This window comes from Thalassophryne amazonica, chromosome 13 (assembly GCF_902500255.1).
Source record: "Thalassophryne amazonica chromosome 13, fThaAma1.1, whole genome shotgun sequence".
NCBI classification, from domain to species: Eukaryota; Metazoa; Chordata; class Actinopteri; order Batrachoidiformes; family Batrachoididae; genus Thalassophryne; species Thalassophryne amazonica.
In genome coordinates this window covers 2,385,048-2,447,098 of record NC_047115.1, presented here as the reverse complement: position 1 = coordinate 2,447,098, position 62,051 = coordinate 2,385,048, and the positions used below count along the sequence as shown (strand labels likewise).

The 62,051-nt window shown below is 45.2% G+C and overlaps 2 protein-coding genes across 2 annotated transcripts in view; one reads left to right on the top strand and one right to left on the bottom strand.

The window, feature by feature from the left end:
* The window catches only part of LOC117523799 (prolyl-tRNA synthetase associated domain-containing protein 1-like), a 36,577-nt gene extending 31,039 nt beyond the window's left edge, over positions 1-5,538 (bottom strand). The window contains exon 1 of the mRNA XM_034185411.1: positions 5,488-5,538. Within this exon, the coding sequence (XP_034041302.1) occupies positions 5,488-5,538 (51 nt within the window). The remainder of the gene's footprint in view (positions 1-5,487) is intronic.
* A 10,411-nt stretch (positions 5,539-15,949) lies between these two features.
* On the top strand, positions 15,950-41,783 carry opn4a (opsin 4a (melanopsin)). Its single transcript, XM_034185512.1, is given in 16 exon segments — positions 15,950-16,093; positions 16,702-16,835; positions 22,578-22,709; positions 22,712-22,749; positions 22,751-22,781; positions 29,268-29,439; positions 31,204-31,386; positions 31,499-31,524; positions 31,527-31,611; positions 34,901-35,096; positions 37,377-37,422; positions 37,425-37,506; positions 37,508-37,538; positions 40,398-40,457; positions 40,973-41,060; positions 41,063-41,783. Coding segments are annotated over 16 exon segments (1,575 nt in total). The 5' UTR covers positions 15,950-15,959; the 3' UTR covers positions 41,200-41,783.
* Positions 41,784-62,051: the final 20,268 nt, after the last annotated feature.

Here is a 62,051-nt window from a genome sequence, read left to right as displayed (position 1 = left end):
TGTTTTCAAGACCTCTACTGCCATCTACTGGCCAGTAGTGTTCATGGCAGTATTCGCCCTAAGTACTAAGCGTCTGGGCACCAAATCAACTTTTTGGCTTTGCAAATGGCTTTTTTTTTTTTTTTACAAATAGTTTAAAAACAAAACAAAACAGCAAAAAAATAATACTAATAATAAAATAACATTACAAGGCAGCTCTGCGGTGTTTGCACAGACACAGTGCGAGCAGTTAGATGCTTGTAGCTCTTCAGCAGCAGGATACCCTCACGACGGCCGACCAGAATAATATCAAACAGGTTTGATTATCATTGGACCATATGATCGGCGATCAAGAGGTGGTCCTGAGATGTTAAATGCAGCTTGTTACTCCATGTACTACACGATGCAGGACGCACGATTAACCTGAAACTCGGTCCAAAAAATTCCTGCATGAAAAACCATCTCGCACAGTGTAAAGCACGTTTTACAACATCATAAAACGTGCGCACATTCTCTCCACATGCAAAACATTTTCGATGACTCTTCCAGGGCTCTGTAAAAATGCCTGTTTTTACAAATAAAAAAAATGGAATATTTTACAAAAGCACATTTATCTGTAAACACCAACACATGACAGATGTCACATTAACGTGTTGGTTTACATAATGAATGACTGAAGCAATCAGTGTTTAGCAGAGGCACTTTTACCCAGAATCCTTTGCAATCTGTCTGTTTGTTACAAACGCATGACTCTAAAAAGAGAGCTTTAAATCAGAAGTGCCTGACTCCGTGGTATAACTCTCAAACTCGTAGCTTAAAGCAGATAACCCGTAAGTTGGAGAGGAAATGGCGTCTCACTAATTTAGAAGATCTTCACTTAGCCTGGAAAAAGAGTCTGTTGCTCTATAAAAAAGCCCTCTGTAAAGCTAGGACATCTTTCTACTCATCACTAATTGAAGAAAATAAGAACAACCCCAGGTTTCTTTTCAGCACTGTAGCCAGGCTGACAAAGAGTCAGAGCTCTATTGAGCTGAGTATTCCATTAACTTTAACTAGTAATGACTTCATGACTTTCTTTGCTAACAAAATTTTAACTATTAGAGAAAAAATTACCAAAGACGTATCGTTATCTTTGGCTGCTTTCAGTGATGCCGGTATTTGGTTAGACTCTTTCTCTCCGATTGTTCTGTCTGAGTAATTTTCATTAGTTACTTCATCCAAACCATCAACATGTTTATTAGACCCCATTCCTACCAGGCTGCTCAAGGAAGCCCTACCATTATTTAATGCTTCGATCTTAAATATGATCAATCTATCTTTGTTAGTTGGCTATGTACCACAGGCTTTTAAGGTGGCAGTAATTAAACCATTACTTAAAAAGCCATCACTTGACCCAGCTATCTTAGCTAATTATAGGCCAATCTCCAACCTTCCTTTTCTCTCACAAATTCTTGAAAGGGTAGTTGTAAAACAGCTAACTGATCATCTACAGAGGAATGGTCTATTTGAAGAGTTTCAGTCAGGTTTTAGAATTCATCATAGTACAGAAACAGCATTAGTGAAGGTTACAAATGATCTTCTTATGGCCTCAGACAGTGGACTCATCTCTGTGCTTGTTGTGTTAGACCTCAGTGCTGCTTTTGATACTGTTGACCATAAAATTTTATTACAGAGATTAGAGCATGCCATAGGTATTAAAGGCACTGCGCTGCGGTGGTTTGAATCATATTTGTCTAATAGATTACAATTTGTTCATGTAAATGGGGAATCTTCTTCACAGACTAAATTATGGAGTTCCACAATGTTCTGTGCTAGGACCAATTTTATTCACTTTATACATGCTTCCCTTAGGCAGTATTATTAGACGGTATTGCTTAAATTTTCATTGTTACGCAGATGATACCCAGCTTTATCTATCCATGAAGCCAGAGGACACACACCAATTAGCTAAACTGCAGGATATTCTTACAGACACAAAGACATGGATGACCTCTAATTTCCTGCTTTTAAACTCAGATAAAACTGAAGTTATTGTACTTGGCCCCACAAATCTTAGAAACATGGTGTCTAACCAGATCCTTACTCTGGATGGCATTACCCTGACCTCTAGTAATACTGTGAGAAATCTTGGAGTCATTTTTGATCAGGATATGTCATTCAAAGCGCATATTAAACAAATATGTAGGACTGCTTTTTTGCATTTACGCAATATCTCTAAAATCAGAAAGGTCTTGTCTCAGAGTGATGCTGAAAAACTAATTCATGCATTTATTTCCTCTAGGCTGGACTATTGTAATTCATTATTATCAGGTTGTCCTAAAAGTTCCCTAAAAAGCCTTCAGTTAATTCAAAATGCTGCAGCTAGAGTACTGACGGGGACTAGAAGGAGAGAGCATATCTCACCCATATTGGCCTCTCTTCATTGGCTTCCTGTTAATTCTAGAATAGAATTTAAAATTCTTCTTCTTACTTATAAGGTTTTGAATAATCAGGTCCCATCTTATCTTAGGGACCTCGTAGTACCATATCACCCCAATAGAGCGCTTCGCTCTCAGACTGCAGGCTTACTTGTAGTTCCTAGGGTTTGTAAGAGTAGAATGGGAGGCAGAGCCTTCAGCTTTCAGGCTCCTCTCCTGTGGAACCAGCTCCCAATTCAGATCAGGGAGACAGACACCCTCTCTACTTTTAAGATTAGGCTTAAAACTTTCCTTTTTGCTAAAGGTTATAGTTGGGGCTGGATCAGGTGACCCTGAACCATCCGTTAGTTATGCTGCTATAGACGTAGACTGCTGGGGGGTTCCCATGATGCACTGAGTGTTTCTTTCTCTTTTTGCTCTGTATGCATCACTCTGCATTTAATCATTAGTGATCGATCTCTGCTCCCCTCCACAGCATGTCTTTTTCCTGGTTCTCTCCCTCAGCCCCAACCAGTCCCAGCAGAAGACTGCCCCTCCCTGAGCCTGGTTCTGCTGGAGGTTTCTTCCTGTTAAAAGGGAGTTTTTCCTTCCCACTGTAGCCAAGTGCTTGCTCACAGGGGGTCGTTTTGACCGTTGGGGTTTTACATAATTATTGTATGGCCTTGTCTTACAATATAAAGCGCCTTGGGGCAACTGTTTGTTGTGATTTGGTGCTATATAAATAAAATTGATTGATTGATTGACTTTATTTTTCAAGACCTCCGCCTGACTGAGCGCTGTGACTGATAGAGAGTTAGCTTCGTGGCTGCTCTCAGAGTGCCTCTGTGCTGGGAGCTCTGTAGTGAACAAGTGCTTCCAGCAGGGGCAGAATGTTCAAAGACAAAAGTGTGGCCTCATTGTTTGGGTCTGTTGTTACTTTTAATATTACTAGAAGCTATTGTGGCATTAAAACTTAAATTCGTTTTATTAGTAGTTGTAAATGTACCAGAGACAGTATTGGAATTTATCGGTTATCTGTAACTTCCGATACATTTTTGGGTGGTTTATTGTTTTATCTTTATCGAAGATAACTTTTCACTTATCTGATTATCTGTTATTGAAGTAAATTTTTTGGTTATCTGTGCCCATCACTGAGTAGCAGTAGTAATTGTAGCAGTAGTAGTAATAGTGGTAGTAGTAGTAATAGTGTTAGTAGCAGTAATAGTAGTAATAGTGGTAGTTGTAGTAGTTTTGAGCCTTCATAGATGCCATCTTGCAAAAAAAAACCTGTTTCTTATTTTTTTATAAAGGTGCTGTTGTTATTTGTCGCTAAGACTGTGACGTAGATGTTAGCTGGAACATCAGAGGTGTGACTGTTTTGTTTAAATGCTGGTTTTTATTTAATTTTTTTCTGGTTGTGTTTGGAGTTTGGAGGGTGTCGTCTGTTGTGGACGCTGTCAAATAAATTGTTTTCTGATGTAAAAACTGAACTGTAGCGATGAGGCTAGGCTAACCAGCTGCTAGCGCTTTCACTACGGCCATCAAGCACATAATGAATCATCAGCGTTTATTAATTTGTTTACTGCACAGATTTTGACAAAATTTTCACCACAGATAGATATTAGCCTATGAAAGAGGTGATCCGGATCCAGATTCTGTATCAAATTTCACTTTATAAGACCTACTACACAGATTCTCACCAAATTTTCACCACACATAGATATTAGGCCACGGAAGAGTCTGGATTCTGGAGGTGAACTGGATCCGGGTTGGACGTCTGAAATCTCAGTTTGCTCTTGTTCAGATATTAATTTAGTTTGAAGTGAATGTATTGATATCTATTGGTGTCTGACAGCTGAATGTGAACTATAACTCTTTACACTCTAACAGAACAGAGTTTTATGAAAACATGACTAAATTAGCAAAGCTTTTAGCCGAGTGCGTCAAACAGATTTAAGGAAGTCTGTGATTTGGCAGCAGCACAAAGTTTCAGTTAAAAGTTCAACACTGAAATTAATCATAATAATAATAATAAAAAACCAGCTAGCTGTGGTTAATAACGTTTATTGGTTTTCATCTTTTCCATTCTTAACGGTCAAAGTTTTTTTTGGGGGGGGGGGGGGGGGGGGGTGACGTCCCAGCAGACGGTTAAATCTTGTCACCTTCAGTCTGAGAACACAAAGCTGTTTTCTGACTTGCGTCATGGTGCATTTATCTCAGGTTTTACTAAAGGTTTTTATGTTACGAGACAACGCTTTGGAAAAGCCGCCAGCTGGTGGCGGCTAATGAGATGCTAATTCATCAGATTTAGTCTGAGCCGACGTGTTTAGTTTCATTTAGCTCCGAGTCAACAAAGAAAAAGAGTCAAAACCAGCAGATTTTAGGTTTTTTTGTTTTTGTCAATTAGAAAAGAAAAGAAATAAACAGATTATATGAAGAAAGAGATGTTGAATGGAAAAAAATCCCCCAAAAATCTGATCTGTTCCCCCCACAGGTTTGGTTATTGGCCGGTGACTTCACAATCTGAGTCTAGTTATTTCCCAAAAGATCATAGCTGCAGAAAAACCAAAAACGCTAACACACAAAACATTAGCATATCGCTACACAGCCGTTAACCTCCTCAATGTGAACAACTGCAGTCTCAGGCCTGGAGCCACGAGACACAGCGTCCAGGACACCCAGGTGGACCAGCAGTCCAGCCCCATGTCTCCAAAGTAGCCATCTACCTGCTGCATACAGGTGGGCGTGTCCTTGGCCAGGTGAAACATGGGCGTGTCCTTGACCTTCTCCAGCCATCAGGGTCCTCAACAATAAGGCACCCAGATCATGTCCAGAGAAACTCCCCACATGGACTAAATGTGGTCTCTGATGTTCCCTCAGTGATCCTCCTCAACTGAGTCTTACTAAGTAACCGTTCATTTGACACAAAGATCCTTCACACAGACCTGGGACCAAGTATACCATACTGAGCGTCCAACCCAGTCTACAACCCAAACCAACACCCAGTCCATGCAACCACTGAAGAGTGTAGGAACTGGAACACATCCCTGAGGAACACTAGAATTCACTCAGAAGAAGTCACAGATTGTGTCTCTGCTGAAGCAGCACTCACAGTACCTGTGTGCAGGCTGCCTACGATGTCCAACATCTTCTTGGAGATCATCAGTTAATGCTGGCATGGTGACCTGTGAGCACGAAGCTGGTTTGATCTGATTTCTGTGCTAATGTAAACATAAAAACTCTCCATCACAAGGAGAGCGATGAACCACTGTGTACGTTGTGTAATGAACATTGTCGTAATACCTCCATCTGTGTCGAAAAAAACAGGACTGCATGTCAGCAGCTAAAGCTAAAAGACTGGGTGCTAACAGTGGGAATCAAAAGACTGGACTTTACCAGACTCACCAGTATCAAAAGCCAATGGTTTAGGATTGTAAATCCAAGACTGAAGCTCATCTTAAGAAAGAAGGAAGCAATGTCTGACCGATCAGGAAAGAAGAAAAAAGTCAGAGGTGTTGACGTCAGCTTTGGTTCTGTCCGTTACTGGATGCTGTGACCCAAATGCAATACGACGTTTATGACGATTCAGGAGAATTTATTCAACAGTGAACGTGCAAACAGAAAAAGACAAACAGCGCAAACCTGCATCTACAAAGACAAAACCATCAACAAATGTTGAAACAAACAGCGACGTTCCAGGTTTGATCCTGATCAGATCGAAATTCTTCAGGTAATTTTGTTCACAGCAGAAGCGGACGAGTGTAAAAAGGAACTTACTGCAGGTCGTTTGATGTAACGCGAGTCGGCGAGTAAACTGTTGCTGGTTAATTTCCTGATTCCTGACTTTGTTGTTTAGCGCGATGCTAACGATGTCGGCCATGTTGGTACGGAGGACGACAGTGAGTAAGTGGGCTGGAGCTGCAGTGACGGTGCACAAATCAAACTGGGACAAACGAAAAGCCTCCAAAGAAAGAGAGGTAATGAAAAGAGAAGAAGGGGATGAAAAGATGAAACAGAAACACAGATTTAATAAACTCAGCTTCATATTTTGAGTTTAAAGCTGCAGGCGGGACTTAACTCTCCGAGGACTCTACAGCAGGTGTATTCTGGGTTCAGAGCGGTTCAGACCTGTTTTCTTTCGGGGACATTGTTTTGATTGAGCTGCTCGAAGACGTCCTGGTTCCAGGAGCTTTTTTGCACTTTTTGAGGTGGTCTTATTTTGTACCTGTCAGTGTCAGAATATGATGTCATCACCCGGCACAAAGAAAACAAACGATAACATCAAAGTTGCAGCGGGTTTGATAGAGGACGACCTCAGGCTTTACACGTGCACAGTCATCCTGTGCACGTGCACGGCTGACAGACGAGTACCGATTGTCAGCTGACCTCAAAGCACAAACTTTAGAATAAACATTCTGGACCGTTTCTTTATCCAGTGGAAACTGGACGTGGGGTCTTTGTGGGACAATACGTCCACTCGTCTTCGCGGCATGTCAGACACAGCGGGTCGATCCCGTGTGACAGGTCATGCTCGTCAGTCTGCTGACAGCAAAAACAAAATAGAAATGCTTACTGCTGACGGGATGGTAACAAAGACCCTCTGAGCAGAAGACTGATGGACACATGCCGTCCACTTCTTTAGGAACGCCTGCTGATTAATACAAAGATCAGCTAATCACATGGCAGAACATCCAAGCTGTCAGACATGTGGACATGCTGAAGTTCAAACTGAGCAGCAGAATGAAGAAAAGGTTTAAGTGACGTGGAACAGCTGATCTACTGGGATTCTTACCCACAACCGCCTCTGGTCGAGAACACCTTGTTGGTGTCAGAGGTCAGAGGAGAACAATCTGAGTGGTTCCAGGAACTCAAAGAACCACTTATTGCAACCAAAGTCTGCAGAAGATCATCTCTGAGCATGTGGAACATCCAAGCAGAAGACGTTGGTCTGAGTCTGGAGCTCTGCTGCCACGTTCATGCACATCATGCACCATGGTGTGATGTCATCATGTCAATCTGGACATCTCAGAGTTCACCACGTCTGGACCGGCAAGACTGCTTCTCTGGACCTTTTTTCAGCCACCGCCCACTTTGGCCTGAACTACACCCTCATGGCAGCCGATCAGACCGCAGACCCCGAGGTGCAGTCACTGAGTTGACAGACATCACTTTTGGTGAGGGTGGCATCAGGCTGCTCTGCGACATCTCCACAGGACAGCCACGACCCATTGTCGCTGCTGCACGGAAGCGATGCGCCTTTGATGCTGTGCCTGGCCTTTCCCACATGGGGAGGAACCCATCACAAAGACTGGTGGCAGCCAAGTTCGTCTGCCATGGGCTCAAGAAGGATGTAGTGTTTACACATAACGACGGCACATCACGAATGCCACGAAGTATATATTCTTGGCCACTGATCACGAATGTGATGATTTGAGGCAGAGGCGTCAGGTGTCCGCAGGAACTGCTGCAACCTGTTACCACGTGTTACAATTAATGGCACATGTTGCTGGAGAATTATCAGGAGCCATTACACACAGTCAAGAATAATGTTCTGCGTTGTTACGTGTTGTTGCGCATAACAGCACATCGTTAAGTTCTGTCACGTTGTGAACGAGGTGAATTGTCTCCACACACACAGCATATTCAACCGACCATCAGTTGCTGAACAATTCAGATTGCTCCAGTTTGCTCCTCAAAAGTCATGCTTAGTTGGGAGGAGACAGAGCCAGATGTGTGGCTCCACGCGGGTCTCGTCTCGCTCATTTTCCCAAACATCAGGCGCAGCAGCAGGTGGAACACCTGCAGGAGCGTACTGAGGAGCACTGGAACAAAGCTTTTAGTTGACTTGTCACTGTCCTTCTTCAGCATACTGCAGCAATGAAACTGAATGCGGTGCAGCAGGGTTTAATTGTGCACACGTCAGAGAAGAACATCGTAACGCTCTATTAAGGATCACCAGTAATCATAATGGATCAACACGCTCAGTTGCGACCTCCACGACATGAGGCAAAATGAGGGTGGTGTGTGACAATCGTGAAAGATTTTTTTTGTCAGCCAAAAACATGCTCTGTGAAAATCACAAATATCACGCACTATTAAGAAACCTATTCAGATGCAGACAACAGGGTACAAACCCATGAAACTCGCTCCGAGCCAGGACCCACTCTGACAGTTATGCTGTTTAGTTTATAGGGTACTTTGTTATCTTTATTATCTTTTATACTTTAGCCATGTCTTGAGTGTCATTCTAGTTTGGTTTAGGTTTGTCTGTTACTCTGTAGTCACTGATTGTACTGTCTGTTGTTTTCACCTTTAGTATGTTGTTCACTCTCACCTGCACCTGACTATCTCATCTTTGTCTTCGTCTGCCTCATTCATGCACTCACACTCTTGCACCTGCCTGTTTCATCTTTGTCTCTGTCTGCCATGATCACTCTCTCTCTCACCTGTCCTCCCTCCTCTTGGATTCACCTGTTGATGCCTGCCTTCCAGAACTTTCTCCAGCACATGCATCTTGTTCCCCAAATTACATCACCTGTGTATTTAAGCCCTTCACTTTCTCCACTCCCCTGAAAGCTCACTGATCTCTGTATCCTCATTCTAGCCTTTTCTCATAGTCCTGTTTTTGCCACACTGTGTATTGACCTTGCTTTGTTTTTTGGACTTCGCTTTTTGCCTCAGCCCATGTTACAGTGTCTCTCCGTGCCTTTGAACCCAGCCTGTTTTTTGACCACATTTTTGCCTTGTACTTACCTGTGCCTCTGCTTCACTGCCTGCCTTCCTGTGTACCGTACTCCCGCCTGTCTTCAAAATAGTCTATTTTTTACCTCCAACACTTTGTCTGCGAGTCTGCAGTTTGTGTCCTCCAGCTTTCTGTGCCATGCATCCTTGAGCCGAGACAGAATGAGCTGGCCAGAAGTTGGACATAGAGGACTCCACCCCAGCCAAGAACTCTGCCCTAACAAATCCAGACATGGTCACCATCAAGGAGATATTCGCAGACATCAGGTTTTGTTTTTGTGTGCTTTCTTGACTGCTATTCCCCGAAAGAGAAATTTGATTCTCTGGACCAGGCATGGGAGCTTGTGGAGGCCAACTCATGGCTATTTGAAGTCTTACCAGAGCTACAAGGGCTGGAGGATTTATTTGCTGAGGAGAGACTCCCTGACTGGGTGAAGCACCCTGAGGCGCACTTGCTATCCACTCTTCCATCAACTGACAGCAAGTCGACTGGGAAGACATGAATGAGGATGATGAAGATAAAACAATGACGCTTCCTCATCAGAGGTGGACGGATTGTGGCTTCAGGACACCGCCACCATTTTAATTAAAATTCGGGACTTATTTTTCTGAGTTTTTGGACAAACCAGGTTGGCAGCACAAACAGTGGATTTTTTTTCCACTCTCGATGAAATGCTACAAGCCGAACTGAACACTGTCATGGCTTTTCCTGATCTGGCAAATATCAAAACCCTGTTTAAGCAAGGTCAGCTCCCTCCATACATTGAAGATCTGATGGACTTCCTTTTTGAAGCTGAACTGTATGATTCCTGCCTGAATACATCCAGTGTGATCACCCTGTCTGCCCCAGCTGTCACGCCTCCCCAGGTGGTCCCATTGACCATGACCATTCTGCAGGCCGCATCAGTTTCACAGCGCTCTCCAACCCAGAAATTGGCCAAGCTGAGACAGCCTGGAGGGCCGCTCATGTGACCATTCGCTGCACCGACGCTGGTCGCACCCACACCGGCTCTACAAATGCTTAATGCACCACAGTTACAGCCAACGGCACCCACAACTGCTCCGCCTACGGTAACAGAAGCTGTCATGCTGCCTGACGTCCCTGCTCCCACAGGGCCATCAGGAGAAGACAAGTCACCACAGCAGCTGGCGACACCTGCTCAGTCCTCACCAGTGTGCCAGCTCCAGAAAACTCCAGCAATGACACCACTGCATTCTTTAGGACCAATCACAACAGTGGCATTGGCCAAGGATGTCATGGCGTGCACACCCTCACAGATCCCAGCAGCAGCGCCAGACGAAACAATCCCAGTGCGCACTTCGCCACAAACAGCAGCAGCACTGGCTGAATGTTTTTCTTCTTTGTCCGGCCCCAATGACTTCTGGGATAGGCTCCAGCCCCCTGCGACCCTTAACTGGAATAAGTGGGTTGAGAAGATGAATAAATAAATTATTTTCTTGTGCACTTGATTTCAGTGTGGGAGGTTCTCAGTTCAAACCCCACCCCTACCAAATTTCTTCATGTAATGTAGAATTGTCATGCCCCGCCCTGATCTAGGCTCCTATAGTTCATCTCCATCTTCCCCAGCTTTGTTTGATTGTTATTTTCATCATGTGTTTATTCTATGTTCTGTTTTTGCTTTGTCACTTTCTTTCTTTGTTACTTTTATTCTTCAGCCATGTTTCAGTTCTGTTCTAGTTTTGTTCAGCCAGTCTGTGTTTTCATTGTTTATCATCTGTCTATTTTTGCTGTTAACATTTCTGTTTTCTGTAGTACCTTAATGTCAGGTTATGTTTCAGTCTCTGTTTTACTTATTGTTCTATTTCTCAGTTGGTTCAGTTTAGTGTTGTCTTAGTGTTTAATTCCTATTATTTTCTGATCAGTTTTTATGTCGTTTTTCTTCTGTGTTTATCTTTTAGAGCAGCCCAGAGCATTTTGGTCAAATGAACAAGGTACCAATATGAGTACAGGATCATGCACTGTGTAACCAAGCATATACAGGTATTAATGTCTGGCGGGAAGCCCCTGCTGCTTTTGGCCCCTGAGACCCTGAAGAAGGGGCAAAAAAATGTGCTGGGTCAAACATTGTGGGTACCACATAAAACCAAGTTTTTCAAAATGGGCATACTTCACAGACTTTTGAATAGGCCCTGCCAGACATATTGTCCTCTGCGTAAGGGTCGCCAGACCCCCTCGAAGGGGTCCCTAAATATGGGCTGGATTAAACATTGAAGGTACCACACAAAACCAAGTTTAAATGAACAATTACACTCCACTAAGTATAAAATGACCAATGCCAGACAAATTGTCAGCTGCTTTGGCCCTGCCAGACACCCCCAAATTTGGACAGTTTTACAGCAGTGATTGAATTTAGCTAGGTTAAACCTTAAAAATACCACCAAAAAGTAATGTCAATTGAAAAGGTAGTTCACACAAAACTCAGAATGACTTTTGCCAGACGGATTGTCCTCTGCATAAAGGTCACCAGACCCCCTCGAAGGGGTCCCTAAATATGGGCTAGATGAAACATTGAAGGTACTACATGAAACCAAGTTTAAATGAACAATTACACTCCACTAAGTATAAAATGACCAATGCCAGACAAATTGTCTGCCGCTTTGGCCCTGCCAGACACCCCCCAAAATTGGACAGTTTTACAGCAGTGGTCTCTGCTGGCTTTGTTCAGTAAGAAATCTGATAGGTTGCAGAATACGTGTAGTAGGCCTGGGCTGCACATGGTTATTTCTATGTTTAAGGAGGTTAGAATTTGAAAGCTGCAATTTTAATGAACGTATTATTATGTGCCCTACAGTATTATAATATAGGCCTAGGTTATTTTTGCCCCACTGAAACACTGATACCCATGAATAAGGCATACACCCACCTGTACCTCTTGTATCACATAGGTGAACTACATCATGAATAAAAGATTGAAGATGGGCCCACTTGATATGATACAGGATTTATTTTATATTTTTGCTCTGCACTTCCCCTTTAACATTTCCAACTGAGACAGCCACATGAGCCACATTAGACATAAAATGTTTGGCTTAATGATCAGGATGAAGGAAACAAAAATGTTTAAGGAATGGTTGAGGATTCAGAACAGACAATATTGGAGGACACGAATCAGAGGATGATTTAAAATTGTTCATGTAGTTTTCAAGGAGATATTTTATTTGAAAACTGTATGTGGTTAATACTGGCGTATATATACACATTGCTACTTAAGGTTCAAATGAAAATTTGGCAAATCAACTTTTCTTTATATTCAGGTACTAAATGTAGGTCCTGTGGATAAGCCCATGATGAACTCTGTGTTATGTGCAGACGCAGGTTGAGGAGTGGACCAACGTCTGACCGAACCCAGCGCTAAATAACCAGAAAGCGGTTCCACAAACAAAATGATTTTATTTCCCCTCCTGTACAATACTTGGTGTACAACATAAATATTTGGTTTGTCTGGCGGAGTGAAGGACGGCGCGCTCTCCAGCGCCCAAATGGATCGAAGCCCGGCGCTTCTGGACTCAGATTCACCGCCAAACACCCCCCAGGTGGACACGACAAACTGACTCTGTGAAGGATGGAAAAGGTGAGGTAAGTCAACAGAGCTACAACAAATATCCTTCAGAGGCACACACTATCAGCAACACATTCAGGTCTGAATTTAAGCTTTATGTAAATGAGCAGCTTCTCACAACAGGTGGAGGATCATCAGTCCGTACGCCACAGCAGTGAGAAGCAAACTGCACAATTCTTATCAATGTTCAAATATACTGCGTAACAAAATGCCAAATTACTGTTAACGATCATTCAGACAATAATCACCTCTGATGTGTGCTGACAGCATGTGTCCCTCACCCGTCCTCCTTCACAGGCACGATGTGTCAAACCCTGGCGCGGTCCTCAGCGTCTCACAAACGAATGTCACAAGGTTGAGTTCCCAGCAATTCTGCTTGAATCACACATGGCTTAAATGCAGAACGCCATCTCATTATCTGCTTCAGCTGAAAGTCTTTAAGTTTGCACGTGAGCATCATCCACAGGTGCTGCGAGTCAGTAGGCCTGCACGTGACCATCCTCCACAGGTGCAGCTAATAATGCTGATGAGGGTGAAGGACTCTTCTGCCAGCACCGTCTCCACAGACAAAAACCAGTTTGCATACCACCTGGAGAGCAAAGAAAAGAAAACAACACAAAAACATCCAGCCAAACCCCCCAACACACAACACTCTGAGCATATCACTACTCTCACTGATCTAGAAACATCTCATCAGCAGGTATTTATCACCGGAACATTTAAAAAAAAAAAAAAAAATAGTGTGATTAAAATTAGGCACAAAAAATAAATACTCTCATTCAATGACTGTTAGCCACCCCAAGACAACAGCTTAGTGTGTTGCACAATTTATATTGTGTGACCACTCCAGTGTGTTCCAAACAGCCAGGCACTCCAGGGATCCCACCCTTCTGAACAGAGGTGTCGATATAGCTGTTCTTCAGAAGGAACTCCGTTAGTCATCGTGACAAGATGCTAAAGAAAATCTTGCCTTCAATTCTTAGCAGCGAGATGGTTCTGAACTGACTGATGTTCTTGGCGTTGTCTTCCTTGGGGATCCACACACCCTCTGCGCATCTCCATTGGTCTGCAACTTTTCCTCTGCGCCAGATCACCCTGAGGATTTTCCAAAGGTGACGAAGGAGTTGCGGGCAGCGATTGTACATGGTGTATGAAACACCGCTGGGGCCTGGGACTGAAGCTGTTCTGGCTCCCTTCACCGCCTCCTGAACCTCTGTCCAGCTGGGCTCCCTCAATACAAAGTCCTCTGTTGGAGGTTGTGGGCTTATGAGGGCCCTCTGTGGCCCAAGCTCCTTGTCTCTCTCTGGGTCGCTCAGGGTGTTATGCAGAAAGGAGTTTACATCCTCAGTTGAGCACAGGAGGCTGCCACTACGCTTGTCCCCCAGCAGCTTCTTGGTGAAGGTGAAAGGGTTGGAGATGAAAGCGGCACGCTTCCTCGCTCTTTCCTTCCCCTGCCTTTGGTGCCACTCTGCCCAGCGCAGCGTCATGAGCTTCTTCCTCAAGATATTGCGAAGCTCAACAAGTGGTTGCTTTTCTTCTTCGCTAGCCACCTTGTGCTGTTTTTTGAGGCTTCTAAGTTCTTGACGCAGTTTGTGAATCTGGGTGGCTCTATGGTTCATTGTGTAGTTGGACTTGGTGTTCCTGCTCTCAATGTGGCCAAACCTCTTGGCCGCATAGCTGACTATGATCGCTGTCATAGTCTCCAGCCGCCGGTCCACGCCCGTTGGCTGTGATTTCCAGGATCTGGCTCACGTCGGTGTCAAACTGTGACCACACTGCCTGGCTGTTAGCTGAAGGCCACTTGATCTGCTTCTGTTGGACTGTTCCGCAGGGATTGGGGGGCTCTACTGCTTGATATTACTTATCAGTGGTACTTTTGAGGTTTAACCTAGCTAAATTCATCCACTGATGTAAAAACTGTCCAAATTTGGGGGTGTCTGACAGGGCCAAAGCAGCAGACAATTTGTCTGGCATTGGTCATTTTATACTTAGTGGAGTGTAATTATTCATTTAAACTTGGTTTTGTGTGGTACCTTCAATGTTTAATCCAGCCCATATTTAGGGACCCCTTCGAGGGGGTCTGGCGACCCTTACGCAGAGGACAATATGTCTGGCAGGGCCTATTCAAAAGTCTGTGAAGTATGCCCATTTTGAAAAACTTGGTTTTATGTGGTACCCACAATGTTTGACCCAGCACATTTTTTTGCCCCTTCTTCAGGGTCTCAGGGGCCAAAAGCAGCAGGGGCTTCCTGCCAGACATTAATACCTGTATATGTTTGGTTACACAGTGCATGATCCTGTACTCAGATATATTGGTACCTTGTTTGTTTGACCAAAATGCTCTGGGCTGTCTATTTTGGTTTGCTTTGCTGTCCTGTTTGAGTTTGTATTGTTCTTTAGTTGTCATGTCAGTAATTCTCTTCACTGCTCACTTGCACCTGCCTGTCATCCTGTCTTCACCTGCACTCCTCTCAGGTCTCTTGTATTCATGCCCAGTTTCATTTGTATCACAGTCTTCTTCTGCTCACTGAACTCTCTTGTTCTGCACCTGCACTTTCTCATCACTGTTGGCCACGCCCCATTTGTCTGTCATTTCCTTGCCCACTTGTCACTGCCTTTTTGCCTGTCTTTTTCCCTCTTAGATTCACCTGTCCCCTTTCCAGGTCCTTCCTCCACCACGTGCACCTCGTTATCCAGTTACCATCTGTTCTTATTTAAACTTCTTCAGTTCACTTCCTCCCTGCTCGTTTCTTGATGTTCATCACTTACCAGCACCTCGTCTCTGTCCTGTTTATGCAAAGCCGTGTTTTTGACTCTGCTCTGTGTACCAGATCCTGCTGTTTGCCTCAGCCCTGATAACTCTGTTCACTCGTGTACTGACCCTGCTTGTTTTTGACCATGTCCTCTGTCTTGTCCCTGCCTGGTACTTTTGCTCCGCGGACTGCCTTCCTGTTACCGAACTCAGGCCTGAATTAAAAACCATCCTTTTTACTCATACATCCTGTTTGTGAGCATGCATTTGTGTCCAGCCTCTATCTGTGCCTCGCCTCCGCTCAGCCTGATAAATTGCATCAGGAAGAGCATCCAGTGTAAAACTTTTGCCAGTTCAACATGCAGATCCACCTTGAATTTGCTGTGGTGACCTCAAGTGTAAACAACGGAGCCCCCGAAAGGTCTTATTTTTACTTTTCTGAGGCTTGAAGAACTCTGGACTCCTGCCAGTATGCATGTGTTTCAATGCTGTGACCACCAGGTGGCAGTGATGTCAGAGGCCTTGCACCCTTTCCCAACAGTCGATGTTCCTGACCACGCCCACTACACCATCGGTTCTGTTATCCTAGCCATCGGCATCACTGGCATGGTCGGCAACTTCCTGGTCATATATGCCTTCAGCAGGTAGGACAACCTACTATGTCCAAATATGGCCATGCTTTTCCTCTGATACAAATGCTGCTTTCAGGGTACAAAGGAAAATCAGAAATCACTTATCCTGGCAGACATCAGAGAGATTCATTCTAAATCTTTGTGTTTTGAAGGTGATTTACTAAGAATAATTGCATAAATTACAGTGGGTGGTCTTGTGACATAGACAGAAGTACTTAAATGAGGATTTTGCATGTTAGTGATCATAAGTAAATGGACTGGGTTTATAGAGCACTTTTCCATCTGCATCATAAGCTCAAAGCGCTTTGCAATGATGCCTCATATTCACTCATTCACACAGACACACTCACACACTGATGTCAGGGTGCTGCTATGCAAGGCGCTCACTACACACCGGGAGCAACTTGGGTATTAGGGACCTTGTCCAAGGGCGCTTAGTGATTTTCTGGTCTGGCTGAGTTTTGAACCGAGGATCCTCTGGTGTGAAGCCCAACGCTAAACCACTAGACAATCACCCCCCAACCCCTCCGCAGATGGTTTGACCCTTGACCTGGACTAATCTGCATTGTCTTGTGTGAAGTGGTGTGACCTTTGACCTTGACCTTATGTTTGCACTGCAGGAGTCGCAGCCTGCGGACACCAGCCAACATGTTCATCATTAACTTGGCCATCACAGACCTCCTCATGTGTGTCACCCAGACACCGATCTTCTTCACCACCAGCATGCACAAGAGGTGGATCTTTGGAGAGAAAGGTGCCGACCTGATCCTGACACTGTCACAATGTAACTCAGGAGTAACATCACCTGTTTTACTTGTGAACTTGTAATGTGAACTGAACCCACTCATTTTGCAGTGTACTTAGACCCGGAGTCAAAATGTCTGAAATGTCTTTAAACTCAACTTTTGAATATAAAGAATTTATTCATGAAACAGTCATTACTCTAAGCAGAGCAGAATGAGAACAAGCTCATCAACAAACACTTTGTCAGAGTCTGATATTAGTTTTGTTGCCTACAGAAATGACAAAAACATAAACTTAAATGATTATTGACCTTGACGTATACATTTACACATTTAAAACAATGTAAAAGAAAGATATTTAGAAGCCCCACGTTCAGGATCCAGGACCGTTCAGTAGTGCACCACTTCTGAAATGCACCACATGATCATAACATTGTAGCTGGTGATGATCCTCCTCATCTGAGTCTCACTAAGGGTCCTATCTCACTTTTCCTTTTATATGATTGGAAAGAAACTGCAGTTCTGGAAGCAGCAGAGTGAGTCCAGCAGCCTCGCGGCTCTGCAGCCGTCCGTCTATGACCCGCCATGCACAGATGGTCAGCGGGCTGCATGAGTTGTGCAAACCAGTTTTGTCCTTTTTTTTTAATGAAGGACCACAATGGAAGTAAGTTTGATGTGTCAGCCTGGCCATACATGCACGTCAGTGGACTGGACGAGTCCTGGCCGGCAGCAAAGGAGCCACGCAAACTGGATTTATTCTTTTTTTTTTTCATTGAGGACCACGATTGAATTATCTTTAATGCTTTCAGGGCCTTGCCATGGAGCCTGAAAAGGCAATGTGGGCTTTCCATCTCGGTGGAGCGCTACCAGTTAGATCTGGTGGGCCTTGCCTCCATGCTCAGCCTCGGCTGTGAAAGCACGCTCCTTGATAGGGGTTGCAACTATTTCTTCTCTGGAGTTGCCCAGGGTGTGAGGCACCAGGCGGGTGTGGGGATGCTCACGAGTCCCTGGCTGAGTGCTGCAACATTGGAGTTTACCTCGGTACATGAGAGGGTCACCTCCGTGTTGCAGGGGGAAACTCTAACTGTTGTTTGTGCGTATGCACCAAACAGCAGTTTGGAGTATTCTGCTTTCTGGGACATCTTCCCGTGTCACTTCCAGCGGAGCTTTTGGAGCATCCATGTGGAGGTTGGGGGCATTGAACCAGAATGGACAGTGTTCAAAGCTTCCATTGGTGAAGCTGCAGCGGGGAGTTGTGGCCTGACAGACTTAGGTGCTTCAAGGGGCGTCAAACCTTGAACACCGTGATGGACACCGGTGGTTGGGGAAGCCGTCCGACTAAAGAGTCCTTCTGGGATATGTTAGAGGACTCCAGAGGCAGTTGCAAGGTACCGACAGGCCTAAAGGGTGGCAGCCTCTGCTGTGAGAAAGGAAAGCAGTGGGTGTGGGAGGAGTTTGGAGCAACCATGGAGAAGAAGTTTTGGTCAGGACCAAGGTGCTTCTGGAGGATTGTGCAGCACATCAGGAGAGGAAAACAGGGAACCATCCAAGCTGTCTACAATAACGATAGGACCCTGTGACCTCAAGTGAGTAGGTAATTGGAACACTTTGAGGAACTCCTGCATCAGACCTTAGCACCCTCTGTAGTAGGAGCAGAGCTGGAAGCTGATGGGGGATTATCATCAATTTCCCTGGTGGAAGTCACTGAGGTAGTCAAGCAACCCCACAGTGGCAAGGCCCCAGGGTTGATGAGATCCGCCCAGAAATCCTGAAGGTTCTTGTCAACACATGTAGTCATGTGACATAAACCTCATGATGAAATCACTGTTTAATTTAGTCATTTCAGCATTTAATTACGTCCTCATGTCATTACTTTTAATGTTGTAATCAGGACAGAGTAATTACTACAATGTGAATTTGACTATTCTAGTGATTGTGAATGCTTTGAACATGTGCACAATAGGTGCGGGGCTTCTTCTACCTGTGCGAGTGTCTTTTTGACTGAACTTTGACTTCATGGACATGTTTAATGATTCATTCATTTAATGTTAAAATGAAAAAGGAAACAGCTATCAAATAATAAAATAGTTGCCCTTTAACAAGTCTTTGATTTATTTGGAAATGTAGCAGCAGGTGTGAGTTTTCAGAGTGGACAGGTGAGCTGGACTCTCAGGACATTTAACCAGTTGAAGGTCTCCTCTGCAGCTTCGACCTCTTGGTGGAGTTTTTGGAGACACTTTCCTCACATTTTGAAGAGCAGAGATGTTCTCTTCCTTCTTCTGGACTTCAGGTTTTGGTTTTCAGCTCCATCACTGGAAGATCTGAAGTGCATCTGGATTTACAAGGTTCTCTGCACAGCAAATGTTGAAATGTTCCTGATGTGGGACAAGTGAAGAAATATATTTCTTAAAACATAAAGAAACATGAAACAGTGCTGTGCTGTTTTCTTTAAGGTCTGATTACTAGATAGTTAAAAAAAAAAAAATCTAAATCAAAAATCTAAGTTATTTAAAGATGAGTCTGTTCTTGTAGTCAGAGCAGTAACCATTAAAAGACTAGATTTATTTGGTAAAAGTAAAAATAGCTCAATTTGGTAAAAGTAAAAATAGCTCAATTTATGAATATAATATTTTCAGTCAGCTTCAGTGAATGACTGATTCAACATCCTGCAGCTAAAGACAGAAAAGAATGTCAGTGTCATGCTCCTACCCATGATGGGTTCATGTCCTAGGTTTTGGGTTCTCCAAGTTTTGGATCTTCTGTGTTTTATATTATGCTTTAGTCACAGGGTTTTATTATTATTGATCTTCAGTGTTGCTGATCTGATTATGTTCCACTTGTTATTTGTTGCATTTTCTGTTTCAGTTATCTTGTTCTATTTATTGCATCATTCTGGAATCACTGGGTTTTTTATTCTCTATATACCTGTAGTTTGTTTGTCATCATCATGTATTGTATTGTTTCAGTCAGTATCAGGTCCGTGTTAGTTTGTTTTATGTTAGGTTTCCTGTTTTTTTTTTTTTTCACTTTCCTAGACTAGCCACAGTATTTCTTATTTTTGCCCCTTTAGTTTTGCTCATGTTAATTATTATTTGTTTGTCTTCAGCACTTCACATTTTTCACAGTTAGTTTTTCTGTCACTTACTTCTCTTGCTTTGCACCACTTTGTTTTGCCCTCTCGTACACTCTTGCCTTTCTTCCCTCTTCTTTGAATCACAAAACCCCTTTCCAGAACCTTCCACACACCTGTTTCACATTACCTCAATTAGTCTCCTCCCTATTAATGCCCTCACAGTCTCACAGCTCACTGTCAGATTGTTGATTTTGTGTCACTTTCCAGCCTCTGTCCCATGCCTCGTTTTGTCCTGCTTATTGGTATTTTGACTTTGCCTGTTTTTGACCTCAAGTTAGTCTTGCCTCTGATAGCCCTAACACTGTGTATTTTGACCTGTGCCTGTTTTTTGGCTACGCCTCAGTCTCCCGTCTGTCTGCTACCTCTGCCACGCTGCTGGACCACATGTGTACGACCACCTGCCTGTTGAACCAATTACGCCCCTTTTTGAACTCTATCAGTCGTGTGAGTTTGCAGTTGTGTCCATGCAGTTTGTGCCACATCTGATAGTCAGACTGAGTTCTGCTCTGCTTCGTCTCCGCCCGCCTCACTGACCAACACTCGCTGAAAGAGCTCCTCCCAGCAGGATGATGTCCGCCACTTGTTCTTCAGCTTCTTGCTGCTAATCTTTTGGTTCTGACTGCAGAGGCGAGTGTTTCATTTTAGTTAATTCTATATTCGGGAACACACAAGTTTTCACAAACATGGCAACAAGGAGACTTGTTCAGGCTCTGGAACACAAACAGAACTCCACCCATTTTCCGCGTCCACTTGCAGTACTCATAGCGCACTGAGAGCCACGCGAGTGTCGCTGGACATCTGTTCGAACACCAGCTGGCATTCGAGGCGCACTTGTGTGCTGTTTGTGAACTACATGTGATTTCTCTGGTCCTATTTTCACCACCAGTCTGCATGAAAGTCAGCCCACATTCAGGTGACGTCTTCTAAAGTGGCACTTAGACCACTTCGGTCAGATTCCAACTGAAAAATTGTTGCTAATTCACCTATTTTGTCACAAGTTTGCATCTTCAACTACTCTCCAACAGTCCAGCCCAGTGAGATCAGTGGCTGGGTCTGTGGTTAGGTCAGCGGTTGGATCAGCGGTTAGGTCTGTGGTTGAGTCTGTGGTTGTGTTGTGTGGCCGCCAGAAGAGCGTACTGCTGGCCCACCACCAGAGGGCGCCCTGCCTGGAGTGCGGGCTTCAGGCACGAGAGGGCGCTGCCGCCACGGACACAGCCGGGGGTGACAGCTGTCACTCATCTCTTGACAGCTGTCACCCATCTACACTTCATCATCTCACTCCATAAAGACCGGACGTCATCTTCACCTCGTTGCCGAGATATCATCTACCTAAGGAGGTAAATTCTCAGCCGTTGTGATTGTCCGTTACAGACAATATTTTTGCTTGTGCTACTTTTGCAGTTGGGTTTCTGTGAGTGCTTGTAGCTGAGGCTGAGTTGGGACTGACGCCTTCTCACCCCAACCTTTGATAAGTACACTTACAACTGCACGTGCCAGCTTTCTGAGAGGTGGAGGTGGAATATCCACCATAAGTGTTACTGGGTGTTCATACACCCACATCTGATTGTTTCTGCTCCTCGCCAGCAGTACCAGATCCGACACGCGGAGACGGTGGCCACCTGGGGACTTGGAACTTGGCGGCTCCAGTATTTTCCAGGTTCGGTGGCGGAGGAAATCGTGTGGTTCCGGTTCTTCTCAGGACAGACGTTTTCTATCCTTGAGCCTGCCCACACGACACCTTTGTTGATCGATTTTTGTACATATTCTGTAATTTTCTGTGTTGAGTTGTGCTATTCACAACAGTAAAGTGTTCATATTTGACTTCCTCCATTGTCCGTTCATTTACGCCCCCTGTTGTGGGTCCGTGTCACCACACTTTCACAACAGGTTGGGTCAGTTGTTAGGTCTGTGGTTAGATCAGTGGTTAGATCAGTGGTTGGGTCTGTGGTTGGGTCTGTGGTTAGATCAGTGGTTGGGTCTGTGGTTGGGTCAGTGTATAGGTCAGTGTTAGTTCTACAGTTTGACTAAATTTTCCTTGTTCTGCCAAAAGACCATAATCTACCAACTGAAGCGACAAACTCAGGGAACAATATAAAATAAACAGACATGAAGTTTTTTGTCATTTTCTCACTTTTTTGTCAAATGAAGACCACTCTAACCTTTGACCCCTGAGCTCCTGTGGCCCTCACGTGTCTGTGACTGAGCTCCAGTCTGGAGAAAACGGATCCTTCGCCGTGTCCCCACAGAGACACTGTGAGGTCAGAGGAGCTTTTAGTTTCCCACAGCAGTGATTTACTCGTTCTGATTCACTCCATTTACACACCGAATGTGGCGTCAAAACTGAGAGAAAAAACAAAACAAAGATTAACATCAGTGATGGAAGAACACGGGTTTTTCTGCCTCTAAACAATCAGCAGCTTCCAGCTTCATGTTATTTCCAATGTGAGAACTTTTATCTGTCCACGTGTGAGTGCACACACACACACACACAAACGCACACACACGTTTTCTGTCTCATCATCAAATCTCAGTGAATTTGTTTGCAGACAGACTGAAGTCATCTCCTGACGCCTTTGTGTTCTTGTACAAACTAAATGCTGATTTTTGTGTTTCTCCTCAGGTTGTGAGGTGTACGCGTTCTGCGGCGCTCTCTTTGGAATCTGCTCCATGATGACACTGACTGTGATCGCTGTAGACCGCTACTTCGTCATCACGCGACCCCTGACTTCCATTGGAGTGTTGTCACAGAAACGGCCCTGCTGGTCCTGATGGTGGCCTGGACCTACTCTCTGGGGCTGGAGCCTGCCACCGTTCTTCGGCTGGAGTGAGGACATTTAATTATTATAAGGTTCATATTCAGCCGGAAACAGATGTCAACAAATTCTGTTTCCTGGGCAGTAATCATCCCTTGATGTAGAGGCGCCACAGCGCATCGCCAAAGCAAACCCCGCCTTCTTCAGACTCAACAGCAGACTTTGGAATGTCAGGTTTAGTAGAGGCATGGCTCAAACAGAGTAGGACACAAATGCAAACTCTGAAATGCTGATGGAGTACAGAAAAAGGTTTAATAGAAAACAAGCAAAGAGTCAGTACACAGGTTTAAGCAGCGAGGCAGAGGCAGGAGACAGTCGAGAGGCTGACGCGTGGTCCCAGAAGCAAGCAGAGATCAAAATACACGAGGTGGTGGAGTTCAGTGGCAGAGATGAAATCAAGGTTGAAAACAAGGCAAAGTCAAAATGCAGGCACGTAGCAGAACAAGGCAAAACAGTACTGAAGTAAAGGCTGGAACGCGAATGGAAATACAACAAACTGGCAGTGAGGAGGAAAACGCAAAAGGCTTAAATAGGACAGGTGGTGATTAGGAAAGGAGACACAGCTGTGAGTGAACAATCGGGAAGGGGTGTGGTAAACAGAAGGGACAAAGACACACCCATACCAAACCCTGAACACCAGTCAAGAGCGTGCAGTTAGACAAATGCAAGGTGAACAGGACCCAACTAAAAGATGAACCTAAAACCCACAGTGATCCAAATAAAATACCAAAACCACAGATGAACAAAACCCAAGACCTAATAAATAAGATAAGATAAAGAGCCAACACCCTACCCCAAACCCAACACCAGGGAACAAAGAACTTCACCAGGAAACAAATGTAAGAACTGAAAAGGGATCAAAAGCAAACAGCTGAGACAGAACTAGAACAGACCTCACAAAAGGTAATACAATGAATGATTACACAAACCACAGGCTGGACAGAAAAGAAAACCAGTGACTAAAGTAACACAAACAGATTATTCAAAACCAACAAGAGGGCATAGATACAGACATGAGACAAAACCATAACAGGAGCCCGGAACGGGTAGAATCATGACAAAAGTTCTCAGCACCAAAATCACAACCTACAGAGCAGTTGTCCTGAGGACACCTACTAGACTGCTGCAAATCCTGGACAACTTATCATTACCACATCCAGCTACTAGAGCTTTCCCATCACAGATGGCTGACAAGACAAGGTGTCCGTCCTGGAGGCCCTGAAGAGACTTGGGCTGTCCAGCAGTGAAAGCTTGATGGTCAAGAGCTAGCTGCTCTGGACAGCTTATTTCAGCATATTTCACCCATATTGGCCTCTCTTCATTGGCTTCCTGTTAATTCTAGAATATAATTTAAAATTCTTCTTCTTATAAGGTTTTGAATAATCAGGTCCCATCTTATCTTAGGGATCTCATAGTACCATATCACCCCAATAGAGCGCTTTGCTCTCAGACTGCAGGCTTACTTGTAGTTCCTAGGGTTTGTAAGAGTAGAATGGGAGGCAGAGCCTTCAGCTTTCAGGCTCCTCTCCTGTGGAACCAGCTCCCAATTCAGATCAGGGAGACAGACACCCTCTCTACTTTTAAGATTAGGCTTAAAACTTTCCTTTTTGCTAAAGCTTATAGTTAGGGCTGGATCAGGTGACCCTGAACCATCCCTTAGTTATGCTGCTATAGACTTAGACTGCTGGGGGGTTCCCATGATGCACTGAGTGTTTCTTTGTCTTTTTGCTCTGTATGCACCACTCTGCATTTAATCATTAGTGACTGATCTCTGCTCTCTTCCACAGCATGTCTTTTTCCTGGTTCTCTCCCTCAGCCCCAACCAGTCCCAGCAGAAGACTGCCCCTCCCTGAGCCTGGTTCTGCTGGAGGTTTCTTCCTGTTAAAAGGGAGTTTTCCTTACCACTGTCGCCAAGTGATTGCTCACAGGGGTCGTTTGATCGTTGGGGTTTTCTGTAATTATTGTATGGCTTTTGCCTTACAATATAAAGCGCCTTGGGGCAACTGTTTGTTGTGATTTGGCGCTATAAATAAAATTGATTTGATTTGACAGGGCATGTAGTTTGCATGGAAAACTCCAGGATACCCAAGATGCTGTTGTATTTTCAGCTGAAGGAGGTCCATCATAACCCTAGAAGACCATGCAAATACTTCAAAGACACTTTAAGACCCTACTATGACTTGCTCTTGACCACCTGCACTTGAGGCATCTGTGCTCTATTGGCATCAAGACCTCTGAGCACAACCGAAATCCTGCTCCTCAAGAATCTGCTTCTCACAAGAGGACTCGTACCAGAGAGTAGCCTGCCTACTCATCTGTCAGCCCGACAGGAGACTCCATCATCATCATCATCAGTACAAATCAGGACAGACGGCTTGACATCTGAAAATCTGACGGGATCAGGTATTCTCAGAGCAGCACATCTACAGCTCCAGTGACTGGATGTCTTTGGTACTAGGTCTGTTCAGAAGATCCTTAGGTACTGCTAGAATGATGTCCATGTCTCTGAGTCTTTGGTGTTTGAGATCAAGAGATGCCTTGGAAGGCCTTATGGAGTTATGAGGTTGCTGGACAGAGGTGTTTGGTGAGGCTGATGTCTTTGCTGGAGAATTTCAATTTTTCAATTTATTTTCATTTATATAGCGCCAAATCACAACAGAGTTGCCTCAAAGTGCTTCACACAGGTAAGATCTACATCTGAAGGTCCAAGTCTTTAATCAGTGAGCGCCAAGAAAAAGGCATTTGAGGGTTTGGAGGGTAAACCAGGACCACCTGTAGCTGTGTAGATGAAGGCGGATGTAAAATGGCACATTTAGTCCATATGGTGTGTTTCTCTGCACATGATCCAGCAAGCAGTTTTGAGGAACCCAGCGGCTGGAGAAGGTCAAGGACACGCCCACATTCCACCTGGCTGCAGCAGATTGATGGTTACTTTGGAGAGGTCAGGGTGAGCCAGTTGTCTGAATGGGTGGTTGCCATCCAGGACCCAGGGTGGGTCCCTTGGTGACACTAGTTTGTTTGTCCCTGTGGCTCTGCAACAGCTGCCGAGGACTGAAAATGTTTCCTGAAGCTTCCTGTCCTCTACAGCTGCATGAGGACTTCAGGACCGGGTTTGTGTTTCTGGTCACTGGATCTTTAGTTCCAGTCTGCAGTTTGAACTTTGAAGTCAGTTACTGCTGCATGTTAAACCTGGCGGGGTTTTTAATTTTAATTGGGTGGTGTGTCCACACCCATCTGTCTCTCAGACCGTATGATTGGATATTTGCTGTTTTGCTGAAAAGCAGCAGGCAGCTGATCGGTTACGCCGGACGGACAGTTTGGACAGAGCAGTTTTACAAACTTTGACACTTCAGTTTGTTTCTGACTTATTGTTAGTTCACATTTGGCGCTTTGTGAGGACTTTCTGTCATGTTTTAGCCCTGGACCTGCTCAGAATCTGCATTTGTCCCCCAGTCTTCGTCCGTTTCCCTGTCTTGGTCCTTGTCTGGCCCAGAGTGTTCATTTTCTATTTCTTACACTTTAGTCTTGGTTTTATGATCTGTTACACTTCAGCCACTTATTGAGTTCTGTTCTAGTTTAGTCTTCATCCGTTACTTTCTGGTTATTCAGTCACTGTCTTGAGCACATTTGTCCCTCAGGTTTTTCTGTACACTCCTGCCACATGTTGAGTTCTTATCTAGTTTAAATCCAGCCTTTAATTTTCTGTTCTGTTTCTGGTTTTTCATTTGTTTATTCTGTTTTCCTCACATTCGTATTTTAGGTATCATTATTTCCTAATTGTTTAACACTTGTTCTGTCACTGTCACAGTCCTCTCCTTGCTGCTTCTGTCTGACACGCCCACCTGTCACTCCTCTCTTGTCTCGTCCAGCCACGCCTTCTTTCCTGCACCTGCATCTCATCACGCCCTGATTATCCTCTGCTTTTAAACTCTTTTCTTCCACCACTCACTGCTAGTTCGTTGTGCGTTTTGCCTCATTCCAAGCCTCTCGTTCTGCCATAGTCTGATTTCTTGCCGTGTATGACCTTCGCCTGTTTTGACCTTGCCTTTTGCCTCAGCCAGTTAACCTGCTTCTCTGTGCCTGAACCCTGCTTGTTTTTTGACTCCGTTTTTGCCTCCTCCGATACACCTGTTTGCCTGTGCTTGAACTTGAACTCGTTACTGACCACACCACCGCCTCACGACTGTCTGTACCTCCGCCTGCCTGCTTGTCATCCTGTGCATCGACCTGCGCCAATTTTTGATTAAACCTTTTTCTAAAGCCCACCTCTGAGCAATGAGTCTGCATTTGTGTTCACCGCCTGTCGTGCCATGTCCTCACAGTTCCTGACACTTTCCTGTACCTGTTACAGACTTGGTCCTGTCCAGGTCCTGAGGTCAGTTAGTCCTGGTGTTGCCAACCAAAGGTCTCCCTCGAAAAATCAGTCCTCCCTGCCTCCTGCCATCCCTGCAGACTGATTTTTTTTGGGGTGGGGTTCAGTCTGCGACAAGCAGATGGGAGTCCATGACTTCAGGATGGGACGTCAGTCCACCACATGTCTCTTCCCCAGCCAAGAACAGGACCCACTGAGAGCTGGGTGGACTGAGACCACACAACTAAAGTATCTTGTCCAAGGACTCAGACAGGTAGCCTGAAGGACACGGCTGGAAACAAACCTGGTTTATTGGACAGCAGTTCAGGTCCTGCGAGGCAGAGCTACCTGTTCTGCTGAAATTCAGATAAAAAAATCTAACATTAAGACTGAAAAGATTGAATCTGTCCTCAAAAAAAAAGCCTGGACATTTATGGACATACAGTGAGGAAAATAAATATTTGAACACCCTGCGATTTTGCAAGTTCTCCCACTTAGAAATCATGGAGGGGTCTGAAATTTTCATCTTAGGTTCATGTCCACTGTGAGAGACATAATCTAAAAAAAAAAAAAAAATCCAGAAATCACAATGTATGATTTTTTTAATAATTTTTGTATGTTACTGCTGCAAATAAATATTTGAACACCTGTGAAAATCAATGTTAATATTTGGTACAGTAGCCTTTGTTTGCAGTTCCAGAGGTCAAACGTTTCCTGTAGTTTTTCACCAGGTTTTCACACACTGCAGCAGGGATTTTGGTCCACTCCTCCATACAGATCTTCTCTAGATCTTTCAGGTTTGGAGTTTCAGCTCCCTCCAAAGATTTTCTGTTGAGTTCAGGTCTGGAGACTGACCAGGCCACTCCAGGACCTTGAAATGCTTCTTACGGAGCCCCTCCTTAGTTGCCCTGGCTGTGTGTTTGGGGTCATTGTCATGCTGAAGACCCAGCCATGACCCATCTTCAATGCTCTTACTGAGGAAGGAGGTTGTTTGCCAAAATCTTGCAATACATGACCCCATCCATCCTCCCTTCAATACAGTGCAGTCATCCTGTCCCCTTTGCAGAAGAGCACCCCAGAGTATGATGTTTCCACCCCCATGCTTCACGGTTGGGATGGTTTTCTTGGGTTGTTCTCATCCTCTAAACATGGTAAGTGGAGTTGATTCCAAAAAGCTCTATTCTGGTCTCATCTGACCACATGACCTTCTCCCATGCCGCCTCTGGATCATCCAGATGGTCACTGGTGAACTGCAAACGGGCCTGGACATGTGCTGGCTTGAGCAGGGGACCTTGCTGCCCTGCAGGATTTTAAACCATGACAGCATCATGTGTTACTAATGTAATCTTTGTGACTGTGGTCCCAGCTCTCTTCAGGTCATTGACCAGGTCCTCCTGTGTAGTTCTGAGCTTTCTCTGAATCATCCTTACCCCACAAAGTAAGATCTTGCATGGAATCCCAGACCGAGGGAGATTGACAGTCATCTTGTGTTTCTTCCACTTCTAATAAATAATCATAACAGTTGTTGTCTTCTACCAAGCTGCTTGCCTGTTGTCCTGTAGTCCATCCCAGCCTTGTGCAGGTCTACAGTTTTGTCCCTGGTGTCCTTAGACAGCTCTTTGGTCTTGGCTGTGGTGGACAGGTTGGAGTGTGATTGATTGAGTGTGTGAACAGGTGTCTTTTATACAGGTAACAAGTTCAAACAGGTGCAATTAATACAGGTAAAGAGTGCAGAATAAGAGGCTTCTTAAAGAAAAATTAACAGGTCTGTGTGAGCCAGAATTCTTGCTGGTTGGTAGGTGTTCAAATATTTATTTGCAGCAGTAACATACAAATAAATTATTTAAAAAATCATACATTGTGATTTCCGGATTTTTTTTTTTTTTTTTTTTTTAGATGTCTCTCACAGTGGACATGCACCTAAGATGAAAATTTCAGACCCCTCCATGATTTCTAAGTGGGAGAACTTGCAAAATCGCAGGGTGTTCAAATATTTATTTTCCTCACTGTATTTGCATAAAGGGGCGGAGCCACAAAAAAAAGTGTCATCTCTCGAAATGGAACTTTGATATTTGTATTAAAAATAAACTGGCAGACATAAAAACTGTCTCTGTCTCTCTCTGTCTGTCTGTCTCTTGTCTCTCAGGTGCGTATGTTCCTGAGGGCCTGCTGACCTCCTGTACGTGGGACTACATGACCTTTACCCCCTCTGTGCGGTCCTACACCATGCTGCTCATCGTCTTCGTCTTCTTCCTGCCGCTCTTCATCATCATCTACTGCTACGTCTTAATCTTTCGTGCCATTCGCACCACCAACCAGTCAGTGTGTTTGTTTGCTTTATGTTTGTTCCTCCGGTGTCAAATTTCTGCATCGAATGAAAACTTTCAGCGCAGCAAAAAGTCAGTGACGGTCCGAGAGATGAAGATCGGAATGAGCAATGTTCGGAGGGAAAACGAGCAAAGTTCTGTGGACAGGAAGTAGATTGTGTGGTGTCAGCTTTCTGTGCTCCCTGTGCTCCTGCACACTCTGAACTCCCTGTGCTCCCTGTGCTCCCTGAGCTCCCTGTGCTCCCTGTGCTCCCTGAGCTCCCTGTGCTCCCTGAGCTCCCTGTGCTCCTGCGCACTCTGAGCTCCCTGAGCTCCCTGAGCTCCCTGTGCTCCCTGTGCTCCTGCGCTCCCTGAAACTCCCTGACTCCCTGAGCTCCCTGTGCTCCCTCAGCTCCCTGTGCTCCTGCGCACTCTGACTTCCTGCGCACTCTACTCTGAGCTTCCTGTGCACTCTGAGCTTCCTGTGCTCCCTGAGCTCCCTGTGCTCCTGTGCTCCCTGCGCTTCCTGAGCTCCCTGTGCTCCCTGTGCTCCTGCGCACTCTGTGCTCCCTGTGCTGCGCCCTGTGCTCCCGCTCCCTGTGCTCCTGCGCACTCTGTGCTCCTGCGCACTCTGAACTCCCTGTGCTCCCTGAGCTCCCTGAGCTCCCTGTGCTCCCTGTGCTCCTGCGCACTCTGTGCTCCTGCGCACTCTGTGCTCCTGCGCACTCTGAACTCCCTGTGCTCCCTGAGCTCCCTGTGCTCCCTGTGCTCCTGCGCACTCTGTGCTCCTGCGCACTCTGAACTCCCTGTGCTCCCTGAGCTCCCTGTGCTCCTGCGCACTCTGTGCTCCTGCGCACTCTGAGCTCCCTGTGCTCCCTGTGCTCCTGTGCTCCCTGCGCTCCCTGCGCTTCCTGAACTCCCTGAGCTCCCTGAGCTCCCTGTGCTCCTGCGCACTCTGTGCTCCTGCGCACTCTGAACTCCCTGTGCTCCCTGAGCTCCTGCTGCGCACTCTGTGCTCCTGCGCACTCTGAGCTCCCGTGCTCCCTGAGCTCCCTGTGCTCCTGCGCACTCTGTGCTCCTGCGCACTCTGAACTCCCTGCGCTCCTTGCGCACTTCCTCACCAAGTGATTGGTGCTGCTAGAGATTTTCAGTTGCTTCATTTTGAGGTGTCATTTTGAAAAGTAAAAGAAATGTTTAGAGGTTGACATTTGTGCAATTACACTTCACCATAAATTCTAACATGTTGGTGAAGAAGGTGGAAAAGTGATTATTGTAAAGTTTTGTGGAGAAAACATCATTATTTTAATATTAATAATACAAAAATATAACAGCAAATAGCTTTATTGACAATACAGTAAAATGATGTCCAACATTTAACTGTATATAATTTTATTTACATTTTCTCTTTGGTTTTGTCTTTGTTTTCAAACTAATATTTACAGTAAACTTAAAACTAACATTTTGGATGAAGGTGGAGAGAAAATATGATCAGCTTTTGTTCATTTTTGATGAAAACCATCAGAAGCCCAAACAATCATTTTCACAAATTGTGATGATCAATATGGTGACATTAGTGATGTCAGTCCTGACAGTTTTCTGCCTCCAGATGTGATCCGGTTTCAGCGGGATCGACATTAGTGTGGACATAAAGGGAAGTATACGGAATGATGCAAGCGCCCGAGCTGTCCTTCCTCTTCACAAATGTAGTGATTCCTGTAGGTATTGTGGAGATTATCAGAAGGCTTCAAGACTAATGATGGCGTGTGATGTTTACAGAGCCGTGGTGAAGGTCAGCGGCAGTGTCCATGGTCACGGCGCCAGTCGGGACTCAGCGAAGAGTTTCCACCGTCTGCAGAATGAGTGGAAGATGGCAAAAATCGCTCTGATTGTCATCCTGCTCTACGTTATCTCCTGGTCACCGTACTCCACTGTCGCGCTCACTGCCTTGCCGGGTAAAACGCACCAACACACCACACCACAAATTTGAGCCCCGTCAGTGTAACAGATTCACATCCGTTTGCTGCACACAGTTTCAGTCCAACAACTAAACTTGTTCTTTTCTGTGTTGAAGGTATGCAGACATGTTGACGCCCTACATGACTCTGTGCCTGCCGTCATCGCCAAGGCCTCCGCCATCCACAACCCCATCATCTACGCCATCACACACCCAAAGTACAGTAATACGTTAATAAATACCACAACCCGTCATCCACACCGTCACGCACCCAAAGTACAGGTAATACGTTAATAAATACCACAACCCGGCATCCACCCGTCATGCACCCAAAGTACAGGTAATACGTTAATAATACCACAACCCGTCATCCACACCGTCACGCACCCAAAGTACAGGTAATACGTTAATAAATACCACAACCCGTCATCCCAACACCGTCACGCACGCCAAAGTCAGGTAATACTTAAATAAATACCACAACCCGTCATCCACACCGTCACGCACCCAAAGTACAGGTATACGTTAATAATACCACAACCCGTCATCCACACCGTCACCCACCCAGGAGTACAGGTAAGACGTTAATAATACCACAACCCGTCATCCACACCGTCACGCACCCAAAGTTACAGGTAATACGTTAATAATACCACAACCCGTCATCCACACCGTCACGCACCCAAAGTACAGGTAATACTTTAATAAATACCACAACCCGTCATCCACACCGTCACGCACCCCAAAGTACGGGTAATACGTTAATAAATACCACACCCTCTCCACAACCGTCACGCACCCAAAGTACAGGTAATACGTTATTAAATACCACAACCCGTCATCCACACCGTCACGCACCCAAAGTACAGGTAATACGTTATAAATACCACAACCCTCAAGCCACACCGTCACGCACCCAAAGTACAGGTAATACGCTAATAAAGTACCACAACCCGTCATCCACACCGTCACGCAGCCCAAAGTACAGGTAATACGCTAATAATACCACAACCCGTCATCTACACCGTCACGCACGCCAAAGTACAGGTAGCGCTAATAATACCACAACCCGTCATCTACACCGTCACGCACCCAAGTACAGTAATACGCTAATAAATACACAACACCGTCATCTACACCGTCACGCACCCAAGTACAGGTAATACGCTAATAATACACAACCCGTCATCTACACCGTCACGCACCCAAGTACAGGTATACGCTAATAATACCACAACCCTCATCTACACCGTCCCACTGCACCCAAAGTACAGGTAATACGTTAATAAATACCACAACCCGTCACTGACTCCAACAGGTCATTTCACTTCACTGATTAACTGATTCCATCTGCTCAAGGGTTAGTCAGTTGTGGAGTCAGTGGCATCCTCTTGGCCCTTTCTGGAACAAGCTGCCCACCCCTGATCTACACCATCACACACGCAAAGCTGTTGTACTTTTTTACCCTCACCTATTGTTCTTTTTTACCCTCACCTGTTCTTTTTTACCCTCACCTGTTCTTTTTTACCCTCACCTATTGTTCTTTTTTATCCTTACCTGTTCTGGGGCAGAGCAGCAGGAGTCCAGGTGTTCTGAGTGCATGCACATATTAACCAATTATAGTTCAGGAAAAGCTGATTTTGCAGAATTCCTCCCACTTGAATCTTCAAGACTTGAGTTTTGTTGATCTCCATGGAACGGCCACAGGGAGATAAATAAACTCCACAATTTAACTTTGACCTTCTGTCACGTGATGTTTTCTCTTTCATGTGTGCTAACATGCAGTGTGTCCTCTGGACCAGTACCCGTCACACCACACAATGATTGATGGGCTGAGAAGAACCGCCGTCAGCGCTCATTAACCTGAATGTTCACCGGACTGGAGAAAATTCAGCCCTGGCTGCGGTTTAATTCGGGACACCTAACCTCGATTGTTCACAGATTTCACAGCTGCAGGATATTAAAAAAGGGTTAGTGCTCATGTGCACGTGGCTTTGACAGTGTACACGTGGCTTTGACGGCTGTGAGCACAGGCAGCGGCGTTTACTCTGCGGCTGCCTCACGTTCTGTCCGAGCTGAACTCAGATGAATCAGCAGCATAGTTTAAACGCAACACTTGTACCTGAGGTCTGTGCAAGAACAGAGAACGACACAAACACCATCTGGCACTGTTAGGAAGACGTCCTGTAAGATACACAGGCTCCGCCCATTTGTTTGACTCTACCCAAAAGGGTAATGAATGCTGTGAGGTTACTGAGGCAGTTTTCTTATCAGAATTCAGTGTGGTCACCTGTGATGTGACTCCGCCTCCATCTTAATAAATGTACGAGTCAACTTTCCTTTGATGCTGAAGCTCTCAGCATCTGGTTCCTCGAAGGTCACACAGCTGGAAGACCTGCAGAAGTTACCGATAAACTAGTCGAAGTGTGGCCTGTCCTTGACCTTCTCCAGCCGCTGAGGTCCTTGATGAGCACAGGAAACACACTGTTTCCTGTGCCTCACATTGGGGTGAATGTGAGGCATTATTGTAAAGCACTTTGAGCGTCTGATGCAGATGGAAAAGTGCTATGTAAATGCAGTCGATTTGCTATGTGGTCAAAATGTGGTGGCTGATGTTCCCGCTTGGTAAATTCTGCTCGGGGCCTTGTTTCTTGAAAAGACGCAGCCGTCGTAGAAAGCTGAGAGTCGCCCACCACACAGCGGCACCCTGAGGCCACTCATGTGGGTCAGATCCTGGAACATCTCTGAGCGAGGATGAAGAGCTGCAACCTGATATAAATATGGCGGCCGTGATGCTTTGCTCAGTCACATGACCCTGATCAAAATGTCTGACCGCTTTAATCACAGCGCACTGTTTTCTTTGCTGCAGTACCGTAATTGGCCACTGGGCATTGTGTGCTCTGCGAGTCGACTGAAGAAGTGTGCAGGTTTTTATTCCCTGATGGCCGAAGGCCCGAAGGAGGATTTAGGTCATGGCAATTTCCGTCCGTCAGTCCATCTGTCCATCCGTCCCAAAAATGGTGTAAGCGTTCTGAAATCAACACCTCTCACTTGATAGAAGTCGTAGTTAGAGGTTGATAATATGCATATTGTGATATTGTACAAGATTAACACATTTTGGCAGAGTTATGGCCCTAGAGCAGGGGTGGCCAAGTTCGGTCCTCGAGAGCCACCTTCCTGACACTCTTAGTTGTCTCCCTGCTCCAACACACCTGAATCCAATGAAAGGCTCATTAAAAGTCTGCTAGCGAGTCTTTCATTGGATTCAGGTGTGTTGGAGCAGGGAGACAACTAAGAGTGTCAGGAAGGTGGCTCTCGAGGACCGAACTTGGCCACCCCTGCCCTAGAGTAACAAACCTAGACTCCCAGGTTCGTGAGTTGGTGTCTAAATTCTGAAATCAACTGTCACATACTTCTGATGTTATCAGAATGGATCTCGTGCTGCCACAGTGCTCTTCTTCAGAAAGTTACGAAGACGTGGCAGCAGGTTTAACATTGTGTGGATGTGTCTTTGTGCAGGATAGCGTTAGCTAAGTACATCCCCTGCCTCGGCACCCTGCTCTGCGTTCGTCCTCGTGATCTTCACTCAGCGAGCAGCAGCTTCATGTCCACGCGGCGCTCGACCGTCTCCAGCCAGACGTCCAACGTCAGCAGCCAGTTCCACCATCAAAGCATCCGCAAGTCCCACCTCTCCTCCGTCTCTGACAGCGAATCGGTGAGCTGAGAACTGATTGATGGGGTGGTCCCTGCAGCAGAGCAAGGCATTACCACTGACAAAGTTAGGGGTTCAATTCCTCCTGAAGGAGATGGAAAAAACATTGGCCTGGATGCCAGTCTGCCACAGGGCATGAGGCGGGTTCACCCTGGACAGGACGCCAGTCTGTCTCAGGGTCACATACAGACAAACAAACACATTCACACCTACAGACAATTTAAAGTTTCCAGTCCATCTAACCTGCGTGTATTTGGATGTGGGAGGAAGCCGGAGCACCCGGAGGAAACCACACAAACACAGGGAGAACACACAAACTCCACACAGAAAGGACACAGGTGGGAATCAAACCCGTGACCTTCTTACCATGCTGCCCTGAATCAGATCAGTGAATACATAAAGACTGAGATCAATTAAAGAACTTAAAGTACATGAATTTAATCAATGAAAAATGAGAGATGCTCGATTGTGATAAAAGAGTAAAATGTTGTGTGGGCCGCTGAAGAGGAGGTACTGCTGGCCCACCACCAACAGAGGGCGCCCTGCCTGGAGTGCGGGCTCCAGGCACCAGAGGGCGCTGCCGCATCATGGGAGTAGCCTGGGTGACAGCTGTCACCCATCACCAGACACAGCTGTTCTACTCAGCACCGAGGTATATCAGGAGGACGGCGTCTCCACCTCAGTGCCGAGATATCGCCTTGAGATAGAGGTAAACTACTCTGCAGCATATTCTGTATATTTGATAATACGTGTTAAACCTTTCAGGACAGCTGACTACCGAAAGCCAATTGCTTGGATAAGTACTCACCTTCCTGTTTTAACGTGACGAGAGGTGGAGGCGGCTTCTTCCCTCTCCGTGTTACTGGGTGCAGCCGCATCCACACCTGTGTTTGTTGCTCTCTCTTGCCAGCAGTACCGGATCCGACGAGCGGAGGCAGTGGCCACCTGGGACTTCGGGACTTGGCGGTTCCAGTATTTCCAGGGTTCGGTGGCAGAGGAGATCTGGGTGGTTCCGGTTCGACTCGGACGGACGTCTCCTACCTTCGAGCCTGCCCACACGACACCAGCAGAATTCGGCTTAATCCCAAATTGTTGATTGTTGTATTGGTTGTGCTCGTTTCACAACAGTAAAACTTGTTATTTACCTTCTCCATTGTCCGTTCATTTGCGCCCCCTGTTGTGGGTCCGTGTTCCTACTCTTTCACAACAGTAAAACAGCCGTTGAAATCACGATGAAATTTCTTTAACAACTCAAAGGTCTCTAAAAATAGATTTTAGCCAATCATCGATCAGCAGCAGAGTTGACAGCGTATTGATTAACAGATAAATATCTGTTAAATCGTCATGATTTTACACTCAGGTCAGGACAGCTACTCATAATAGCCGATTAGAAACGGCTACGACCCAACAACTCAACTACTTTCTTCCAGTTGTGAATTTCCCGCTATTTAGCAGTAAAAACTAACGTTTTTCAGCTTGCTTTGCCTCAGTTCCATCACAAACTGTTTTCTGCTGCTGGCAAAGACATTGATTGGCTGTACATATTGGCCTATATGAGCCTTTCACCAGCATATTGGTATCAGTGTTATTTTTGCAAACATGAATTTTTTTTTTGTTTTTTTTCCCCAAAATAAACAATGCAGAAAAATACTTTGGCTGTTGGAAATTGCCATTTCATAGTGTGGTTGCATAGTTTGTCCAGCAGAGGGAGCTCTGACAACATTGTATACAATGCTGTCAAGCACAGCTGGCACCCCATCACCCCTTGGTCACATTAGCTACAAGAGACAGAAGCAAAGCAACCAGCTGCCATTCATTTTTAATCAGAGTGGACATTTTACAGAGACAAGAGACAAATGGTCACAGTGCCGGCAGAATGGACCAGAAGTCTTCTTTCTTTTTGTTTTTTGGTTTTATTTTGTTGATTGCCAATCTGAGTCATGGCAGCATGGCGTATGTTGGTTGGCTGTTGGTTATAATTGTAGCTATTTATAAGAAAGTTCATTGCTTAAACTGTTACAACATCTAACGTCAGTTACATTCTTTGTCATGACAGTTTGATAATGAATGTTCTGAATTATTGATCTTTTTAATGTTTATATCAGCAAATGTATCAGTATGGTAGATGTTTTTAACTCCCTAATATGGTGTGATCTTACTTTATTGTTAACATGAGACGTTGACGAGTGATAAATGACTTTCATTAGTCGTCACTGGCCCGAGCGTCTGCTGTCCTGATGTGACAGACACCAGGAAGACTCTAGTTTGGTTCTCTGTTTTCAGGGTTTAACCGACACTGAGGCAGATTTGTCCAGTTTGGGCTCCAGACCGCCAGCCGCCAGGTGTCCTGTGACATCAGCAGAGACACCACAGAGCTGCCGGACTTCAATACTCATGCAGCTTCAAGACCAAGATAAGAGCCACGACTCTGGCATCTTTGAGAGGGTAAAGGTCAATGTTCAATAATATCTGTGCTAATTCCTTATTTCAAGGTTTCAACATAGGAGTTAAGTTTCACTTCCTATCACGCATGCACAAGTTTGGATAAAGGGAGGGCTCCCCCTGTCTGTGGGGAGCCAGTAAGATTAAGATTGTTAGACTAAACACACCCACCTGTACTGCCCACATTGACTTGTATAAAAGTGTTGTGTTAAACTCATGTTCGAGGTCTTTCACAAGATGGAGTTGGTCTGTGGAGACTTTCAACGTGACTTTCAATAAATTCAAACTGAGGAATATATCGATATGGTTCTTTGTAAGGGGCAGTATATTAGATAAAGAACTGGGAGGCAGAAATTACACTCAACAAACATCAAGAGTCAGGATGTGTTAGCTTAATGTGTTGGCTAAATGGAAAACGTCCTTTTGTTCTGTTGACCTTGTTTGGCTTTGTGATTGTGTGCGTTGACCCGTCATCATCTGACACAAACTGTGATGAGTTCAGGTACAGTCAGGAGGAGCAGCCCGCCAGTGTCTGGAAGGTTACACTGGGAACAAAAGGAACATGCAACAATGTATCCTGGTATTCTTAGATGGGACCGAGCCACTTAAACCTTTGTTTGAAACAGAATAATGGTCCAGTGATGCCAGAACGTCTGGCCATGTTCAAGGACTGCCCCCACTGATGGACCGCAGAGCGGACCGTGTTGGGTAAAACAACCTCTGAGGCGGGTGGTTGGTCCTCTGGAATCTGGACATTTTCTATGTTCATGTTACGGGACCTTGGGCTGATATCATGAGGCGTGTCATGCTTTCTCATTTCTCATAACAAAATAAAAGCTCCAGAGACGGCGATAAAAACATGACCGAGTTGTATATACGAGGTCTGTCCAAAAAGTAACGGACCTTTTTATTTTTTTCAAAAACTATATGGATTGAATCACGTGTGATTGCATCAGCCAAGCTTGAACCTTCGTTCGCATGCGTGAGTTTTTTCACGCCTGTCGGTTGCATCATTCGCCTGTGGGCAGGCTTTGAGTGAGCACTGGTCCACCCCCCCTCATCGGATTTCTTTTGTCTGAGAACTGCTGAGAGACTGCGCGCTTTGCTCCATGAAATTTTTTTTCAGCAACTGTTAGAGACAGCCAGTTGAAACCATTCGAAAGATTCAGATGGATATCGGTGAAGATTCTGTCAGCGTCACGCAGATTATGGACTGTTAAAACCTTTTTAAAGACAGCCCACAGCGGCGGAGGGCGCACGGCGCGCTCGAGCGGCCATCAACAGGCTGGATCGACCAGATCATTTCTAAACTGAATGCTGTGTTGATCCAGGACATCATGTGACTCCACAGAAATGGCAACAGAGCTGGACATAGCACTTTTGCGGCACATTCCACTGTTACAGGAGATTTTGTAATGAAAGACGTGCGGAGGATTTCACGTGTCGGCACGAAGCAGCTCAGGACGCGCAGCAAAAAAACACCTCTGTGTTGGAAGTCTCACAGGACGTTGTGGCATGTCCAGCTGTTACACAATTTCTCGGATACTCACTCGACTGAAAGCCATCGAAAGCCGTCTGAATCTTCTGAATGGTTTCCAACACGGAGGTGTTTTTTTTTTTTGTTGCGTGCCATGAGCAGTCTGTGCCGACGCGCGAAATCCTCCGCACGTCTTTCATTACAAATCTCATGTAACAGTGGAATGTGCCACAAAAGTGCTATGTCCAGCTCTGTTGCCATTTCTGTGGTAGTCAATGATGTCCTGGATCAACACAGCGTTCAGTTTAAAATGATCTGGTGATCCAGCCTGTCGATGGCCGCTCTGCGCGCACGCGCGCCCTCCGCCACTGTGGGCCGTCTTTAAAAAGGTTTTAACGGTGCCTTAATCCGCGTGACGCTGACAGAATCTTCACCGATATCCATCTGAATCTTTCGAATGGTTTCCAACTGGCTGTCTCTAACAGTTTCTGAAAAAAATTTCATGGAGCAAAGCGGCAGTCTCTCAGCAAGTTCTCAGACAAAAGAAATCCGATGAGGGGGGTGGACCAGTGCTCACTCAAAGCCTGCCCACAGGCGAATGACGCAACCGACAGGTGTGAAAAAACTTGCGCATGCGCACAAACGTTCAAGCTTGTCTGATGCAATCACACGTGATTCAAATCCATATAGTTTTTTGAAAAAAATAAAAAGGTCTGTTACTTTTGGGCAGACCTCGTAGAACCAGGCGGTCTGTAGTGGGGACCTACCGCCACCGACCCAACACGGCGACTCATCTGCCATCACCAAAGAGAGCGAGGGACAGCTCAGGCTGCAGTTCAGTCAAAAGATTTGACACATTTTATCTCTTTGTCAGGAGAATTTTGGTCAGTTTATTTTTACTGATGAGGGCAGAATTTTTATATTATTGTTGTTTTATTTTTTACAGGAGCTGGATCATGAAGTCAATTTATTTTTGGAGAAAATTTTTAAAGGAGACGTGTAGAAAAACAGCATCAGTATTTTTTAGACGGTGCCCTCCAGGTGTCAGTGTGTCTTTTTCATTGATTCGACCTTCACATGTGGCCTGAAGGATTCTGGGTCATTTGGAGGTCAGCTGAGCTCACTGATGAAAGAAAAACAAAATAATTTTCATGTTTTGTTCATGAACAAACAGAAAAACATTTTATTCCTTCGGCAGAAAATCCTCTTTAGATCTGAATCACTGAGCAAAATGTCACTTTTTAAATAGTAAAATGAATCAATTATCGGATGTTTGATATTTCCTCTGGTCCCCAAACAAAGCTGATAAATGTCACTAAAACATCCTTTAGCAACATGAAACATAATACGTCTAACTCACAGCTGACAGCTTGTTTTTCTTACAGATGTCATATGACACTGATATCTCCATGGCAACGGGCAGTGAGCGCAGCAGCGCCCTAAACGTGAGTTAATAGTCTGAGTCTATTTTTTTGTTTTCACTTAAATGCAAGACACAGGAAACACTGAATATTAATGAGAACTTTTCAAAATAAGTTACAAACATTTCACACATGCACTCTTGTGAAGGTGCAAAATGCCAGTATTTAAAAAAAAAACGTATTCCCATAATAACTGCAGAATCAGGATCCTGATCAGGATCTGCACCAGAACTCATGTTTTCACTGTTTTTCATGAGTCACGTTTGTATGCGGTCGATAACGAGGTCAATCGATTCGTTTGTGAGAAACTGACCAAAATGTGAAAGAACCTTAAGGTCTGTTCCTTCATCTGGAGCCACATAAACTTTAATTCTGGGTTCGAACATTCTCACTGTTTATGAAAATGACAAAAATAAATAAATAAATAATAAATAAAAAATAAAATTTAAACTTATAGGCGCCTTATGTTTCAGAGTGTAAAAGTAGAATTGTTAAATTAAAACGGAACTCCTTGAATATGTTTGTTTGTTTGTTGACAGCACGGAGACTTCAGCGATGGCCACGTGGCTCAAGGTCCCGTAGGTCGGATTCCCAGCATCGTGGTCACCACAGAGTCCAGCCCCTTCCTTTCTATGGCCGAAATAGCTCACGCTCCGTCCGCACTAAGGCAGCCAATAGCAGCATGGGGCGGGGCCAGGATAGGACGTACCTGTGTCTGAAGAATGGCGCAGCCTGCACCATCGACCGGCTCACGTTAGGAACATAGAAAATTTAGCTTTAGCGTTCGTGTTTTCAAACCTTGAAGAGAACCAAGTGAACCAGTTGGTTCCGGTTCTTCAAAACCTGGACCTGTTCTCTGTTTTATAAATCACACACACACAAATTGTAATTTACTGCTCATCTTCCTTCATATCTTTTGGTGTTTCACATGTTTTGGGTCAAACAAAGTTTGAACTGTTTCGTGGTTCAGCGTCTTGCTCAAAGACACGCCGGCACTCGGCTGTGACTGAGGATCGAACTCGCAGATCCCTCAGTTCACCTGCCATGAAATTATTCATCAATTTACATAGAAATATTTGCCAGTAACTTTTAAGTGTTTCTCTTCGGCTTTTGTAGTTTTTGTGACATTTTATTGATTTAAAGAATGATCAATAATCTGCAGATTATTGGGTAATTATTATTGATCATTGATCTGATGTTTATTTCATTAATTCAGAATCTGAAGTTTTGGGATTTATTTCCAATTTGATGAAGTAAAGGTTTGCTGACTTTAGTTGATTTGTTAAAGCTTTCAAATATTTCTCATGTCATTATAAATTAAATTAATGATGAATTTATATCATTCAAGCAGCTTTTTCAAACATAGTCTTATGTTTTCTGAGATACAAATGAAACTTTCAGAAATAAAAACTTTTGATAAATTAACAAACATGTAGAATAAATCCCAAAAAGCTGGAGAATAATTAATGATGTTTTTGTTGTGTGTTATTGTATTTTATTTTTTTGCTGTTTGTTGTGTAATAATGTTTTTACCTGTTTTATTTAAAACACCTCTTAAATGTTGTTGTTTTTGAATCAAAGCAGCTTGAATTTGTTTGTTTGTTGTTTTGTTTATGTTCTTTCTGTCTGTATTTCTTTTGATTGTTTCTCTGCAGAACGGCATCATAGATAATTTGAGTTTTTCAATGTTAATTTGTCAACGTTGTAATTCTTCTGTCACAAAATGGAACGTAAACTGTTTGCATAAAAACTGATTTTATGAACCTTTGCTCTTTAAAATAAAAGTGACCAACATGCCCAGGAGGTTTCCCATGATGCTTTGCCTCTTCTCTGAGAGGTTATTAGATCATAACTCACACTTTGCTTTTTATAAACACTCATTTATTCTGAGAAAGTTCAAAGTTCTCGTCTTCAGGTTTCATCCGGAGCCGTTTGCTCAGGGGACACGTTAGTGACGGACAACAGTCCAAACCTAAACCCGTGTCTCCACGTCCTCTTTTTCCCAGTTTCTCTGTGTTCCGCTCCGTTGGGTCACTGTGACCCGCTGTCGCTGACTGAATGGTCCCCCTTAAAAATGCATCCCCCCGATTATCACCTCGTTTCTGCTTCAAACTGCCTCCAGTCACCATCTGTCACCATCATTTCCACATAAATTCAGCTTTATTTCATCATAAAAGGTGGAGGAAGTGATCAGAACGCCACGGCTAAACAAGCTGCTAGCCAATGCGTTCACTGCGCGTCGGTCATTTCAAAGCATCACAGAGTTTCGCCTTATTTCAGCTTCAAAAGCTCCCATGACCGACACAAAATCAAGGACGGAGACGTTGCCCAGTATCGCGGAGCCGGGGCCCCACCCTGGAGCCAGGCCTGGGGTTGGGGCTCGCGCGCGAGTGCCTGGTGGCCGAAAAGAGCGATGTGGGCCCACCCTCCTGTGGGTTCACCACCTACAGAGGGGGCCATGGGGGTTGGGTGCAGAGAGGACTGGGTGGCAGTCAAGGGCAGTTGGCCCGGCGGCCCGGTCCGCGTTCACAGCCTCTGGCTGTTGGGACGTGGAACGTCACCTCGCTGGGGGGGAAGGAGCCTGAGCTTGTGCGGGAGGTTGAGAGGTACCGACTAGAGATAGTCGGGCTCACCTCCATGCACAGCTTGGGCTCTGGTACTCAACTCCTGGAGAGGGGCCGGATGCTTCACTTTTCTGGCATTGCTCACGGGGAGAGGCAGGGAGCTGGGGTAGCATTGCTTATTGCTCCCCAGCTCAGTCGCCATGTGTTGGAGTTCACCCCGGTGAACGAGAGGGTCATGTACCTATGCCTTCGGGTTGGGGACAGGTCTCACTGTTGTCTCGCCCTATGGACCAAGCAGCAGTGCAGAGTACCCAACCTTCTTAGAGTCTCTGGGAGGGGTACTAGATAGTACTCCAACCGGGGACTCCATTGTTCTCGTGGGGGACTTCAGCGCCCACGTGGGCGGCGACAGTGACACCTGGAGGGGCGTGATTGGGAAGCACGGCCTCCCCGATCTGAACTCGAGTGGTGTTCAGCTGTTGGACTTCTGTGGTAGTCACAGTTTGTCCATCATGAACACCATGTTCGAGCACAGGGGTGTCCATAAGTGCATGTGGCACCAGGACACCCTGAGCCGGAGGTCGATGTTCAACTTTGTAGTCATATCTGACCTTCGACCACATGTCTCGGACACTCGGGTAAAGAAAGGGGCTGAGCTGTTGACCGATCACCACCTGGTGGTGAGTTGGATCCACTGGGAGGGGAGGAAGCCGGTCAGACCTGGCAGGCCCAAACGTATCATGAGGGTCTGCTGGGAATGACTGGCAGAACCCTCTGTCAGCGAGGTCTTCACCTCCCACCTCCGGGAGAGCTTCTCCCAGATCCTGGGGGAGGTTGGAGACATGGAGTCCGAGTGGACCATGTTCTCCACCTCCACTGTCGATGCGGCCACCTGCAGCTGTGGTCACAAGGTCTCTGGTGCCTGTAGCAGCGGCAATCCCCGAACCCGGTGGTGGATGCCGGAAGTACGGGATGCCATCAAGCTGAAGAAGGAATCCTACTTGTCTTTGTTGGCAGGTGGGACCCTGGAGGCAGCTGACAGGTACAGGCAGACCAAGCGTGCTGCAGCCTGTGCAGTCGCAGAGGCAAAAACTCGGGTCTCGGAGGAGTTCAGAGAGGCCATGGAGGAGGATTATCGGTCAGCCTCAAAGAAATTCTGGCAAACCGTCCAACGCCTCGGGAGGCAGAAGCAGCTCTACACCAACACTGTCCATAGTGTGGGTGGGAAGCTGTTGACCCTGACTGGGGACGTTGTTGGGCGGTGGAAGGAATACTTCGAGGATCTCCTCAATCCCATCGTCACGTCTTGTGAAGAGGAAGCAGAGACGGGGGACTCAGAGGCGGACTCGTCCATCACCCAGGCCTAAGTCACAGAGGTGGTCAGAAAGCTCCTTGGTGGCAAGGCTCCTGGGGTGGATGAAATCCATCCTGAGTACCTTAAGTCTCTGGATGTTGTGGGACTGTCCTGGTTGACACGTCTCTGCAACATCGCGTGGCGGTCAGGGACAGTACCCCTGGATTGGCAGACCGGGGTGGTGGTCCCTCTGTTTAAGAAGGGGGACCAGAGGGTGTGTTCCAACTACAGGGGGATCACACTCCTCAGCCTCCCCGGTAAGGTCTATTCCAGGGTGCTGGAGAGCAGAATCCGACCGATAGTCGAACCTCGGATTCAGGAGGAGCAGTGTGGTTTTCGTCCTGGCCGTGGCACACTGGACCAGCTCTACACGCTCCATTGGGTGCTCGAGGGTTCATGGCAGTTCGACCAACCAGTCCACATGTGCTTTGTGGATCTAGAGAAGGCGTTTGACCGTGTCCCTCAAGGCGCTCTGTGGGGGGTTGTTAAGGATTTTGTATATATGTTATCATTGTTAAACATTTGTACATTTGTCTTCTTTCTCATGAGAACGGTGTTGTGCTGTTTTGCGCTTCACCCTGAGAATGTACGTGTTATTCAACCTTGTTTTAGCTTTGTCTTCTTTCTCATGAGAACGGTGTTGTGCTGTTTTGCACTTCACCCTGAGAATGTACGTGTTATTCAACCTTGTTTTAGCTTTGTCTTCTTTCTCATGAGAACGGAGGTGTGCTGTTTTGCACCTGTCTTAATGCAATCCTGAGAATTCAATTTTGTTTTAGCACTCTGGGGTCAATCTGAGCTGGGAATGAAGGGCTGGATGTACTTATTATTATAATATAACTTTGTTTTCGCAGCCTCTAACGACTGGGAGTAAGAGAACGTTTTGACTATTGTGATGTGGTGTTTAGTGTGAAGGAGTGTGAAAGACAGGACACTTCAGGCAGATGCAGAACAGCTGATACCTGCAACAGACGAACGAGATGTGCTGACCTGAAAGTGTTCTTCCTTACAGCTGCACTTATTGACGTATGCGTTTGTTATGGGAAGAAACTTGTCTTGCGTCATCACCCCCACCCTTAGGACAAGTTTCTTGTTTATGTGATGAGGGCGTCTCTTAATAAAAGAGCGGAAAAGCAGGCCAGACTTTGGTGTAGCTTTGGTGTACAGCCTGGCCGCACTCCGCGCGTGATTAATTTGACTTTCTGTCTCACTGGTGTTTCTTGACTCTGTTTGTCTTGTTAAAGGTTTTAAAAATGTTTGGAGGAGAAAATACCCAACATTGACTGGGGGCTCGTCCGGGATCTCAACAACACCGGAGGTGTCCGGCGGAGGTCGTCAAGTCCAGACGTAAATCCTTGGCCAAGGTCCGATCGATCGATTGATCGTGTCTGCAATTGTCGACCACCGTTGGCATCGTCTGGTTGACGAGATTTTCCCGAAGAAGACAGACAGGAAGTCGAGTCAGTGAGTAGAATTTCTTTGTAAACAGTACTGAGTGAGTGGTGATCAGATCACATAAAACAGTTAAATTCCGCAAGCGATGATACAGAATCGTCTGTTAATGCAAAGCAGTTAAACTCTGTAAGGAGGGTGCGGACTCCTCTGTTTTAATACGCGTACCGGTAGGGGATAAAAGTGATCACATAAAACAGTTAAACTCCGTAAGCGATGATACAGAATCGTCTGTTAATGCAAAGCAGTTAAACTCTGTAAGGAGGATACGGACTCCTCTGTTTTAATACGTAAAGGAATCCCGGGTAGGAATATGTGCACTGTAAAAAAGCAGTTAAATCTGGCAGGGACGGCGGAGTCCCCTAAAGCAGGACATTAGTTAAATTTCACGGGAGGGCGAGCTCCCCTCACATAAGAATACGCGTACGATTATTAGGAGTGTTTCTATGTGTAAATAGTGTTTTGCGCAAGTGTAAATAACTGTGTGAAAGTGTAATACTTTGGACAACGTTAGTGACAACCGTGCGTGTGGAAGCAGCAGGCAAGTGATTCCGCTTCCTACGGGGAGGTGAAAGGAATCAACCACACGACAGCAAATAGATTGTCACGTCCAAAGAAAAGTGTGAAAACTTCAGATTTAGAACACCCTAGGTGTGCCCCCGTCTGAAGTCCAAATTATAACAAGGGATAAAAAAATATAATAAAAATGGGGGGTAAGACGTCTAAAAAGAAGGAAAATTTATCAACTGACGACTGGAAATTTATGGAGGCAAAAAATCCAAAAGCAACAAAGAAATTGGAGACCTGGATAAATAAACATGACTTTGACGGACGACTGAACCTGATCAGCATACAGAAGCTAAAGGAGTTAGAACGGGAACATAAAGGTGATGAGAAAAAGATGCAGAAAGTAGGGGCAGATTTAGTGGCATTTTGGGAGGAGGAAGCAGAGAACAGACAGAAAGGAGCAGAGAAGCGACGATTAGAGAAAGCAAGGAAAAAGAAAGCTGTAGGTAAGGCAGAAGAAGATGTGATAATTCAGCACAGAGAGCCAGAACAGCCTCAACAACCACCGCCGGCTGGATCGTCGGTGACAAAGAGACCTTTATCTCCTCTACCAGAGGATGACGATGTACCGCCACCACAGTATGATTTGGCAGTAAAACCTAAGGTAAAAAGAGAAAAACCAGAAAAACCACAAACACGCAGTCAAGCGAAAGTGCCTACAGCCCCTCCCATGGTGGAACATAGTGACCAGGGAGGTGCCTATCCTATGATAGAAGTACCAAATCCTCGTGCAGGAACAGCAGGACAGCTACCAACCATGCTCGTTTATCGGACATGGAATGCTGATGATATCAAAGCAGCAGTCGACATGATACCATCGCCACATGTCGATATCGAGGGCTTTATGCAGGATATAGAAAACATTAGAACATCTTACCACCTTAATGGACCTGAAGTCCAACAGGTGTGGATGAAAGCATGTGGCCCTAAATGGAGTCAGGTACGTGGAGACTGGAATCCTGCAGACCAACAAGGCGTACCACTGACACATGATGATCTAGTCTTGAAAACAAGAGTGGAAGCTATGATTACACGTGCAAAAGGAGTGTTAGGACCAAAGATAAATTATACTGAAATTACCAGGACAACACAGAAAGAAGTTAGAGCCATGGACAGAGTTTAGGTGCAGATTTGAGAATGTGTTTAGGGTCCATAGTGGCATATTGCCAGGAACACCAGTGTATGAACAACAATTGAAAAACGCTCTGATCCAACATTCCAATAAGGATATAAAAGCTTGGATACAGAAACATTGGATTGGATTGCCTACAGGCACATTGGAAGAAACACATACACACTGCTGTCATGCAGAAGAAGTCTTAAAGCAGAAAAAGACAAGAAACAGCGACAAAGGAGTGTATGTAGCACACGGAGATGATGAAATATGTTACCAACAGGGTAACTTAAGACAGCAGAAGCAGTGCAAACGCCCCCAAAAGCCATGGCAAAATAGACAAGGTGGACAGCCACAACGTCAAGGACCATGGCAACCACAACAGCAGGGAGGGCCACCACGTGGTCCCCTGATTTGTTGGAACTGTGGAAGAGAGGGACATATGTATAGAAATTGTCCGAATCCACCTACTGAGGGAGCAGCAGGAGGAATTCCACAACGGAATAATCCTCCACAGCCACAGTATCCACAATGACTAGAATCCATAATCCATGATTCCACATCAGATAGGCAGTCTGATTGTGATATGGATCTGTGTGCCTTACTGGGAAATCCGGTACCAAAACCAGAAGTGACTTTGTTGGTAAATGGACGACCAGTGACATTCCTTTGTGATACAGGAGCATGTAGAACCACATGTAATGACAACATACCTGTCCATCAATTAAGCAACAAAATCTTTAGGGTTCGCTCTGCAAATGGACAAACATCAGACGTCCCTATCACCAAACCCATAACGTTGACAGATCCACTTGGCCTGACGTGTACTATGTCAGTGTTGAGCATGCCACAATGTCCAGTTAACCTCCTAGGACGAGACGGATTGACTGCATTGGGCTTGTCCATAATTGTGGAACAAGGGAAATTAGTTGTTGAACGCACAGGAGGCGTTAACATGGTAAGAGAAGAAAGTGCTGACCCCACATTCCACTATTACTATACATTTGACATTTCAGAAGAAGATGCTGCAGGATGGGGTAAAGATGTCGTCTTGCAAGCGACAGCCCTACTAAAAAATCCTGAACAACAGATGTCACCACCTGACCTGCATGTCACAATGTGGCATAAAGATCCTCCAGGTCCGGATGGTGACTATGAAAACAAATTGAAAAATATTTCACCTGTGAAGCTGACAATGACCGATTTGATTCATGATGGCAACTCAACAGCTGTCATAACAGTAACAGGCGCCACTGAAGATGTATCAAAATTGAGATTCACAGGTATGCCATTACATATGTCACTTTGTAAACCATATTTGACAGAATGGCAAGATTTGGGACTGATAGTCATGACAGCTTTGTCAGCCACTGATTGGAGCAGAGTTGGCCCACGAACGGAGTTCAGTCCATCAACCAAGTTGTATAAAGTGCCAGTTAATGTCTCATTGGTGCTGACAGCTGGAACACACATTGATGTGTCCACTTCACAATCCTGAGTGTTTCAGTTGAGTCCTGAAGAGGATGATCTTCTCTCTTCAGTACCATCAGGATTGTGGACAACAGGTCCTTCAGACGTAGGACTGATTAAAAATGCACAACCTGTAGTTATAAGACCAAAAACAGAATACAGACCATGTGTAAGACAGTATCCATTGAAACCTGATGCAATTGAAGGAATCAGGCCAGTAATAGAGGATTTATTAACAGCAGGAGTAATAGTGCCATGTCCAGATTCACCATGTAACACACCCATATTTCCGGTAAAAAAGGCTCCGCCCTCAGTGGGGTGGAGAATGATTCAAGATCTGCAGGCAGTAAATGCTGCTGTGATTAAAAGAGCACCATGTGTCCCAGATCCACACACCTTGTTAAATTCGCTGAGACCAAATTCTAATAGTTTCTCAGTAATTGACATAAGTAATGCATTTTTCTCTGTGCCAGTACATCCAGATAGTCAATTCTGGTTTGCTTTTGCCTTTAAAGGACAACGATATACATTCACCAGATTACCGCAGGGTTACGCAGAGAGCCCAACTATTTATTCTCAAGTCATGTCAGCATGTTTAGCCAATTTCGTTCCACCGGCAGATAGCCAACTATTAGTGTATGTTGATGACATTTTGATTGCCTCTGACACACGAGAAAACTGCATAACTGACACAGTAGCATTATTACGTTTCTTATTTGATAATGGCCACAGAGTGAGTAAAAACAAAGTTCAGTTGTGTAGGGATAAAGTAAAATATTTAGGACATGAATTATCAGCCACAGGGCGCACGATCCTGTCTGACAGGAAGGAAGCAATTTTACACGCTCCAAAACCACAAACCAAAAAGCAGATGATGTCATTTCTTGGACTGACTAATTACTGCAGGGCATGGATTCCTTGCTATGCAGAGTTGACTAGTCCACTTTCTGATTTGATGTACAAAGATGATATTTCAATGTCAACCGTGTTGGAATGGAACAAAGATGCTGAGGAAGCTTTTGTAAAAGTAAAACAAACATTAGTGTCATCCACAGTTTTGGCACTACCAGATTATAGTAAACCGTTCATTCAAACAGTTGATTGTAAGAATAAGTTCATGACTAGTGTTTTGGTTCAAGTGTATGGCTCAAAATTGAGGCCAGTTGCCTACTACTCATCTAAATTGGATGCAGTAGCAAGTGCTTTACCACCATGCGTACAGGCTGTTGTTGCGGCCTCTATGGCTGTTCAAAGTAGCAGTAATGTTGTTCTATTCCATCAGCTGACATTGAAAGTTCCACATGCAGTTTCTGCACTTCTGTTGCAGACAAACATGAGCCTTTTGTCCCCAGCAAGACATCTTTCGTGCATGTCCTTGCTATTATCACAGCCACACCTTACGATAGAGCGCTGTACAACATTGAATCCCTCCACATTGATACCTTTACCTGAGGATGGTGAGCCGCACAATTGTCTTGATGTAGCAACAGTTTGTACAAAAGCACGCCCAGACCTCCAGGACACACCCATCCCAAACAGTACAATCGTGTATGTGGATGGTTCTTCCACCAAAAATGCTTATGGACAAACGCAATCTGGATATGCTGTCGTCACAAATTCAGAAGTATTAGATTCTGCTTCATTGCCATCGTCATTTTCAGCACAAGCAGCTGAATTAGTTGCTTTAACTGCAGCTTGCTATCTGTTTGAAGGTACGGCTGTATCAATTTATACGGACAGCCAGTACGCTTTCAGCACAGTGCATGTGTTTGCAAAACTGTGGGAGGAGCGTGGAATGGTGACATCGTCTGGAAAGCCAGTGACTCATGCCACTCTCCTAACTGCCCTACTGCAAGCTGTGAAGTTGCCTCAACAAATGCTATATGCAAATGTGCGGCTCACACCAATGGCTCTGACAGTGTTTCAAAAGGAAATGATTTTGCTGACAGAGCAGCAAAAGAGGCAGCAGCAGCTTCTTCTATTTTTGTTGTACAGGAAACTACTCCAGATTTGCATTTAGGTCATACACTGCTTGCTGACATGCAACAGCAGGCAACAGACAGAGAAAACAAATGTGGATAGCTAAAGGAGCTACGTATGCAAATGACTTGTACGTATGACCACAAAAGAAACCCATATTGCCAAAAAATATGTTTAAATGGGCAGCTATTATGAGCCATGGCGTGACGCATGTCTCATCAGGGGGTATGATATCGCAATTGCAATCTATTTTTTGTCTTTATGGGTTCGATGCATATGCAAAACAGCATTGTAGAGCATGCATGATATGTGCAAAACACAACTCACAAGGCAATTTGAGACCCCAAAGAGGTAAATTTCCAACACCACAATATCCCTTTCAAGTGATTCATATGGATTATATACAGCTGAGTAAACATGAAGGGAAGGAATTTTGTTTAGTCATAATTGATGCCTTCTCAAAATGGGTAGAATTGTTCCCTACAAAACATGCAGATTCACTTACAGTGGCTAAGGCATTATGCAAAGACATCATCCCATGATTTGGAATACCCAGAAACAGTCTATTCAGATAATGGAGCGCATTTTGTTAATACAATAGTGCAATACGTAGGAGAAGCACTACAGGTTAATCTCAAAATCATTGTTCTTATCATCCACAAAGCGCCGGATTAGTGGAAAGGATGAATGGAACAGTAAAAAACAGACTTAGAAAGACAATGGAGGAAACAGGCAGACCATGGACGCATTGTGTAGATTTGGTAAAAATGTATATAAACATAACTAGTACCATGGGGTTGACACCGTATGAAACATTGTTTGGCAGAAAATATCGATTGCCATATTATGGACAAATTTGGGATGTACCTGAGGAAGCCAATTTGGCGGATTACATGAGAAAAATGTTAGAAGGACACGAGGGAGAGATCCAAACACTGATGATCCCATTTCTCCACAGGAGGACCCTAAAGTGGTACCTGGAGACTGGGTGTTGATAAGAAGCATCAAGAGAAAACACTGGCATTCACCTAAATGGGAAGGGCCCTATCAAGTACTACTCACAACACCCACAGCTTTGAAAATTGGGGAAAGAAGTACATGGATTCATTTAACTCACTGTAAGAAAGTCATTTCTGCAGACACAGACAAACAGTAAGAACAGTAGGACAAGACTAGTAATAGTGTGTGAGCTTGGTGTTAAGATCCAGGTTAGACACGAAAGCTAGCAGAAGACATTAAGAAGCCACTGTTCTGAACACAGGTTGTGCTGTAGTGTGCAGAAATGGCGAAAGAAAAAAAATAAAAGAACGAGGGTTTCTGGACCCCACGGACAGTCCTTGTTATGCTACTTTTCTTTTTTGAATTGGGATTATTATTAAAAGCCATGAGCACGGGACATGATAATAAGGATCACATCCACAGATTGCAGAGACCAAAAAGAAGTAACGAAGACCCCAGTCCGATAATAAATGCCACAGTACATAGCTGTAATGGGAATAATGCGTACCGATTTGGTGTACAAGCCTGCATTCCTAGAAATACATCTGTGATCATCTCTGTACCATATAGTGGTCTTACCCATGGAATGCCGGATGGTGACAGAGGGACTAATTACGGAAATAGTTTCTCATGGTATATGACCAACGATCAACAAGATAGGAGATGGGAAACGTTGGTAGCCGATGAATGGAGTAGATGGACACCAAGATGGGCACAAACCGAGTGGGCTAAGTACCAGAGTCAAATTCTCAAAATGTATCAAACAGATGATAAGCTGTCTATAGTGGTGAATACCACAGAAAACGGAACCATATTCCCACCTGATATAGAGGGAGACTGTTGGTTGTTCCTCCTTTGGGTATACAAACAAGGAAAAGATCCGTATTTCCATTTCTTCAGTACAGCAACCAATATTGACCGAATTAAGTACGTCAAAGGGGGTGCCCATACAAGCAAAGGGGGTGCCCATACAAGCAAAGGGGGTGTCTGTACAAGGCACAAAAGACATGAAGGCAGATGACTGGTTCCTAGTAACTACAGGAATTAGTGGACAAAATAACAATTGGCTTTTAATGGCAGAACAAGCAGGACTAGCAGCAAAGAAGGACTGTGTTGTATGTATGGGACCCAGACCTATACTACAGGTAATACCGGCAGCATTACCCAAAGACTGTCTGCTGACTGTTATGACACAGACATACATTGCAGCAAACAACTATTGTTCTAAGTGGGACAAGATCTATCCACTGACCAAATTGACTAAGATCAAACCTTTATTTTCAAGCAAAGTTGGGCATGCTAACCATACATGTGTACACTTGACAGGGACAAGTAAGACTTTGGGTAGCTTAAACCACACCGCCTGGTGTAAGAATGTGGTCCATAGTACTCCCACATTCAAACCTGTCGGGAGGAGTGACGTATGGTGGTGGTGTGGGGATAACAGAATCTTTGACAGACTGCCACGGAATGTGTCAGGTTATTGTGCATTAATATCATTATTGTTACCAGTTGAAGCCATACCCATGACCCCTGAAGACGTTACGACATATGCAGCCTCTCTTATTCCTGAAGATTGGCAGAAAGGCATAGCCAGACATAGAGTGAAAAGAGATTGGAAAGGAGTGGGAAATCCAACATATATTGACGCAATAGGAGTCCCCAGGGGAGTGCATGACGAGTAAAACTGGTTAATCAATAGCAGCTGGATTTGAATCTTCCATCGTTGGTGGTGCTCAATTAATAAAAACGTGGACAGAATAAACTACATCCACTACAATGTACAGAAATTAGGCAATTGGACTGAGGAAGGATTTAAGGGCTGTCCATTCACAGTTAGAAGCCACGTCCCTTATGGCCTTCCAGAATCGTATTGCCTTGGATATGTTGTTGGCAGAGAAAGGAGGTGTTTGTGCCATGTTCGGAGAACAATGCTGCACATTCATTCCCAACAACACGGCTGCAGACGGCAGTCTCACTCAAGCCATTGACGGGCTGAGGACGTTGAACAGGAAGATGAAAGAGCACAGTGGAGTAAACACCGAAGGCTGGGATTGGTGGCTGGAAGGGATGGGAAAATGGAGGTCTTTGATTTCTTCACTATTAGTGTCTATAGCAGTATTTGCTGCAATTCTAACATTGTGTGGATGTTGTTGTATCCATGTCTCCGAGGCCTTGTAAATAGAATGATAACCACAGCAATAAGTCCAGGACCAGGAGGGGTCCGGCATCATATCCACTTCTGGGGACAGACGACGACGAGGAGGACGATGGCTCTCCTGACCTGTACCCAGACCAATGGAAGTATGATGACCCAGACACCGATGATGGTGACAATGACGACATCACCTCTGGGGTGTAGCCTAGAGAGAGAACATACCATGATGAACCTCTTAGTGAAAATCCTCAAAAAGAAGTGCTAAGCTGAGTGATGCCTACTGTATGTTTAACAGGCGATAAACAGGAGGGGAATGTTAAGGATTTTGTATATATGTTATCACTGTTAAACATTTGTACATTTGTCTTCTTTCTCATGAGAACGGTGTTGTGCTGTTTTGCGCTTCACCCTGAGAATGTACGTGTTATTCAACCTTGTTTTAGCTTTGTCTTCTTTCTCATGAGAACAGTGTTGTGCTGTTTTGCACTTCACCCTGAGAATGTACGTGTTATTCAACCTTGTTTTAGCTTTGTCTTCTTTCTCATGAGAACGGAGATGTGCTGTTTTGCACCTGTCTTAATGCAATCCTGAGAATTCAATTTTGTTTTAGCACTCTGGGGTCAATCTGAGCTGGGAATGAAGGGCTGGATGTACTTATTATTATAATATAACTTTGTTTTCGCAGCCTCTAACGACTGGGAGTAAGAGAACGTTTTGACTATTGTGATGTGGTGTTTAGTGTGAAGGAGTGTGAAAGACAGGACACTTCAGGCAGATGCAGAACAGCTGATACCTGCAACAGACGAACGAGATGTGCTGACCTGAAAGTGTTCTTCCTTACAGCTGCACTTATTGACGTATGCGTTTATGTTATGGGAAGAAACTTGTCTTGCGTCATCACCCCCACCCTTAGGACAAGTTTCTTGTTTATGTGATGAGGGCGTCTCTTAATAAAAAGAGCGGAAAAGCAGGCCAGACTTTAGTGTAGCTTTGGTGTACAGCCTGGCCGCACTCCGCGCGTGATTAATTTGACTTTCTGTCTCACTGGTGTTTCTTGACTCTGTTTGTCTTGTTAAAGGTTTTAAAAATGTTTGGAGGAGAAAATACCCAACAGGGGTGCTCCGGGAGTATGGGGTCCGGGGTCCTTTGCTAAGGGCTATCCGGTCCCTGTACGACTGCAGCAGGAGCTTGGTTCGCATTGCCGGTAGTAAGTCAAACCTGTTTCTAGTACACGTTGGCCTCCGCCAGGGCTGCCCTTTATTACTGGTTCTGTTCATTACCTTTATGGACAGAATTTCTAGGTGCAGCCAGGGTGTAGAGGGGGTCTGGTTTGGGAACCACTGAATCTCATCTCTGCTGTTTGCGGATGATGTGGTCCTGTTGGCTTCGTCAAACCAGGACCTTCAGCGTGCACTAGGGCGGTTTGCAGCCGAGTGTGAAGCGCCTGGGATGAAGATCAGCACCTCCAAATCCGAGGCCATGGTTCTCGACCGGAAAAAAGTGCCTTGCCCTCTTCAGGTCGGTGGGGTGTCCTTGCCTCAGGTGGAGGAGTTTAAGTATCTCGGGGTCTTGTTCACTAGTGAGGGATGGATGGAGTGTGAGATCGATAGATGGATCGGTGCAGCGTCTGCAGTGATGCGGTCGCTGTATCGGACTGTCGTGGTGAAGAGAGAGCTGAGCAGGGGGGCAAAGCTCTCGATTTACCGATTGATCTACGTTCCGACCCTCACCTATGGTCATGAGATTTGGCTCATGACCGAAAGAACAAGATCGCGAGTACAAGCGGCCGAGATGAGTTTCCTCCTCAGGGTGGCTGGGCGCTCCCTTAGAGATAGGGTGAGGAGCTCTGTCACTTGGGGGGAGCTCGGAGTCGAGTCGCTGCTCCTCGACGTCGAAAGGAGCCACTGAGGTGGCTCGGGCATCTTTCTGGATGCCCCCTGCCCCCTGTTCTGGGCACGTCTCATTGGGAGGAGGCCCCGGGGAAGACCCAGATCACGCTGGAGGGACTATGTCTCTCAGCTGGCTTTGGAACACCTTGGGGTTCCCCCGGAGGAGCTGGGGGAGGTGTGTGTGGATCGGGAGGTCTGGGCGGCTTTGCTTGAGCTGCTGCCCCCACGACCCGACTCCGGATAAAGTGGAAGAAAATGGATGGATGGATACTTTGTCATCTGATGGTTAATAATCACATTAATCCATTTGATCTCATCTGAGTCAGACTCGGAGTCAGACTCAGATGAGCAGCTGAGCGGCTGAGCTCTGAAATGACGCATGCACGGACCAATTTTTAGGAGCGGACCGGTCGGTCTGTGACACCGGGCCTGGTCTTGAAGCATCTCCTGACCTGCTGGCTGTAAAAGTGCTGATTTAATTCAGTTAAAGTTTTGTCCATTTTTACATTATTTACATTTACATTATTACATCTTTTTGTAGACATTTTTTCCACTGATCTTAAATAAAATGTTCATATAATGAAGTCAGATTTTTTTGAATAATCTGTTATTAAAAACTAATTAACAGCCTGAAACGTTTCACCGTCAGCACACACCTCTCTACATATAAGGTCCCACAGCTGACAGAGCACAAACCAAGCATGAAGGCAAAGGAATTGTCTGTAGACCTCTGAGACAGGATTGTCTGTAGGCACTAATCTGGGGAATTGGACAGAAACATTTCTGCTGCTTTGAAGGTCCCAATGAGCACAGTGACCTCCATCATCTGTAATTGGAAGAAGTTCAGATCCACCAGGACTCTTCTTATAGCTGGCCACCCGTCTAAACTGAGCGATCGGGGGAGAAGGACCTTAGTCAGGGAGGTGACCAAGAACCTGATGGTCAGTCTGTCAGAGCTCCAGCATTCCTCTGTGGAGAGAGGAGAACCTTCCAGAAGGACAACCATCTCTGCAGCAATCCACCAATCAGGGCTGTATGGTAGAGTGAACAGATGGAAGCCACTCCTTAGTACAAGGCACATGGCAGCCCACCTGGAGTTTGACAAAAGGCACCTGAAGGACTCAGACCAGGAGAAACAAAATTCTCTGGTCTGATGAGACAAAGATTGAACTCTTTGGTGTGAATGTCAGGCGTCCGAACTGAGCTCAGTTTTGAGCTTCCTAACAGAGGCTATGAATAGTCAATTCAAGTCACACACTCATCTTCAACGGCTTAGTCTAATTAAGGGTCGCGGGGGGCTGGAGCCTATCCCAGCAGTCATAGAGCGTGAGGCGGGGTTCACCCAGGACAGGACGCCAGTCTGTCACAGGGCCACAAACAGACAAACAAACATGATCACACCTACTCGCACACCTATGGACAATTTAAAGATTCCAGTCCAACTAACCCGCATATCTTTGGATGTGGGAGGAAACCCACACAAACACGGGGAGAACATGCAAACTCTACACAGAAAGGCCACAGGTGGGAATTGAACCCATGACCTCGCTGCGAGGCAACAGTGTTAACCACTAATCCACCGTGCTGCCCCAATTCAGTTCAATTACAGTTTATTTATATAGCACATTTAAACACAGCTGCAGCTGAGCAAAGTGCTTCACAATAATTTCAATACAATAACTAAAAATATTAACAAAGGAAAAGAATAACAAGAGCAAAATAGACACCACTTAACCAGTGTTGAAAGCCAGGGAGAAGACGAGTTTTCAGTCTGGACTCAAAACTGTCCCACAGACTCTGAGGACCTGACAGTCAGAGGAAGATCGTTCCAGAGTCGTGGTGCTGCCACAGAAATGGCTCTATCACCTCTGGATTTATGCCTGGCTTTAGGAACAGCCAGGAGAAGCTGGTCAGCTGACCTCAGAGCCCTACGTAGAGTGTACAGCTGCATCACTCAGATACGTTGGGCCTATACAGTGCAGACACATAAAAACAATCAGCAAAACTTTATATTTAACACGAAAGCCGACAGGGAGCCAGTGTAAGGTGCAGAGCACAGGGGTGATGTGCTCATGCTTCTTTGTTTTAGTCAAAAGGCAGGCTGCAGCATTCTGTGCACTCTGCAGGCGCTGTAGGGAGCGCTGGTCCAGCCCAGCGTAGAGAGCATTACAATAATCCAGACGTGATGTTATAAATGCACGGACAGCTCTTTCAAAATCAACTCGAGTAAAATAAGATTTAATTTTAGAAAAAGTCCTCAGCTGGAAGAAGCTGGCCCTGATGACAGAGCTGATGTTCTTATCAAATCTGAACAATGGGTCAACTATCAACTATCACAATGGGTCAACTAGATTTTTTACAAAGGGTGGCAGAAAGTGGACAGAGGACCAATAACACTGTCTTGTCCTTGAAGAGGGTCACTTTGCCCGAAAACTAAAATCTCAGTTTTATTTTTATTAAGATTCAGAAAATTAGCTCTCATCCAGACTTGTACATCATTCAGACAGTCCTACAGTATTTATACAGCAGCCTGAGTATCACAGGAAGTGACAGGAAGGTAAATCTGAAAGTCGTCAGCAAAACAATGACAACAGAGTGACAGGGTTTTTCTCTGTATTGTCAGTATATGTATGATCAAATATTAGTGTCTTCACTTTGATGTACTCTCTGTAATCATGTCTTTGATTTCTGTTCTCTATTTTTATATATACGTATATGCATGTGTGAAAGTTGTACCATTATTCCTTTAAGTAATTACTTAGTGTCAAAAGCAATCATATACACTGAATGATTCAAGTGCATTAAGACTGTCAAACAGTGAGCAGATGATTTCTGACCATTCAATGTGCAGATCGTCTATTCTAGAATGTCAGACTGGTTGGCTGGGGTCATGATTAACTAATCACAGATGTGTACTTTTGATTAATGGTTCAGCCTTGAAGGAGAGCATGGCAACCTGACATTGTTATGGAAAGCTTAGGAGACAGGGCTCATATCAATGTAAGACCAGACTTTGTGTCTTTCCATTGTGTTGTGATATCGTCATTCCTATATGCTGTATGCAACGATATTCAATAAATAGGAGAGGCAGTGGGCGGGACCTTTAGGACGGACGACAGTTCTTTCTGAAGGAGCTTCTCGTTCCTCCTCTCCTGCAGGATAAAGAAATTCAGTCTCTCCTTGGTTATTATTTCTGTGTGTGTGTAAACTTTTCATGTCTAACTCTGAAAAACTCTAACACAGAGCTTTTTAAAAACAGACCCAAGAGGGATCAGTACAAAGCGAAAAGAAGTGGTACTAAAATTGAGCCCTGGGGCACGCCATATTTAAGAGGAGACACAGAGGAAGAGTACTGTCCTACATTACAGAAAAATGTCTGTTAGAAAGATCAAATCAAATCAATTTTATTATATAGCGCCAAATCACAACAAACAGTTGCCCCAAGACGCTTTATATTGTAAGGCAAAAGCCATACAAATAATTACAGAAAAAACCCCAACGGTCAAAACGACCCCCTGTGAGCAAGCACTTGGCAACAGTGGGAAGGAAAAACTCCCTTTTAACAGGAAGAAACCTCCAGCAGATCCAGGCTCAGGGAGGGGCAGTCTTCTGCTGGGACTGGTTGGGGCTGAGGGAGAGAACCAGGAAAAAGACATGCTGTGTAGGGGAGCAGAGATCAATCACTAATGATTAAATGCAGAGTGGTGCATACAGAGCAAAAAGAGAAACACTCAGTGCATCATGGAACCCCCCAGTAGTCTAAGTCTATAGCAGCATAACTAAGGGATGGTTCAGGGTCACCTGATCCAGCCCTAACTATAAGCTTTAGCAAAAAGGAAAGTTTTAAGCCTAATCTTAAAAGTAGAGAGGGTGTCTGTCTCCCTGATCTGAATTGGGGAGATGGTTCCACAGGAGAGGAGCCTGAAAGCTGAAGGCTCTGCCTCCCATTCTACTCTTACAAACCCTAGGAACTACAAGTAAGCCTGCAGTCTGAGAGCGAAGCGCTCTATTGGGGTGATATGGTACTATCAGGTCCCTAAGATAAGATGGGGCCTGATTATTCAAAACCTTATAAGTAAGAAGAAGAATTTAAATTCTATTCTAGAATTAACAGGAAGCCAATGAAGAGAGGCCAATATGGGTGAGATATGCTCTCTCCTTCTAGTCCCCGTTAGTACTCTAGCTGCAGCATTTTGAATTAAACTGAAGGCTTTTCAGGGAACTTTAGGACAACCTGATAATAATGAATTACATAGTCCAGCCTAGATGACATATCCTGATCAAAAATGACTCCAAGATTTCTCACAGTATTACTAGAGGTCAGGGTACTGCCATACCAGAGTAAGGATCTGGTTAGACACCATGTTTCTAAGATTTGTGGGGCCAAGTACAATAACTTCAGTTTTATCTGAATTTAAAAGCAGGAAATTAGAGGTCATCCATGTCTTTATGTCTGTAAGACAATACCTGCAGTTTAGCTAATTGGTGTGTGTCCCTCTGGCTTCATGGATAGATAAGCTGGGTATCATCTGCGTAACAATGAAAATTTAAGCAATGCTTTCTATAATACTGCCTAAGGGAAGCATGTATAAGTGAATAAAATCGGTCTAGTCACTAGAACCTTGTGGAACTCCATAATTAACCTTAGTCTGTGAAGAAGATTCCCCATTTACATGAACAATGTTATGTGTCGGACGCGGTCGGAGCACCGACCCAGCGTTTGACAGGACCCAGCACGAAATAAGCAGAGCACGGTTCAAAAGATAACAGAATTTAATAATCATAATAAGTGCAGTGATAAACAACCAAAAATGTCCGCGGTCTGGTGAGGTGAAAACACGGCGCGCTCTCAGCAGTGCAAACGGTCCGGAGCCACAGCAGTTCGGACCCAGGGACCCCGCCGACACCCCCCAGGTGGCCGCGACAAACCGAGTCTGTGAAGAAAGAAAACATGAGGTGAGTCCAACACTCTCCACACAGAGAGACACAGCTCAAAGGTGCACACAATCAGCAAACACTTCCTGGCTTAAATATATATCAGCTTCTCACCCTGCAGGCACAGAACAACTCAGTTCAAATCTCCACTGCAGCAGAAGCTGATTAGACAATTAGCATAACGTGACAGCTCACTAACACAAGGTGTGAGGGACACCAAATCCACTGTCATTACTTCATAAAAGTCACCAAAACCAAATTACCTCAGGAAGTGTGCTGAAGAGCGTGAGACCTCACCCAATCCTCCTTCACAGACTGTGGCGTCAAACCTGGAGCGGTCTCTGCGTCCGTAATGGTGAGATTGTTCTCCTGACGTCGATCTCACACGTCTGCTCACAAAGTCCAGTCTCTGGCAATCACACACTGTGCATTCAAGGTTTAAATGCAGCAATCTCTGATCAAGACAGATACACCACAGCTGTGAGTCCTGATGACCTGCACGTGAAAACAAGCCTCAGGTGTTCAGGGTGAGTTCCTAATGCTCAGCCACTGAGTCCTGAATGCATACCACCTGGTGGGAGAAACAGAAAACAAAAAGCCAGCCAAACACCCCAGCACTGTTGGGAAGGTGTCGTAGCACGGACCCACAACAGGGGGCGCAAATGAACGGACAATGAATAAGCCAAAAAGTAACAATTTAATGTTGTGACAACACGCAACTAAATTCACAAAATTTGCAAAGTCAATTAACACCAGGTGACGTGTGGGCAGGCTCGAAGATAGAAGACCCCCGACGAGAGAGAAGCCGCGTCCCACACGGCTTCCACCACCAACGGTCTGAAGAACACCGGAGCCGCCAAGTCCCGAGTCCCCAGGTGGCCTCCGTCTTCGGCTGTCGACCCTGGTACTGCTGGCAGAAAGCAAAGACAAGATGAATGAGTGTGAGTCCGCACACTCAGTAATCCACAGTCTGCACTCAGTTAGGAGGGAGCACCTCCACCTCCAATCACACACTCGTGCAGCTCCTGTTTAATCCACTTATCTGGTTTGGGGTGTGAGGCGAAGCCGTCGCTGTCACACCAAACGCCAATCCCACAGACAAGGACGAACACCACAGGATAACGGCTGCAAAAGAA